Source organism: Populus nigra, chromosome 9 (assembly GCF_951802175.1).
Source record: "Populus nigra chromosome 9, ddPopNigr1.1, whole genome shotgun sequence".
In the NCBI taxonomy this organism is placed as follows: domain Eukaryota; kingdom Viridiplantae; phylum Streptophyta; class Magnoliopsida; order Malpighiales; family Salicaceae; genus Populus; species Populus nigra.
Window position 1 is genome coordinate 2,066,190 of NC_084860.1, and position 72,089 is coordinate 2,138,278.

Consider the following 72,089-nt stretch of genomic DNA (forward strand, 5'->3'; position numbering starts at 1 on the left):
CAAGAATCTTTGATTTCACATTAATTATTTCAACGTGGTAGTATGATAAATCATGGTATTCAAAATATGAGAGGGACAAATCCGATTTCATATTACTAGCTTCAGCATTTCCAGCCTTAGAATGTTGCGTCCCCATATATATTTGAACACCAAGGATTGACTTTTTGACAAGAGTTTCCTTCTAAACATTTTAACAAATGATTAGTTCTTAATGTCCTGAAATGATTAGTTCTTAATGTCCTGAACATTTATTTTTCCCTTCTATGAACAGTGGATACATGGCACCAGAATATGCAATGGAGGGATTATATTCAACCAAATCTGATGTTTTTAGTTTTGGAGTTCTCTTGCTTGAGATCATAAGCGGGAGAAAGAAAGCTGGATACCACCAATCAAAATGTGCTCCTAGCCTCCTTGCATATGTAAGTTTAATCTATTACCTTAAATACAACAAAAACTAACTTAAAGTAGCCCTGCTGTTATTGATTGACGGGACAACAATGTTTTTTTACTTTCTTAATGTCAAAGCAGGCCTGGCAATTATGGAACGAAGGAAATAAAGCAGAGTTGATTGATCCAATGCTGTCTGATTCATGCAATGCAGACGAATTCTCACGTTACATGCACATTGGTTTATTATGTGTTCAAGAAGATGCTAGCGACAGACCTACCATGTCATCTGTTGTCTTAATGCTGAAAAGCCAAAATTCATTTCTTCCCCAACCTGAGCGGCCGGCTTTTGTGGGAAGATTCATGGACAACCTGGAGGCAACTGTTAGCAATTTCTCTGTCAATGAAATGACACTTTCTGATGTTGGTCCACGCGGATGAAAAAGTGTAGTAGCTCACTTTCTGATGTTGGTCCACGCCATATCAATCCCGACCGACCTCACTTCATTCCAAATCAAAACATGCTCAATAAAGAAAAGTTTGAGGCAGAAGAAGAGATGTGTTTTTTAAGAGAGCAGAATAGGACAAGATGTTTAGTAGAATTCTGACTTTATTCTTAATTGTAACATGAACACACACAGCTTACATACTACTGTGTGTTTAAAGTATGGAAACAAGGTCTTGGATAAGTATAGTAATAAATCATGTATAAAGGAAAGCTTTTAAATATGATTACTCAGTAGATCCACCGTGCCAAAGACGAGGATCTAATTGATTATATTGAAGAGTGGTTATTGGAAGCGTAATTGTGTATAGGCAATTTATTACTATATCCTAAAAATATGTAATTTACATGAATGCTTTTAAAAAGAAAGAGAATAACATTAAATTCGCTTTTAAAATTGAAAAAAAAAAAAGAAGATTTTTTATCCGGCTAACATATTGGATTTTAGTCTGCTTTGGTTACAAAGACCAGCCCCTGTTAGATCTGTTGGGGAATCCGACCGGTGATGTACTGATATTTGCTCATAGGAGGCTTAAGCACACTGAGACACAATATTTAATGTGGTTCGGCAAAACCGCCTACATCCACGGGAAAGAGTCCATATTATTTAGAGATAGAGAAAGGATTACAACACAATACATGGAGGAGGAGGATCACTTCACTCAAACTCTACTCTCAGCTCTCTCACACTGCTGCACATGGCAGCCCCTCACTTTCTCTCTTGGTCTCTCACATTCTGCACTCTCTCTTGCATTTTGCTCTCTCACGTATGCCTATTTATAGGCAAGTATGGTGGCTCCTCTTGTTCTTTTGTCAACAATGGTGGCTGCCAACTCCTACTCTTCTTCAACAAAGGTGGCTGCCAACTCCAGCTCTCCTTCCACAATGGTGGCTGCCAATAGTCAATGGTTGGTGCTGTCCATTTTCTGCAAATGCAATGGCAACAACCCAGCAATCACCCCCTTTGCCATTCATGTGGGGCAACTGTCCTCTTGCTTCTTCAGCACAGGCTTGTATCTTGCAGCTCTTCCAAGCTTACCATTCTAAGAGCATCTGTGGCTGAGTTTATAGGTACTCGCCAAACCTTTCAATCACCAGAATTACCAAAGCACACCTTTTCTCACATAAAAGGATCACTACAACCAGATGGTCTCCCACATCACATCTAAAGAGTGTTAACGCTTGTCTCTGGGAAAACATTCCCCTTCGAGCGTATCAACCATGCTCGGTTCGGAATGATTCATCAAGCCTCACATCAAGGCTTACAACACCCCCTCAAACAAAAATTTCTATTTCCAAGTGTGACAGTCATTATCTGAGTATCTCAATATGATCACGAGCTCACCACTCTTCTAAGAGTCTGCTCATCCAGGAGTTGCGCTTGCCCTCTGTTCCACCCTAGGAACCACGCCTTACTTCTCCGTGAGTCTCTCGCTATTAGTCGTAAGAGTCCAGGTAGCTCTCCACCTTTAACCATAGGGGCAACCCATTAAAGGTTGATCCATATCTGTCTTCATACTCTGAGTATTACAATGCCATTACCGAGCTCACCACCTTGACAAAAGTCAACTCGTTCCCGGAACCTGCGCATGCCCTCTACTCCTTCATAGCAGCCGCGTCTTAATGCTCCACAAGTCACACACTTATTGTCCAAGGCAAATGTCTTCTAGCTCATTGATCTTTAGCATGGGGGCAATATCCATGAAAGTCAATCCTGCATTTGTCTCCATACTCATCATAGCCACTTCATTGGCTATACATCTGTCCACTCATATCTAGCCATCACATTGGCTCTGGGGTGTTCTGAACTGGGCTCATATCACGGCCCTCACACCTTCTCTAAGGCGTCTTCGCCCGTTGTCATGGGGCGGTCTGAACTGGGGCTCCTCTCATGGCCCTCACACCTTCTCTAAGGTGTCTTCGCCTATTGTCATGAGGCGGTCTGAACTGGGGCTTCTATCACGACCCTCACACACCTTCCATCTAAGGTGTCTTCACCTTTCACAGGTGGTCGCATCCTCCTTCAGCTGAGATGCTTCAAAGTGGCTCCAGAATTCTCTACCACCATGTGCACTATGGGAGAGATTATTGCCACTGACTACATAGAAAGAGAAAGTTGCGGTATACTCCTCGCAATCCTCCACCTCGATTTCTATGTTTGGAGCTTCTGTGCCTTTCTGCTTGACAGCTCCACCTACACAACTCTCTTTGGTGTCTTCGCCTTTCATCATAGACGATCGCCTTTTATCACAGGCGTTTGCACCCCCTCAATTAGGTGCCTCTACAACAACTCTCTTTCCATCCTTGCATGCATTGGAAAGGTCTTCGCCCCTTGTCTTCATTAAGAGCATAAGAGACTTCCTGTTGTACAAACTTTAACAGTCTCTGCTCTGAGCTTCATCTGGGAACACTTCTTCTCCTTGCACCTGTTGTCTCATTACAGTACCTCCTACGGGTACTCCTACATAATCTCCGTGTGCCTTCGTGCAATTTCTGTTCTCCAGATTTCTCCCTATTTCTTGCTTATGTTTGACAGCAGTTTATCCTGTCATAACATCTGTCCAAGTCAAAATAGGGTGCCAATCTTTATCTCCTTGCTGTATTTCTCTTCCATTATCAGGGTCTTCATCAATTCTCCATCGAGAAATCACAGTCACCAAATCTAACTTCATTGGAGAAATCACCACTTCATCAGATCCTTGAACCTTCGGAACCAAACTCTTCCCTTGTGCCGTCATCCTACAAGTCTTCAACCGTTTCATTACAAACTGCTATATATACGAAAATAGTACCGTATGGATAATCCTTCTACTAAGCAAGTTCCCAGGAAAGATTGGAGGGGTCACACCGGTCCCGCTTAAAACCCAATCTCCTAGACAGAACTTCTTAGGCCATATCTATCCATCGTAATGTCTTTCCGTATATAGAACCATTTGCTAGCTTTGTTGTGCCTTTCCTTTACAAGTGATCTGGAATATACTGGTTTAATACATGATTTCTCAACATCTGGCGAGACTACCAGTGCTTAGATTCGTCAAGATTGGTCTTCGTCAATTTCCACTCTTCACCTCAAATTGTCCACATGATCGGGTGTCCAGAGTGACCCAATTTTGCCTTCCCTCAAGGCAGTTAAAATTCTCTCCACTTAGCAGTCTAGCACATGTAATTGGGTAAACATATGCACCTTCTTCTTCATCTTCATCGACCACCATGAAGACCATCGGATGCCTCCTGATCGGGCAATCTCTCTTTAATAATTCACCACCGCCATTTTTGGTCAAATTTCAATGATCAGACTGTACCATTGCATTTGAAACGATCAAATTAGCTGGAAACAAGTCTGAAATCATCCAAATCGCATTTTAGACGGCTAAGATTTGATCAAAACAATTCTGGCCTGATGAGCGGTCCAGATTCAATCTCAGATCCGGTTGCACGTAGACTCTGCTGCATAGAATCTTATCCCTCAACTCGCGGCTCGGCTCGACTCCATAACGACTCGGCTCAACTCGGCTCGGCTCAGCTCGGCTCACGGCTGGTGACGTGGCAGGTGGATCCCAGTTTGCTGACGTGTCTGCTTACTGGGCGCTTACGTGTCTGCCTACTGGGCACTGACGTGTCTGTTGACTATCGCTGAAGTGTCTGCTGATTGGCGCTGACATGGCATGCTGACTGGGCAGTCTCATCGCCGGCGCGTGTGGCCGTTTCAGACGTCCGATTTCGACGCGGTTTTCAACAGTGGCTTCGTCTCTTCCTCCTCTACACAATGGTATGGTCAAAACACCATTTTGAGAACTTTCATTTTTGAGCAAAAATCAAACACCCCTTTAAACCATGTGCTCTGATACCAATTGTAGGGAATTCCGGCACCCCCATGCGCGGACCGGTGGTGTACTGATAGTTGCTCAATAGAGGGCTTAAGCACACTGACACAATATTTAATGTGGTTCGGCAAAACCGCCTACATCCATGAGAGAGAGTCATTGTATTAGAGATAGAGAAAGGGTTACAATAAATACATGTAGAGGAGGAGGATTACATCCACTCTACTCAACTCATCAACTCTCATTACTGCTCTTGCAGCTGCTGCAATGGCAACATGGCTGCTGTCATTGCAGCTCTCTTTCTCTCCACTCTCTTGCACACACTCACATTCTCTCTCACAATTTTGCTCTCTAAAATCATGCCTCTTTTATAGGCATCCATGGTGCTGCTCCACTTGTTCTTTTGTCAACAATGGTGGCTGGCAACTCCTACTCTTCTTCAACAAAGGTGGCTGTCAACTCCAGCTCTCCTTCAACAATGGTGGCTGCCAATAATCAATGGTTGGTGCTGTCCATTTTCTGCACATGCAATGGCAACAACCCAACAAGATCGGTTGTCAGTTAAACATATTATAAGTTTTAAAAGGCGTGCAGAAAATACTGTAAGTTTTCCACGCCTTTTATTTTCATTACACTTATAGATAATAATAATAATAATAATAATAATAATAATAATAATAATAATAATTATTATTATTATTATAATAATTATTATTATTATTATTATTATTATTATTATTATTATAACATATACTGCTTTTTTCTTTCTTTCTTTTTCCTTTTTTTTATGCCTTCATGGCTTTATTTTTTCTTTGTATTTTTTTCTTTTAACGAATTTTTTTATTTAATTTAGTTTGTTAATGTTAATTTTTTTATTTAGTTATCAGACTTTCATCACACGGATCCCAAGTTTGACGGGTTAACCTGGTTTGACGAGTTAACCCGGAATATTTTTTTTTGCTTTTTTTCTTTTTAATTAATTTTCTTGTTTAGTTTAGTTTGTTAATGTTAAATTTCTTTTTATTTAATTATCAAACTTTCATAACACATATCTCAGACTTGACAGGTTAACCCAGTTAATTCGGGGTTAACCCGTCAATTTTGTTTTTTATTTAGTTATCAAACTTTCATGACGCGAATCTCAGGTTTGACGAGTTAACCTGATTTGAAGGGTTAACCCAGTTAATTCAGATTTTTTTTTTCTTTTTCTTCATTAGTTTTTTCTTCCTATTGGTTTTTTTTCTTTATTTTTTTTCTTTTTAATTATCACACTTTTATGACACGACCTTACAGCCAGACTCACATCCAAGGCTTTTGGGTCCGGTGTTGCAACCAGACTCACTTAAACTTGAGTCATGTAAGTTTAATATTATTATAAATATTACTCTTAGATTAAGCGTTGCAGCTAGACCAAAGGCTCTTGGGTATATTTTTGCTGAAAGACCTAACACTCTTAGATCTTAGCATTTTTTGATGTTTTTTATGCAAGGAAAAAAATTAACCTGTGGTGTATGCCTTTGTTTTTTCTTTTCCTTTCCTTTTTAAGCATTTTACACAATGCAGTCCACAATGAAAAAGCTTATGCCTTTAGTTTTTTTTTTGGTCTTTTTTTGTTTTTTAATTATTTTTTTAATTAATTTCTTAATATTAAATTTTTTCTATTTAATTATCAGACTTTCATGACATGAATCACTTGTTTGACGGGTTAACCCAGTTAATTCAGATTTTTTTTTCTTTTTCTTCATTAGTTTTTTTCTTCCTATAGGTTTTTTTCTCTTTGCTTTGTCTTTTTTAATTAATATTTTTCTTTACTTATATATAATAATAATAATAATAATAATAATAATAATAATAATAACAACATATACTAAAATTGTTCGGTGTTTCACTATGCACTGCATAGTGCATTCCGCAGCGAAACGCTGAGCTATCCTTTTTTTTAATATTTTTATTTTTTTCCTATTTTTATTTAAATCTTTTTCTATTTAGCTATCATACTTTCATGACACGAATCTCAGCTTTGACGGGTTAACCTGATTTGGTGGGTTAAACCAGTTGAGTCAGATTGTTTTTCTTTTTCCTTATTATTTTTGTTTGTTCGATTTTATCTTTTAATATTATATGCAGTCCACGGTGAAAAGACTGATGTCTTTATTTTAATTTTTTTGCTTTTTTTATTTTTATGCCTTTCACCATGGACTGCACAGTGTAGTCCACAGTGAAAAGGCTGATGTCTTTTTTTTAATTAATATTTTTATTTAGTTTGTTGATATTAAATTTTTTTCTATTTAGTTATCAGACTTTTATGGCACGGATCTCAAGTTTGACGGGTTAACCCAGTTAATTCAGATATTTTTTTTCTTCATTAGTTTTTTTTTCTTCATGTTGGTTTTTTTTCTTTGTTTTTTTTTTATTAATCTATTTAATTATTACACTTTTATGACACGACCTTGCAGTCAAACCCACATCCAAGACTATTAGGTCTGGTATTGCAGCTAGACCCATTTAAACTTGAGTCATGCAAGTTTAATATTATTATTGATATTATAAAAATCAATTTTAGGTCAGGCATTGTAGCTAAACTGAAAACTCTTGGGTATAGTTTTATTAAAAAAATGTAATACTTTTAGATTTTAGCATTTTTTAATATTTTTTTATATAAAAAAATTAACTCACAGCATCGCACGGGTCACGTAACTAGTAAACAAGAAAACTTGAACAATACAAACCCTTTTAGTCAAACCCAAAATCAATATTCAACAAAGATAAAAAATCATTAAGTTGACTTATCTATAAATTTGTATCTAGGGGCTGGGACCAGGGGGCAAATGGGATCCTGAATCTCTGTAAAAAAAATTAATTTTTTTAAGATTATATATATATAAATCAAAAATTCAAGTTTTGACCTCTTAAAAAAATTATTGTAGTTTTAGTATATTGTTACCTGTCTTGGTAGCACAGTGGTTACAGCCTACAAGTGTTAGTTAAGGTTAAATAACATTAAATTCGGGTAATATTCTAAGCTAACGTTAGTATATCACATAGGACCTTCCTGGAAACTACACCCTACTAATAAGTCCCTATCAAAATTCAGAATTAATTATCCAATATAGTTTTGTTGACCACTTCAAGTCCTTTCTTTTCTCTAATTTTTTTGTTTTTGTTTTTATATGCATACAAATCCTTGCAAAAAAGGAAAAATATGTTGTGAATTAGGATTCCACGCCCTTTTAGAAAATGAACTTTTTACATGAAAATATCTTAATTTTTTTAATTTGATAACTACCGTATTCCTAAACATTCACTACAACCCTAACCCCTTTCATTTTAATGTCTCACAATTATCACATTTGACATTTTTACATGCAAGGTGAATCTTTCATGAATTTTATATTTTTTTAAGCTACTTTCTGTATTTTAAGCGTAATTTTCCAAGAAATTGCTCGTTAACCGAGGTGATGAAGACCCCGTCATTTGTATGCTTCGTATATACATGATCTCAACTTCAAACAGGAGATGACCCATGATCTCTAGCATCTAAGCACTCGATAGACAGGAAATGGCTTATAGTTTTCCCAGTTTTGAAAAAACAATTCAATTTCTTTGGCTTTGTTTTTTCATTAGCAACCTTCTTGATCTTGCTCATGCCGATCCTCCTTACAGTGTTTGCTCAAACAATTCTAATTATTCAGCCAATAGTACATTCGAAAACAATCTCCATATCCTCATGTCCTCCATTCGTTCAAATGCATCAGTTTCGAAACTTTACAATACCTCTACTGGAAATGACCTTGACAGAATCTATGCTCAATATATGTGCATCAACTATATAACACATGATAGCTGCAGTACTTGCATAACGGCAGCATCACAAGATATCATGCAGGTTTGTCCAGGAGATAAGGAAGCAGTTGTATGGGAGGAGCTATGTCAATTGCGCTACTCGAATCAAAGTTTCTTAGGCCACTTGGATGTCTCAGGAAACATTGCCCTAGATAATAAAAAAGATGTTGAGAATCCAGAGCAGTTCAGATTGGTGGTCAATGACACTTTGAGTGATCTTACCAAGCAGGTAGCTTTTAATGCTTCGGCAAATATGTACGCTACTAGACAAGCAGCCTTCACCAATACAGAAACACTGTATGCCTTGGTGCAATGTTCCACAGACTTATCTCCATATGATTGTAACACGTGCCTTCGGGTTGCCATGGAAAATATTTCCAGTTGCTGTAATGCTTCTCGTGGAGGGCGGGTTCTTAGCCGCAGTTGCTACTTAAGGTATGAGTTATACGCTTTCTATGAAGGTGCAAATAACGAATCTTCAAAAAGTCCAGTTCCAGGAAAAAGTAAGTGTTTCTGTATGCTGTCGATTACAGCACCAAAAAATTGCTTGTATACTTTTGTGCTAACTGAAACATTACAGTTAATGAGATAAAAAATAATTTTCCAGAAATTAATGAAGGCAACCGAAGAAAAACATGGATTATTATCATCCTGACAGTTGCAGCAGCACTTCTCGTGGTGGTCATCTTAGGCTCCCTTATCTTCTATCACGCGATGAGATATGGAATTAAAAAATGTAAGAAGGCTTCTATAGAAATCACAAACATTTTTTTTCTTTGTTCTCTTCTTAACACTAGTTGACATCATAAATGTTGTTATACAGGGAAAAAACAAAATACAGGACTGGATAGAAATTGTCATGGGATCGGTCACCCAAACAACAATGATTTCCAGCTCCAAAATTTTCAGAGAGATGGCCTTAATGATGGGGAATCTGCATTTTTCGATTTGGCATCTATATATGCAGCTACTGGTAACTTCTCTGAGTCAAATTTGCTTGGAAAAGGTGGTTTTGGCCCTGTTTATAAGGTAAATGAAATTCATCTTCTAGATTTCCAAGCTCAAAAATGTAAATTACGTAGTATAGAGAAGATATAAACAGAGGTTTTAAAAATTTCTTCATTTGTATTCTTGAAGGGAAAATTGAGTGATGGAAAAGAAGTTGCAGTGAAGAGACTTTCAGCTTGCTCTGAGCAAGGCACAGATGAGTTTACCAATGAAGTTATGCTAATCATGAAACTCCAACACAAAAATCTTGTCAAGCTTCTCGGCCTTTGTGTTGATGGAGATGAAAAGCTTCTGGTCTATGAATTCATGCCTAACAGAAGCCTAGATGTTTTCCTCTTTGGTTAGTTTCTTTAATGACTTTCACTCTTTTTGATAGAAATTCCTCTCATGGATCTATAGATAAAAGTTTTCAATTCTTTTCAACTACTGAATATTATGTTAGAAATTCATTTACATGGATGTTGATTTGCTTGTAGATAAGAAGGAACGTGCACGGCTCAATTGGCGAACACGAATTGGTATCGTACATGGAATTGCAAAGGGCACTCTTTATCTCCATGAGGATTCTAGGCATAGAATTATTCATCGAGACCTGAAAGCTAGCAATGTGTTGTTGGACAAGGATATGAACCCAAAAATCTCAGACTTTGGAATGGCAAGGATGTTTGCAGGCAGTGAAGGCGAAGCCAATACTACTAGGATAGTTGGAACATAGTAAGTGAGGTCTAACTTGCGAAAGTCTTTGCTCAAATGTATTTTAAATTCCAAAATTATTACAACCAGTTCAATTATTAATATTTCCTTACAAGGACTTCAATTAATTTGTACCTCTGCCATACTTTTCGTAGACAATAATGTCAAGAAGTATAGTGACAGGGTCCAGAATAGCTGCTGGGAACATATGGGGTTTGCTTGATATTTATGCTTATTGTTTTCAAGTATCACTCATCCTTCCTGAACATTTTTTTCTCTCTTGTGGAATAGTGGATACATGGCACCAGAGTATGCAATGGAAGGATTATACTCCACCAAGTCTGATGTTTTTAGTTTTGGAGTTCTTCTGCTTGAGATCATAACTGGAAAAAGGAATTCTGAATTCAACAAATCGAAACGTGCTCCGAGCCTCCTAGCTTATGTGAGTCTATCAGTCATAAAAGACACCTAAATCACATATTCTGACACTCTGTTTAATTTATTACACCTCTAAATGATGGATCAGGCATGGCAATTATGGAACGAAGGAAAAGAATTAGAGTTGATAGATCCACTGATGGCTGATTCATGCTGTTCGGATGAATTTTCGCGATCCATGCATATCGGTTTATTGTGCGTCCAAGAAGATCCTTGTGAGAGGCCTACCATGTCCTCGGTTGTTTTAATGCTGAAAAGAGAGAGTTCAATTCTTACCCAACCTGATCGGCCAGCATTTTCTGTGGGAAGATTCGCAGACTACGAGGCTAATGCTGGCAATTGTTCTGTCAATGCTTTAACAATTTCAAGTATTTCGCCCCGTTGATGAAGCTGATCACTGTGGTCCTTCATTGTACATTGTGGGGCTCGGTTATTTCCATGTTTTTTTCTTGGTTATAAAGAGCCGGTTTAAGTTGAATGGAGAATTGTATAAAATTATAAATAACATCTTTTAAAATATTAAACAAGTATCTTTTTATTATTCCTTATGTATATTTAACAAGTGAACTCTTAAGCAATCTTAAACGAGTATAATTTTCATTTTATAAAATATAACTTATTTATTTTTAAAATTATATTTGTTAAATGAAGGCCTTGGCTATTGCTCAAGTGGCTTTTTGGCTTTGGCCTACTCGGATAGGTGCCATGGATTGGTATTTGGTATTTTTAAGTTAAAGTTCAATGTTTTTATTTTTATTTTTATTTTTATTATTTTATAAATGTGGATATCCGGGTCAGTTTACGTGTACTTTGATTAATTTTATAAGCTTTAATTTTAACAACCATGTAAATTTTCAATCATCAACTTGAACCTGAAAATACAAAAAACAAACCCTTACCACTGAACATCTATTATTATTACGTGATTATGCATCTATTGCTCAAGCAATTCTTGTACTGGACTATCACTCACCATAAATTATTATTAATCTCATTTGTGGATAAGATTGAAAGGAAAAGGAGTTAAACTAATCACAGCTTAATAAATAAAGCTCTACACGAACTACCAGGTAAAGCATAAATCTAACATATATAGATTCATTAAGATATAATAGCTCGTAAGTTTTTATTCTATATTTAATCATAACAATCAACGAATTGCGCACATTCTAGCTAACCAGTCAAAACCATCTCTAGAAAACTTGAAATCTTATGCCAGTTTTTGTTTTAGAATCTAGCTTCTCATCATCTAGTTTTTCATCCATATATAATTCATATACTAGTTCATGCTATATAATAAAATCAACCCCAAAATTGTCCCTTCAGGCTGCTGAAAGGCAGCCTGCACGCTCTTCAATGTTTTAATTATAACTCCCTCTACAAATATTGAATTAATATGCCGTTTTTGGAGTTAGAAACCAGCGACAATGAGCTTTCTTTAAATATAAAATTTAAACCAAAAACAATACATTATTGGTGCAGAATTGGGGTCCAAAAGAGATCCTCCGCCGAGAATCCAATTAATCCAGCCCCTAAAATCAATCATTAAACACTCTTAAAATAATATTATACTTTGTTATAGCGTATTAATCACGACAAGGCTACCCCTGACGACTTCATGATCACCCCCAACCTATGGGCCTCTAAATCTAGTTTTTGGATTGTTAATTTTCGTTAATTGAACAGCCTTCGAACTTCTATTGCACTACAAACTGGGAATGATTATTTTTTGTTCGGTTTAGTTTTTATTTAAAAAAATAATTAAATTAAAATTAAAAAAAATCAAAACCGGGTCAAACCGGTTTGGCTCGGTTTTTCTAGTTTTGGCTCGGTTTTTTGGTTTGGCTCGGTTTTTCCAGTTTGGCTCGGTTTTGGCTCTGTTTGGCTCGGTTTTTTTCCGGTTTTTTCAGTTCAGTTTGGTTTTTTGCTTATAAAACCAAAATCGAAACCGAACCGATCGGTTTTTTCAAGATTTTAATCGTTTTTTTTCGGTTCAGTTTTTTCGGTTATTTTTTTTCCAGTTTTCTCGGTTTAATTGGTTTTTCAGTTTTTTTGCTCACCTCTATTGCAAACTTATGTCATTTGAGCCATGCGCATTCGAAGCCTGCCTCGCACTGGCTTAGCTTGAAATTGATAATTGAACCGTGCTATACGGTTTAGGTTATTTTTTTTTAATAAAAATAATATTTAGATATTATTAATATTTTTTTACCAAAAAAAATATATCAAAGTTGACTTGATATAACCTGGTTGACTTTGTAGATACAAAAACAATCTATACAACTCGTAAAAACATAGTTTTACTAAAAAATATTTCAAGATAACATCTTTTTTATTATTAAGATAGTAACATATTTGATTGATTTGGGTCAACCTAGGTTAATATATCAAATTTGCAATATAATGTTAAATGATAAAATTAAAAAAAATCAAGCAAAAAAGAATCTAAAAAAGCGACTCGAGTTAACATGTTAAACTAGCGATCCGGTTCATAAGAACAAAATAATCACATGAAAAACAAATTGAAACAAATTACAACTCAACATTGAAAGATAATATTTTAAAAAAATCAATTAAAAAAATAAAAAATTAACTCGAGTCAATCCATCAAACTCATGATCTAGGTCATTATACCAAAATAATCTTATAAAAAAAATAAAAAAAATAATTAGATTTAACTTGTGTTAACCTGCTAGATCCATGACTTTGATCACGAGACTAAAATAATAGCTCCCAAAGAAATAGTTGGATAATAAAGGAAAGTAGTGTAATGACGGCAAACTGATAAGGTGAAACGTTGAGGACTATCATTTCATAAATCTTGGAATGATAATATGGATTTTATTATCTTGAATAAGGATGCCCCTCCCCCTAAAAAAAAAAGGGGGACTACAAAACCATATGGACCGGGGCTTGGGCATGTGCCCCAAGCCCAATACTCACAAGAGAATTATGAAATGATAGTGCCCAACCCAAGCCCAATACTCAGGATCCATGCAGGTCCTTTAATATTTTATACTGATTCAATACATATTATTATGAGTAGAATATTACTCAAATATCACAAATTTAAAAATACATTTTAGCCTCTTTTATCTACAAAAGAACAAGATTCATGAGATATAAATACACTCTGAATCCTTCAAGTCAAAGGTTCACAATATCTTCATTCTTAACATTTTCAACATACATATTTTCAGAATTTACTTCTCTAAAATAACATTGCACTTTCTCTTCATTCTTAACAAAGTTATTGATTTTACCTCGGAGAGTCCCTACTTTCATCAAAGAGAATCTTTTACAAGTATCAGCTACCAATCACATGATATAAAAGGCACCACTTGTTACTACCATAACTATCAGTCACCTTGGCTTACCCAGCACAACTTGCTACTACCATAGCTACCGGTCAGTAGGCTTATCGAACACCACCTAATACTATCACAGTTACCGGTTGCCTTATTAATCAAGTATCATCTATTACCAGTTACCAACTCCCTAGGCTTTCCATACTAAGTCACTAGATACCTTAACTATGAATAAAGAATTAAATTGGTTCAACTAAGATATCAACTAATTATCTAATATATCAATCTTATTTCTCAGCATCTTGAATTTTGAAACTCATTAAATGAGGTAAATACTCATTAGCAGATAGGTTAAATTTGGAAAATGAAAAAAAATATCAAAAGCATTTTGTTTTTGTTTCATTCAACAAAAATACCTTATGAAAAATATTGTCAACTTTTATCAAATCACTTCTTTTCTTTCCTTTTGTTTCGACTACTTTTTTGCCAAGTTCACTCTATGGGTGGGGATCTAACAAGAAACAAAGAAAAAGAAAGCTACCAATAATGCAAAAAAAATTTATAGGATATGATTTGGATTTTATTACTTTGTCATATCTTGGTGGACGTTGTGGGCGGGGATCAAAAATCTATATCATAAAAAATTAAAGTTGCCATCTAGTAATTAGAAAAACCTAGAGATCTTAAAGATACGCACTGGTTCCACATATTGATATTGTAAAGGGTTAATTATATTTAAAAGAAGAATGACACCATCCTTATAGAATTCTTTTTACAAAAGATTAACTTTACTATATGGTTTCTCTTAAATATGTCTTTTTTATTGCATCCTAATTAATTTTTGTTTTTTTTTCTATTTTTCTATCATTTTGCAAAAAAAATTGACACTGGTCCCTGAAAATAGAACTAGTTGAAGATGATGATGTTAAGTCCTAAAAAGGAATTTATGTTAAAATATCTTAGAGTGGGCGTAACCTGTATTTTATTTTAATATTTAGACATCGGCCTCTTTAAAATGAGACATGTAAAAAAAATGATGCTTATCTCTAAAAAGAGATATTACATTGAAATTGTTGAGAACAAACGTTGGACTGATATGAATGATAAAAATTAGGCTTTGAACTTGTGTTGATTGTTATAATCTAATTTTAACTAATTTTCTTAATTTAATTTTAAGGGGATTAAAATTTAAAATTAAAAGATTAAGAATTGATTTCGATAAAAAGATTGATTTGATAACTTGTAAAAAAAAAATTAGGAACTACAATGTGTTTATATCATTCTTTCATAATTTTCAATCTAAAAAAAATCATTAAAATAATAATAGTTATTCATTTTTGAATTTGATTTTTAATTAAATTTTTTAAAAATAAATTTATTTGAAAGTTTGTTTTTTATATGCTATAAAACTCCTGTATTTATACAGATTCCAGTACATGCAGATAAAGGCGAGGCCATTACATAGTTATTAAACTCAGACCGGCACGGCGGGTCAACCCGGAACCCGGTTGACCCGGGAGCTGGACAGGTCCGGGTTTGTAAAAAAACCGGTCAATACAACGACTCAGTCTACCCGGCAAGTCAACTCGTGACCCGGACGAGACCCAGCTAAGACTCGGTGTTTTTTTTCTTTTCAAATGTGGGATATGAAACCAATTGGTATATATACTCTTTTTCCAAGAAAAAAATTATGTTTTTTCAATGTGGGATAAAAAACTTTTTAGTTTAAATACTTCAACTTAAAAGGATAACATAATATCTTTTTAATATGGGATTTGAAACCCATTAGTATATATATACTCTATGTTTCCAAAAAAAAAGTTATTTTTTTTAATATGGGATTGAAAACTCATTAATATATATATTTTATGTTCTAAAAATTTTTTTTTTTTAATATGGGATTATCTGAATATATAGCTATTCCTTTGTCCAAAAATGAGGTTTCAATTAATATAAAACCAGTTTTGTGGTTTCAGTCAATCATTTGAATGTTTGGATTGGGATAAATATTTGATATCGTATCAATGTTTTATTTTTTTGATGTTTCAATTACTTTTATTTTTTCTAATTAGATTAATAAAATTAAACATAAAATTTAATTAATGACCTTAATTTGAATGTTTTAATTGAGAATGATATTTTGTTTTTGTACATTTTCCGATTCATATCAGTTTTGGTCATCATTAATATTGCTCAATGACAAGTAGATCCCAGCGTACAATTGTGACTTTCGTACATCAATTTTTGGCAGCATTTATATTATTCATACATAACTATGTGACGAGATAATTTTCTTTTTTAATAGTCTGTATTATTGTTATAAAAAAGATAGCATTTTGTTGCTATTTCTAAATACAAAAAATAAAGTTAGTAGAGACAAAGAGAACATATTTTCATGATTATGCCCCTAAATAATTAAAAATTAAGCCCCTCGAATTGTTTATCAAATCAAAGATATGGATTTACCTATTTTCTTATTTTGTGCTGGATTCCCACACAAAAAAAAAGGATAGACACAATTTTGAGCACCTAAAATATTTAAACAAACACACGTGTACAAATATATAATTTTATTAAATATATGACCAAGTACAATCTTAATCTAAAGTATTCTTTCAAAAGAATAAGACAATTATCTGATTTTTCCCTTGAATTTAATATATGGCGACTTGATTTATTTGACAAATCAAGCCTGGATTTGTGCTTTGCAGGAACGCGAATTGTGACGTGTATTGTGAAGTGAGATTTAGTGATATGATGCTTTGAAGAGTAACTTTGATTTATCTTCAAAGTGTTGTTGAAGAACTCTTATAGGACGTTTAGGCTTGATCCAACAGAGCTTAGTGAGATTTGGTGATTTGATACTTTGAAGAGTATTTTTAATTTGTCTTCAAGTGTTATTGAAGAACTCTTATGGGGCGTTTAGGCTTGATCCAACAAAACTTAGCGAGATTTGGTGATTTAATGCTTTGAAGAGTACTTTTGATTTGTCTTTAAAATGTTATTGAAGAACTCTTATGGGGTGTTTAGGCTTGATCCAACAAAGTTTAACGAGTTTTGATGATTTGATGCTTTGAAGAATAGCTTTGATTCATCTTCAAAGTGTTGTTGAAGAACTCTAATGAGGCGTTTAGACTTGATTCAACAAAGTTTCGTTCTTTGTAGATTTCAAGCGTAGATAAAGAAAGCTTGAGAACTTTTAATAGAGCTTCCTTACTTGAAGAAAGAGCTTCCTTGCTTGAAGAGCTTATCTTGATAGAAATTTGTATCTCCCAAAATCCTCTTTTTTTTTCTCTCTCTCTGTCTAGTTTGATGCCCTCTATTTATAGAGATCTGTAGGAGCTCTCAGGTCCTTTTGCAATACCACGTGACATAATTTTATTGATTGATATTTATTAACTGGATCTTGCTTTTATGATAAGATATCTTGACGGGATCTTGTATTTATGACTAGATATCTTGAATATCTCATTCCAAGTGTCAACTTTTCATTAGCCAAGAAAAATACGAAGGCTCATTTATTTTCCATGTCATATATTTTAATTTTATTTTATTCTTTCTTTTAAAAAATAAAATAACACATGGAAAAATTTGATTGGTAGAAAATTTATGTATATATATATATATATTTTTTTTTTTCAAAAGAAAATAAAAAATATATAGTAGTGAAAAGAAAACATAAAGGCACTTAAAAAATGGTCAAAGATTGGTTAGAAAAATTAAAAAATAAAAAGATTGAAATTTGACAGTATATTTTTTTACAGATGAAGGTCATATTGACAAAGAAAATTTAATTCGAGGAAGAAAAATTTAAAATCAGATGTTTAAGAATGCAATTAGATTTTGTTGAAAGATTAATTGAGTTTATAAAGGGTTTGATTGCAAAACAAATTGATTTTTAAGGCTTTAATTGGAAGAAATTAAATATGAAAGTCAATTTGGTTAAAAATTGAAAGAATTAATAAGGATGGGGACTTAATTGAACTAGAAATTAGTTTAATTAATGAAATCAGGGGCTTAATTAAAAAAATAAATACCAAAAAGTATGGTTAATTTGGGTCATAATTGCAAGAAATTAAAATTCAAGGACCAAAGTGAAAAGACAAGGGTACTATAAGGAGTTTAACTGGTTTTTTCATGGGTAATTTTGAAAGAATTAAAAGTTGAAGAGCCAATTAAAGGCAAGGGTACTATAAGAAACAGATTGGAAACCAATGACTGTTTTGTAAATGTCTCTAAAATGCAGGGTCCAATTACATTTTACGCAGGGGACTTGATTACACAATTTCAGAACTTCATTCACCAAATTGAAAATAGCTATTCCCATCTCAAAACGGCGCCGTTTCAATGACCAGTGTTCATCTTTCATCAGCAGACCAAACCGGAAGAGGAAAAGCTGCCCCGCGCCCCACGATGCGTCTCCATTATCACTGTAACGGTCTTGTGAGTCCGTTTCATTTGCCTTACCAACGCATGGCATTCTCTGGCTTTATAAGCCAGAGAATAGCCACACTGAAGTGAGGACGGAAAAAAGACGGGGGGAAAAAATAACAGAAAACCATGGGGAAAACCAGAGAGAGCAAACACAGGGACGAGAAGAAAATACCAGATGACCAAAAAAACGAACAGAGGCATAGACCTAAAAACAACACAAAAACCCAAAACAGAGAGAGAAAAACGAATGACAAAAAAAAGGAGTGAACAGAGCAGACACAAAACGAAAGACGGAAAAAAAAAAGAGGACGAACAGAAAACAACAAAGAAGAGAGACCTTCTGGGCTTCCTTTCAGAACTTCAACAAAAAAACGTCTGTTGTCTTTTAAGCAAGAGATTGCTTGAACCAAACCAGCAACGAAGGAGAATCCCAGGAGAACAAAAACAGAGAAAAGGACAGATAAAGGAAACGCAGAGAGGATATAACACCGAGGCACAGAACGATACAGAGAGACGAACAACACAAGAGAGGAACCCAGGAAAAACTGAAACAGAGAAAGACGAACAAGTAACAGAGAGGCAGAGAGAAGACTGAAAAAACACAGGACGCGAACAGTAGGAGAGAACACAAAAAAGAAAAAAAAGAACGGACACGAGAGGAAGATAGAACCAGAGAGAACGAGCACGAAGGAAAGAACATAAACAGACGAAAACATAGAGACCAGAACCAGCGTTACCATCGTCTTCGTCCCTTCATCTCTAGAACCAGGCACGTTCATTCTCTCCTTATACTTTGCAAATGGTATTTGACACTGTTCCAAGGTTATTTTAATTACCTTCACCCTGTTTATTCACGCGTGCTTCCTGCTGTACAGCCAGGTCGCTTTGTGCCAGTGACCAGGCTGGGGCAGCTAAATCCAGTCCAATCCGTATAAGTTGAGTTGGACCAGCTAAAAAAAAAAAAGAAGCTAAGGCCGGTCTAGCCGAAGGATGTTAGCAACGGTTGTTCCCCAAATTTGATTTTGGTCAAGGGTATATTTAGCAAAATATATCCTTATACCGGTTTCCTTTATTCTATTTCCTTTTAAAAATAATTTTTGATTTTCTCACATATTTTTTTATTAATAGTAATTTGTATTTTTATATTATAAAAATATAAATTTAATATTAAAATACTTGATTTTCTCTAAAATGTTGCAAAATATATATGTGTGTGTGTCTTATTTTCATGCATATGATCAAATCTCTTAAAAATATAAAAAATTCATATTATATTTTCATACAAAACAAAATTAAAAGAAAATGTATTTAACATGCATTTTAAGTTTTAATAATCAGTTTATTAAAGTTATGAGAACTTTGTGCATATTTCAAAAATATCAAAAAAATATTTTGTTTTCTTTTAGTATATAAGATTATAAATTTATATATAAGATATATTTCTAATATTAAAAATATAGTTATTTTTTTATTGATGTCAGAACAATTGGATTTTCTTTACTTGATAAGATAAAGATTTCTTTACCGAAGAAATTTTTTTTTAAACCTTAGATCACTAACAAGACAACCGTCAAAACCCCTAAACCACATCAAATCACAAAACAGTTTACCTCAAGTATGGTGCTTTAGGAGTGTTAATATCTTTCTTAATCACAACTAGTCTTTTATCTTTGAATCTCTAACAAAGACCAATTTATCCGGATTTCCTTGTAACCTTGAACCAAATATCAGGTGGCAACTCCCAAATCAAAATGATAACCACCTCGACGTTGCGCGACCATGTGCGAATAATATTGGAATCTTTTATATAAGCAAAAAAAATATTATGAAACCTTTTTATTTTTCATGAGGTAATATCCTGTAATATGTTCTAAGTTGAAATCATTTTATAAATGTTCACTTGAATATAATTCAAATAAAAAATTAATTTAATAGTAATTAGAAAACTATAATATGAAATAATACTTAATGGGTTAGTATTTTGAAATGTTTTCCATTTTTTTAAAATAATAAACTAGATAACTATTCTTTTTATTTTTTAAAAGATATTTACATTATTGTTTAGAAGATTATTCCAAGTTTTTTATTTCTTAGAATATTATTCCATTATTTTTAGCAAATACATTTAAATAAAATAATTTTTTTTGAAGAATATTCTGTTAAATAACATTTAGCTTCTGAATCTTTTTTTCAAATGACATTATGATATTTTTATGATATTAGTAATAGCTATTTTTAAATAGGCTTTCATGATTTTTTTCAAAGGTCCATAAATTGCAAGATTAGTTTTGATTTTCTACAATTTCTCCATAAATAGAAAAGTTTTAATTTGCATGTTTTCCACCCCAAATCAGGCCTGCAATATATATCTAAATAGAAAAGAATCCAAAACAGAGAAGGAGACTAACTTTCTTTCCTCAGCAGCTAGGGGGATGGACAAAGACCCTAAATGCACAAAAATAAAAATAAAAAAACAAGAAGAGAGGAAGCGACTCTATTACCAATTTTTATTTTTAAATGGTGTTTACCATATCAAGTTTCTTTCTTTTTAATTTTGTTGTGGAGTAAATTTTTATTCTAGAATTTTTGATATAACTTCATTGTAAAAATATAAACAATTTCTTTTATTGAACTAATCTACTAATTGTAACTGAATTTTGGCATTGCAAAGCTATTTCAAATGGATCAAACGCAAGATGCCACAAATAGAATTGTGGGGACCTTGTAAGTTTAAGGTCCCGTTTGGAAACACGGTTGTGGCTGCGTTTTTAAAAAATTTGAATTTTTTTTTTTTGCTAAAATTTAATATGATTTGTACATTTTGAATCGTTTTAATGTGCTGATGTCAAAAATAATTTTTAAAAAATGAAAAAACATCATTGGCATGTATTTTAGCACAAAAAGTTATTTGAAAAACACCCGCAACCACACTACCAAACACGCTCTAAGAATCTAGATACAAATTATCGCTAAAATTTCGTGTAACTATTTCTAAAGCAACACATCGCAACTGAAATTATTTAAATTATGGTACTTACCTTCAGGGGCTACATGGCTCCAGAATATGCGATGCATGGATGCTTCTCAGCGAAGTCAGATGATTTTACTTTCGGATCAATTGAACTTTTTTTTTTATTGCTGCTAAAAATGGTTCAATTACCCCAACACATACGCACAATTGATAAAATCAAAATGTTTGCAGGCCGCATGGGAGAGTTGGAATGAAGGAAGAGCATTAAATCTGATAGATCCTATTCTCAAAACGGTTGTTTCAAGGAGAGATGTATTCATAAGATGTTTCCACATAGGATTACTATGCGTCCAAGAAAAGGTAGCAGATAGACCAACCATGGCTTCAGTTATTCTGATGCTTAGCAGTGACTCTTTCGTTCTTCCATTACCATCAAGACCTCCATATTGTATGCACTCCGCTATGGAGGAACAAGAAACATCAAGGCCGGCACAAGATATTCCCTCCTCTAGAGAGCAACCAATATCAACATCAAGGTCATTGACTAATCATGAATCATATCCATCAGGTCAATCTGGAATTGGCCATCTCGAATCCTCCATTAATGAGATTTCAAATCCTTAGTTCTCCTTACTCATCGTTTTCTGTCTTCTTCCAGCAGTCACACATAAAGGTATTTTATGCAATGTTGTCCAAAATCCATTTGAACCAGAGTTTATTCCGTTTACCAGGGAATTGAATGATAATAAACATATTTGACTAAATAAATTGTAATCAACGTACCATTATCCCACCATAGCTAATGGAAGGAGCAATATATCTTGGCATAAATGTTCATTTTATTGAAAAAGACTTAATTTTGATAATATCCACACCTATTTTTATTAAGTCCAAAATTTCTTTTCATTCATTTTTTATTGGGATTTTTTTTCACAAATACTGAATTTGTGCAAGTAATCGAATAAAAGTAATTGTTATTATTTTATGACTGGAGTATAATTAGCTATTTCTTAAATGAATAAATAAATAAAACAGATTATTTTCAAGATAAGCAAGTAAAACATTTTTATAATACTTAAGTGATATTTAATTATACATAATTTGAGACCTTGAGTTAAAAATCTAAGTATTCATTAGTACACGATTTTCCTCTGTATAGAAAACTTGTTGGGTTACCTGCTCCATATGCCTGCATTTAAAAAGTGAACAAATTTTTTAATGAATGATGCATTTAAAAAGTGAACAAATTTCAGGGTATGACTCGACAAGACAATAATATATCAAAGGCGGCTTGCCTAGAAACAGTTGCATCTCAATCAATTGTTTTCTACTCATGTAATTTAAAAGTACTCTCGTGAAATCAAAATTGTTTGGAGCAGTAATATTATATAGACCCGTGAAGAGAAAGTGGGATAGACCTGTAGCCTAGTTTAATATTGGGTTTTTTATATATATAATTGATCATGTTAGGTTTCTGAAACACTTATACCCAGGAAAAATTAAAAATATTAAAACTTTTCAGGAGTTCTAAGAATATATTCAAGATTTAGAGTTATTTAGAATTTATATGAAAATTACTTGAATATTATATGTTTTTTTTTTGTTTTAAACACTATTAAAAAAATATATAAATACAAACGAAATTACCGATGAAAATATTTCATTTATATTTTAGCATGGTATTTATTGATAGAATTGTTCTCATATCAAGGGAATCATTGTCGGAACCAAAGGAATTAAAAAAACATAAAAAAACATGATGATGTGTAACTTTTTGTGAACATTTTTACCGAACAAATTATAATTGGATTCAAATAAAGATAGTCGTATAGTGATGTGTCACTAACAGTGATAAAATTGTCAACAGACCGCTAAAAATCTGGAGGGTTTTTTGAAACTTTTAGTGTGAAATAAAAATTTTAAGGTTGCTTTACCGAGAAAATCATCGTTGGATTAATTAAAAATAATAAAATATCAAAGTTCTTTGGACAAATCAACGGCCATCGTTTCAATTGAAAATAGTAAACTGAAGGCTGTCATTTCCGTTATGGGGTGGCCATTTTAGAAGGACTTAAATATGTGAACCTTTCAAGACAAAGGAGAATTTTGAATAGTTTCCATATAGTTTCTTCTCTATTTTCTCCTTATTTTTTTAGCACCTTTTGTGAAGAAGATGCAATCACAACCATATCCTATAAAACATTTTTTTCATTTTGGGTAGCTTTTCAAATTATCTTCGCAAAACTTCTCTCGAACATCCATTTTTCCTTTCTATGCCAACATCCCTAATAATATATCATTTTGGGGTCTCTTTATCATCCACAAATGTCTCCAACGAAATGTGGCCACATATTCTTCAAATTCAGAATTCCATTACTTTCTTATGAAACCCATAATTCTTTAAGTAATGGATATTAACTATATATTAAAAGATCGAGTTTTTTTCTCAATTTTTAACTCTTTTCTCAATTGCAATTGTATCTTTTTATAGCATAATTAGATAGTTAAATTTGAAATTATAGAAAAAAATCAAATAAAAAGATAAATGACTAAGAAGTAAAGCGTAGAGAAAACACATTACTCACTTTAAATTTACGATAATTTTTTTTTTCATAATTTATTTTATTTTTATTTTTTAGTTCTTGAATTGGAGAGAGAAGAGAGAAAATAATTGAAAATGATGAAAAAGAAAAAGATTAGTCATAAGTTATTTTTACTATAATTGAAAATTTTATTTCATAACAATAATATTTAATATAACTCTAGAATAACCTTTGAGATATCACATAACATAATTTAGGATGATAAAATTAAAATTAAAATTAAATAAATTATAATGATGAAAATTAAAAAAAATGTAGAAGAAAAAGATTAGTCATAAATAATGGAATTAATAGGCAAATGTCTCTTTTGTTTTAATATATAGTGTTAATAATTTCTTTTTAATGATTTTATTCTATTGATGTTTTTTTCTTAATTAGGGTTAGGATTGAAAATACTATTCTATTAAGGATATAGTAATTAATAAAAATAAAAATAAAAATAAAAATATAATTTTATATATAGTTATGGATTTTTAAATATCGGGGTTGAGCATAGGCATTGAACACTATTATCTGCAAGGAAAAGCCCAGCCCCGTCAAGGGTTCACTATTCTATGAGGGTTTTATTTTTTTATCTTTAAAAGTTGCTGACTTTGGATGGCTGCTGAGTGTAAAGGTTATCCCCGAAGGTTTTAGTTGTTAAGAGATCTCTAAAAGACCCTTTTTGCACGTTGCCAATCCTCGTCAAGGTGCCGAGTGCCATATATTTTATGGTCAATTCAAAGTTGGTGTCCTTAATAAATAAATAAGAAAACAGTTTCATTAATAAAAAAATAAAAATAAAAACCATGGGCTTATACCAAAAATCAAATATCATAAGGCCATACCACTTCACCATGTACGCAAGCACGGTGCCAATGGATTCTTGAAAATTAATGCTTCTACTTTCGTTCTTTTACATCCTTCCCTTACCCAACCTCGGCAACTACACAACTAATAGCTCCAATTGATTTCCAATAATTTCTCTTTTGAAGACATCTACACTAGTTAAAGCATACCGAGCATAAGTTCCATGCATCACTCACCATTCATTTATATATAAAATTAATAAGTATAATTAAGCCAAGAAAATAGTGATGTTAATTGAATATCTAACCTTAAAAATTGAGAATCCTTGTTCTCTTTTTTTGTAAGAGAGTTCTAATGAGCTAGACACTCATTAGTAGACATCTACACTAGTTAAAGCATTTTGTTTCTGTATCATTCAGCAAAAATACCATATGATATGGCTCCTATTACTTAAAAATATAATACATAAAAAAAAAACTTTCTTTTTAAACGGATCTCTAAGTGAAATATTTGGTCATGCTTAAAAAATCGAAGGTACGGTACAAATTTTTGAAAAATGATGTTAATATATTACAGTGTATCAGAACTTAGTTAAGTTTTATTAAGGTGACATCTCCTTGTCCCTTATCTACTTCAATCACCATCATTGATTCTTTTTAGTTAATAGTAGAGATTTTATTTACTTTTAGCTAATATGAAGATAGCAAAAGAAGTAGAAAAAAAAAGGCAACAACAGAAAGAAGAAGAAAAAAAGCATAAAAGCACGGCTGCTGCATTTCTACTTTTCATATTTCAATAGTCCACAGTTCGAGTTTCACTTGACGAAACAGACTATGAAAGTTCTCACTTGACTTTTGCCATTGACTTGCGGCCAGGGGCTCCCCCATGTAAAAGGAAGGATTACTCTGTTGCCCAAAATAATTAAGAGCAAGAAAACCTTACCAGTTATCAAAAAAATGTTCGCTCTGAAATTCTCCATATTCCTGCTTTCCTTTGCAGCCCTCACGGAAGCACAGGAGATCATTTTCCTTCATCATTCATGCCCAAACACAACCACTTTCGTAAGAAACAGCCCGTATCAAGCCAATTTAAATATCCTTCTCTCTTCACTCGCCGGCAATGCAACCCGCAATGACATTAACGGATTCTATAACGCCTCTACAGGACATGATGTTTATGAGGTCTATGGCCTCTTTCTTTGCCGTGGCGATGTTAGTGTCGAAGTTTGCCAAGAATGTGTGAACCTTGCAACAATCGATGTAGTCCAACGTTGTCCAATCGAGAAGGAGGCTATCATATGGTATGATCAGTGCTTCCTGCGCTACTCAAACAGCAACATCTTCTCCAGCTTGAGCCAAACGCCTCGGTTTCTCAAGTGGAATAAGCAAAATATAACTGTTGATGTAAAATTTAACAAGCGAGTGGTGGATGCTATATCTGATGCTGCTAAAGAAGCTGCAAGTGCGCCATCAGGTGAAAAAAAGTTCGCAGCCAAAAACGTTTCTTATACGTGGGAAGAATCTCTATACGTTCTTGTGCAGTGCACACCGGTTCTATCTACATCTGATTGTAATCGGTGTCTTAACCTAACTCTCTCCTACATACCAATTTGTTGTAATAATAAGCGAGGAGGAAGAGTCCTAACTCCAGGCTGTAATCTTCGATATGAAACTTATTCATTTTACAACGAAACTGCCGTCATGGCAATGTCACCACCACCACTGTCCACGCCAGTTGTTCCCCTCCCTCCATCTCCAGGCTCCATAGCAGATGGAAAAGGTTCTATTTTCTTCTTTATCATTCCAAAATCCTTCTTTATCATTTCTTTAATATGAGATTCTATTATCTTGAATAATGATGTGCAACAAAAACATTGTCACTATGAAGGAGATGGAAGCAAATCGATGTGGATTAAAGTCGGTGCAGGCCTATCCGCAGTTATTGCTGTGCTATTTTTCAGTGCTTGCACTTACACCATGAGGAGAAGGACGAATCTGAGAACAGGTATGCATGTGATATGTACCGAAAGTCTTGGTACTAAAAATTTTATATTATATATATGAACTACCTAGTTAGTTTCTATATACGTGCAAGGTGATTTCCAAATATTTTTGAGATATAATCTTGACAAGAAATTAAAATTCCGAACACCTTTGAATTTGCAAATATGTTGTGGTTAAGCTTGAAAAGAAGACGAAATTAGGCAGAGATTGAGTAATTGGCTTTAATTCCGTAAATTTTTCTCTAGTAGGTAGAAGGTTAAAAACAGAACAAAATTTTGAAGTGTCGAAACAAGATGTACATTTACATGATGTTCGAAACCTATATAATCAATTAATAGCACTTCACAATATCTCCTGCAAAGGAAAAAGGAAATATCCAAGAGGATCAATTACTCGACTTGGCACGACGAGCAACTGTTGGGGACGACTATTCAGACAAAGATATTCAAGGAGAGGTGACATCCCAGGACCTCCCTTTGATCCGGCTAGATGTTATAAATGAAGCTACAAAGCAATTTTCTGATGAAAACAAACTTGGTCAAGGAGGGTTTGGCCCAGTATACAGGGTAATCAAGGCTATCAAGTCAATTACTTTATTCATTAAGAAAACAAAAAAAGAAAAAATCGAATTCTGTTATTTGTCAATCTCTCAACACACAAATTCGAAAATGCATCACACTTTGGCCCACAAATATTAATGCTTATTAGAATAGTTTGTGCTCAGGGTACGTTAGAGGATGGCAAAGAAGTTGCAGTTAAGAGGCTCTCAAGAACTTCTGGTCAAGGACAAAGAGAATTCCTGAACGAAGTCGTTTTAATCGCCAAATTACAACACAGAAATCTTGTCAGACTCTTGGGATGCTGCCTGGAAAAAAATGAAAAGTTACTTATCTATGAGTATATGCCCAACAAAAGCCTTGATGTCATTCTTTTTGGTTTGACCCCTAAACCTGAAACACCTGATTTTTTTTACTGTATAACAAAGACCAGAAATTATAACTGATTTGATTTTTATGTTGATGCTACTCAGGCTCCAGCAATGGAGTCCTGCTTGACTGGCAAAGACGCGTGAGCATTATCAATGGAATTGCACGGGGGCTCTTGTATCTTCATGAAGATTCTCGTCTTAGAATTATTCACAGGGATCTCAAAGCAAGCAACATTTTGCTTGATTATGAGATGAATCCGAAGATATCAGACTTTGGAATGGCTAGGATTTTCGGTGGAAATCAAAGCGAGGCTAACACGAATAGAATTGTCGGAACATAGTACGTATTACTACATTTCCATTCCCACAGTGTTATTGTTTTCAATTGTATATTTGTTTGGAAAAAATGGACTTTCTTATTCTTTCTTTATTCTTTCTTTTCAAAATATAATTTCAATTTAAAAATTTAAATTATTAAATAAATTTTTTTAAAAAATAATTACTCACCCAGATCTATAACTACTTTGTATAATGAGATTAGAACTCATGAATTTTCCGTCATCACGGTTTTAATACGGATTTAAAGAATAATTTTATATTAAATATGACAAACATTATTTTTACAGCGAGGTGGCAAAGGTTCACAATGGTGCATTCTTGACCGATTTATATGATGCAAAAGAATTTTGCTAACCTCTTCATGCATATAAAGCAATTTGTTTCCTCTTGTGTCAATTCAAAACAGTGGATACATGGCCCCAGAGTATGCTATGGCGGGACTTTTTTCTGTAAAATCAGATATTTTCAGTTTTGGAGTGTTGCTGTTAGAGATACTCAGTGGAAAAAAAAACGTTGGCTTTCATCTCTTAGAAGAAGGCGAAAGCCTTCTCACTTTTGTAGGTTACAATTCCTATCTTTCTACCCAAAAAAGGATTACTAGCAATGATTTTTGTTATCTCAATTCAGGAAGTCTCTCAACTTTTCAGGCATGGAAACTGTGGTCTGATGGTCAAGGACTGGAATTGATGGACCCTATGCTAGAGAAATCAAGCGTGGCAACTGAGGTGCTGAGATGCATCCACATTGGGCTGCTCTGCGTGCAAGATGATCCAGCAGATAGACCCACAATGTCATCTGTGCTTCATATGTTGGCAAGTGATACCATAGCACTCCCTATCCCTAAACAACCTGCATTTTCTATCGGCCGATTTGTTGCCATGGAAGGTCAGTCCTCAAATCAGAAAGTATGTTCTAGCAATGAATTAACCATTTCTGTTTTATCACCACGGTGACTGTAAATTAAGTTTTAAATTTAAGAGAATGAAGTTGTAGCTCCTTCGACTGTTTTTCTTTACAAACACAGACATTTCCAGACAGATACAAACATATCTTCTTGATTTGTTTTTCTTCGCAGTCTGAGAACTATTATCTTACATACAAATCATATTTCATGCTACAATGGAACCTGAAATCTTCAAAAAATCATTTATGTATATAGTAATGATTGAACCAAAAGTTTCTATTTATGGCTGCTCCAAATTATGGGCCTCTTAGGCCTCCTTGCCCTTCGCTTGTGACTAAGTTTAGGCCCAAAGAAACATAATACAGCATCAGTGACTTCTTTGTCCAGGCATCAATAACCATCATTAATATTGCTCCTTGAAGGCAAGAACCCAAACAAAGAGGAAGCATCATTTTTGCTATCTTATCTCTCGAAGGGATCCAGCCCGTTGATCATATTTCAATGAGCTTAAGGCCTGATAAAGCCATAAATATCTGAAAAATAATAAATGTAAAATCAGTTAAAATTAGAAATAATGTATGTTTTTCAAAATAAGTAAAATGTTATCAAAGAAATATTAGAATAAAAGTTATGGAAACTTAGTAATTTATCTTTATATATTTTTATTTTCTCAATCATTCCTCTGTAAGACAACTAAGCTACTATAACCTTAGTTAAATGCATTTTTTAAAATTACCCTTCTCTTAAAAATTATATTAAATCTTATGACCATAAAGATTGTTAAGCTAAAATATATATGCTGCTTTTGATTAATTATTCCAGATAACAAAAATAATGTATGTTTTTTGTGTTTTTATTCTTAGAATATATCGATGCAATAACTCATAAGCGTATTGAGTATAAGTGCGGATCTTTGCATCCATTTAAATCAATATAATTTTAAATAAGTTTATGCATATCAATTGCTGATCATCCTTACCGGTCAAATGTCTGCATTTCAAAAATCAGAATATATATTACGCCTTTTTTCCATCTCAGATTCCAAATTAGTGCCTTGGATCTTGGTACTATTATACTAGTATAAAAGCAAACTCTTACCATATAAATATAATAAGTGTTTTATTCATTAGGATTAGGAATTTCTAGTTGTTATAAGACTACATATCGACTTTACTATTATTACCATATATCGAACCTCTATAAAATTATGATGATATCATATATTAATTAACTAAATTAGATAAATAAACTTGCAAAAATATTAATTTACCTCGAGATTATCCAACAAACCAATCACAACTTCTCATAAATATTAAATATTTATTATCATTTATCCACGTCCATAAAAATTAATATATAGAAATTTATAGAAATTACCACTTCACAATGCAATTGATAAAACTTAAAACGGGCCCATTAAGTAAGCTATTAATTATTTCAAAACAGCACATGTAATTCGGTAATTCCATAAAGTTTTAACAATTTACAAACAAATACAATCTTACAAAATATAAAACAAACCATAACATGTATAAAATTATACATTCATATACTACAAGTTTGTTTGAGAAATAACAATAAAACATGTACATCTACTAACAAAATACATATGCTTAAAAAACAATAAAATTAACATTTAAATGTTAAAATTTAAAAAGATAGAATTACTTACAAAAATTGATAAAATCCGTTGGTAAATCAGAACACGGATGCTGTGACCACAAAACTTCAAGAAATATAACTTGTTGTGCTGAGATGAGAGAAATTTTTGTTTGGGGGGGGGCTGGTTGTTTGCAGATGGGGGAAAGTTGGGATTAGGAAGAAGAAAGAGAAATAGGGGAGGAGAGGGTCATCAGAGAGGGCATATATTAACTTTTTTCGATGGTTTCACCGACAAAATAATCCATAGGTGAGTCCGTCAGCTATTCTGATGGAAAAATCGACACGTCACCGTATGGATCTGCCATTTCGAATCCCTCAGTAATTCCATCGGCATTTTAAACGGTGAACGGTCACATCACCGTACAGAGCTGCTGTTTTGAATCTGTCGGTGATTCCGTTGGTAAAAATCACCCGCAAAAACCTCCACATCAGGGAACCGTTTTTTTTTTAATTATGAACTTTCCGTCTGTAATTCAGTCGGTAACTACCGATGGACACTTTTCATCGGTAGTTACCAATGGAATTACGGACGGAAAAAGTTTTGTTGGTAAGTTCGACCTCAAATTACTGACAGAAATATTCTGTCGATAAATCCGTTGCTATTAAGTAAATTTCTGGTAGTGCATCCATTTAAATCAATATAATTTTAAATAAGTTTATGCATATCAATTGTTGATCATCTCTGGATTTTGCTAAGAGCTTCAATGATTTTTTTGGTGAATTCTATAAACATGGACTCTGGTTGAGGTACATCAGAATGCTCTGTATTAGCTTCTGAAGTCATGGTAAGCGAGGAAAAAAAAAGGACAAGTACTAGGGATTTTTGAAGCAGAAAAAGCTAAAATGCTCTGATACCATATCAGAATAATTACTCTTTTATTTTCTGGTTGATCTTTACACACTTGTTTGTTACATATTTATAATAACAGAGTAAATCTTCTATTTTAGGCTATACAAATTAAGTTCCTATAATTATGCTATCGTGAGATTCCATCTCTGTTTCTATAATATCTCCCATTACCCATGTGTTACAGCTCACGCCAACATGATACTGATCAAATTTGACAAAGTGTTAAGCATATGGAATGTATCCCTGTCAATTACCTTTCCATGGAAACAAGAATCACATGAGATGGATGTCTGTAGAATGAGTTATGTCCAAAATACCGAGACATGTCCATGTTCGCTGATCTTTCCAGCAAATGCTGCACCAACTTGCACCAAACGTATGTCTAGTATAATGATAGATTTTGAGAACGTGTTCAACATAAGAAATGTGAATCTATCAATTATCTGTTCATGGCCACAAGAATCACATTAGTCGGACTTGTAGAACGTGATTTACACCCCATTTACCGAAACTTGGTCTCGGAATTTCTTGCAGGAAACTTCCTACTCTTTTAATCTTCTTTAAAGTGAACTCATTTATGTCTACTTGAGAAGAACAAGACTTAGGCATCTATTTTTGATCTTTTACATCTCCAAATTTTCAATTCTTATCATTTTATTATCTCCTACATTTAATAATAAAAAAAATTACTGAAATAAATCAAAACTGACAAAATCAGGAAAATCACACTTGAAATGATGCATAAAATACACATATAAAACATATCAAAATAAGACTTAAAATTAAAAGCAAACATGCTAAGAAACAAGCAAAACATTGTAATTTAAAACAATGATGATTATAAAATGTATGAAATAAATTCACACATCAATATTTTACCGAATCTATGGTTTTAACTCAAAATTCTGCAAACATGCCTTATACATAATGTTTATGGTCATGCTTGTCTTTAATACAACATGAATAATTAAGAGCGTGCATCTAAGGTTGTAGTAATTAAGTGAAACCGAGTATATTTTTTATCTAGTTTTAAAATGGTCTTAGAATATCTACATAGTAATCTTTACTGAAAGACAATGTAAGGGTATTGCAAGAAATGATTAAGATATTATGACCATCACTACTAAGCAAAGCAAGTACTCATATTTGAGTTGGATGATTTACAAACTTGAACTCGGATCAATAGACATAAGGCAGATCACTAGTCCTGCATCCAACATAGAAGCTTTTGTGTGCTCTTAAATATTAAAGCAAGTTATGCATAAAGATAGTATTCCATTTTTGATATACAATGTATGAATAATATGTATAAAATGCATGTTGAAAATAAATGCACAGACTAACTAAAATAAAACACAATAATCAGACCATATGTAATTTAAAACATATAATTTTTTTTAAAGAAGGATTTTTATTGTTTTCTATTTTTTAAAACTAATTTATTGAATACTGAAAAAGCATTTTATGTATAAGTTTATAATCCCAAAAATTATATATATATATATATATATATATATATATATATATATATATATATATATATAAAAGGCCCAAAATTGATTGTAAAATGCTCCTTCAAAAATCTTAAAAATTGTAGAAGTTCACACCGACATTTTCTTCAGTGACAGCTATTTTAACTCTTAAAAGTCGTTTAATCCACGCTAGAATGATCAAACACCCCCCTCCCCCAATCAAGTTTTGATATCTATCTGGGTGTAAAAACACCGGGCACTTGAGGATCTATGTTGACCATCTGTAGTTGGTGCATTCATGCAGGTTTCCTCTTGTTCAAAATTATGGGCCTATGAGGCCTCATTGCCATTTGCTTGTGACTAAGATTACGCCCAAGGAACCCAAATTCAGCATCAAAGACTTCTTTGTCCAGGCATCAAGAACGCAGTTGCAAAACTTGAATTGGCCAGCATGTTGATGGACTTATAGTATAAAGCGTTGTTATTAAACTTGATTTGGTAGTTGACTTAATGAAATAACCGGGTGATGAATTAAGTGGATTAATCTAGGTTAAGAACCAGAATATATATTAATATATTTGTTTTGACATAAAATTTAGCTAAAATGCAAGAAAATATCACATTAACATATATACTAGGATAATTAATTAACATCAACAGATTAAAAGGTACATTTATTTTTAAAATAAACAAACCTTTAACATACTTAACTTAAAATAAAGATAATATTAAAGATAAAAAAAATAAAATAATAAGTTGTTTTAGAGATAAATAATTTAATATAGAAAATATAAAGTGACAACATCCAAACTCCATTTTACATTATAATATATAAATTAACATCCTCATATGTATAATGAAAGCAAAAGATTTTAAAAATATTAAATACTTAACACTAGTAGAATAAAAAAAAATGGTAAAGTAAAAGATCTCATTGGAATGACCATATTTTTTCTAACACAACAACATCTTTACTTTGGTTGAATATAGATATTGTGTTCTTTAGTATTTATAAGAGCAAAATTTAAATCAAATATCAATGAGATTGAGCTAACCTCATTAATATCTATCGAAATATCATCATACTCCTATATATCTTCATAATCACATGCATCTTCAATTTCATTTATATTTATTAAATCTATAATTAAAACATAATTAACCAATAAACATTGCATGTCAAATAATATTTTATTTTCAAATAAACTAATAATTAAAAGATCAAATCGTCTGTTCTCTTGATTTAAAGTATCTTGAATAGTCATGATTGATAAATCACGGTGAAAGATTTCTACTTCTTCAGTTGTCAAAGAAGATGTATTGTTTTTTACTATTCATTTTTTCGTGTTAGAAAATGCCTTAAAATTAATTGGATTATAATTTTATCATTTCTAATAATTCCTACAAAATCAAAGAGAAGGTACATTATATAAGTATTAATAATGCTACTTAATATAAAATAATTTTTGAAGAATTAAAGAAAAGAAAATACTTTATTTTTAATCTCAAATTATAGTGGATGTAAACTAGGTTATTAAGTTTGCGATGCTCCAATTGATTTCTCTTTTTAGTGTGGATATGCTTAAAAATACTCCAATTCCTCTCATATCTCGAAGAACTATAAATTTAACTTAAAACTTGTATAGTTAATTTTTGAAGACTTGGAGCACAAGTTTCATGCGTTACTTATTATTTATTTATATACAAAATTAATAAATATAATTATGCTACGAAAATAGTGATGTTAATTGAATATCTAACCTTCAAAATTGAGAATCCTTGTTCTCTCTCTTTGCAAGAGAGTTCTAATGAGCTAGACACTCATTAGTAGATATCTACACTAGTTAAAGCATTTTGTTTTTCTTATCATTCAGCAAAAATACCATATGATCATATGGCTCCTATTACTTAAAAATATCATACATTAAAAAAAAACTTTCTTTTTAAACGGATTTCTAAGTGAAATATTTGGTCATGCTTAAAAAATTGAAACAAATTTTTGAAAAATGAGGTTAATATATTACAGTATATCAGAACTTAGTTAAGTTTTATTAAGGTGACATCTCCTTGTCCCTTATCTACTTCAATCACCATCATTGATTCTTTTTAGTTAATAGTCGAGATTTTATTTACTTTTAGCTAATATGAAGATAGCAAAAGAAGTAGAAAAAAAAAGGCAACAACAGAAAGAAGAAGAAAAGTAATTCATAAAAGGATGGAGTTTCACATTAGGAACATGCAACTCTTTCTTAACGAAACAGACCATGAAATTTCTCACTTGACTTTTGCCATTGACTTGCGGCAAGGAGCTCCTCCATGTAAAAGGAAGGACGACTCTGTTGCCCAAAATAATTAAGAGCAAGAAAACCTTATCAGTTATCAAAAAAATGTTCGCTCTGAAATTCTCAATATTCCTGCTTTCCTTTGCAACCCTCACGGAAGCACAGGAGATCTTTTTGCTTTATCATGTATGCTCAAACACAACTTTCGTAGGGAACAGCCCGTATCGAGCCAATTTAAATATCATTCTCTCTTCACTCGCCGCCAATGCAGCCCGCAATGACATTAACGGATTCTATAACGCCTCTACAGGACATGATGTTTCTGAGGTCTATGGCCTCTTTCTTTGCCGTGGCGATGTTAGTGTCGAAGTTTGCCAAGAATGTGTGAACCTTGCAAGAAACGAGGTAGTCCGACGGTGTCCAATCGAGAAGGAGGCTATCATGTGGTATGATCAGTGCTTCCTGCGCTACTCTAACAGTAACATCTTCTCCAGCTTGAGCCAAACGCCTTGGTTTCACAAGTGGAATGTAGAAAATATGACTGTTGATGTAGAATTTAACCAGCGACTGGTGAATACTATATCTGATGCTGCTAATGTAGCTGCAAGTGCGCCATCAGGTGAAAAAAAGTTTGCAGCCAAAGAAGTTTCTTATACGGCGTTTCAGTCTCTATACGTTCTTGTGCAGTGCACACCGGATCTATCTAAACATGATTGTAATCAGTGTCTTCTACAAGCTATCCTCAGCATATCAATTTGTTGTAATAATAAGCAAGGAGGAAGAGTCTTATATCCAAGCTGTCATCTTCGATTTGAAACTTATTCATTTTACAACGAAGCTGCCGTTGTGGCAATGTCTCCACCACCACTATCCACGCCAGTTGTTCCCCTCCCACCATCTTCAGGCTCAATAGCAGATGGAAAAGGTTCTATTATCTTCTTTATCATTCCAAAATCCTTCCTTATCATTTCTTTAATATGAGATTTTGTTATCTTGAATAATGATGTGCAACAAAAACATTGTCACTGTGAAGGAGATGGAAGCAAATCGATGTGGATCAAAGTCGGTGCAGGCCTATCCGCAGTTATTGTTGTGCTATTTTTCAGTGCTTGCACTTACACCAGGAGGAGAAGGACGAATCTGAGAACAGGTATGCATGTGATATGAAAGTCTTGGTACTAAAAATTTTATATTATATATATGAACTACCTAGTTAGTTTCTATATACTTGCAGGCGATTTCCAAATATTTTTGAGATATAATCTTGACAAGAAATTAAAATTTTGAACCAGAATTCCTAACACCTTTGAATTTGCAAATATGTTTTTCTAGTCAGGTCATCATATGAAAAAATGCTAGTAGGTAGAAGGTGAAAAACAGAACAAAAGTTTTGATGCACATTTACATGATGTTCGAAACCTATATAATCAATTATTAGCACTTCACAATATCTCCTGCAGAGGAAATAGGAAATATCCAAGAGGATCAATTACTCGACTGGGCAGGACGAGCAACTGTTGGGGACGACTATTCAGACAAAGATATTCAAGGAGAGGTGACATCCCAGGACCTCCCTTTGATCCGGCTAGATGTTATAAATGAAGCTACAAAGCAATTTTCTGATGAAAACAAACTTGGTCAAGGAGGGTTTGGCCCAGTATACAGGGTACGTAATCAAGGCTATCAAGTCAATTACTTTATTCATTAAAAAAACAAAAAGAAAAAATCGAATTCTGTTATTTGTCAATCTCTCATTACACAAATTCGAAAATGCATCACACTTTGGCCCACAAATATTAATGCTTATTAGAATAGTTTGTGCTCAGGGTACGTTAGAGTATGGCAAAGAAGTTGCAGTTAAGAGGCTCTCAAGAACTTCTGGTCAAGGACAAAGAGAATTCCTGAACGAAGTCGTTTTAATCGCCAGATTACAACACAGAAATCTTGTCAGACTCCTGGGATGCTGTCTGGAAAAAAATGAAAAGTTACTTATCTACGAGTATATGCCCAACAAAAGCCTTGATGTCATTCTTTTTGGTTAGACCCCTAAACTTGAAACACCTGAATTTTTTTTTTTAACAAAGACCAGAAACTGTAACTGATTTGATTTTTATGTTGATGCTACTCAGGTTCCAGAAATGGAGTCCTGCTTGACTGGCAAAGACGCTTGAGCATTATCAATGGAATTGCACGGGGGCTCTTGTATCTTCATGAAGATTCTCGTCTTAGAATTATTCACAGGGATCTCAAAACAAGCAACATCTTGCTTGATTATGAGATGAATCCAAAGATATCAGACTTTGGAATGGCTAGGATTTTCGGTGGAAATCAAAGCGAGGCTAACACGAATAGAATTGTCGGAACTTAGTAAGAATTACTACATCTCCATTCCCAGTGTTATTGTTTTCAATTGTATATTTGTTGGGAACAAATGGATTTTCTTATTCTTTTCTTTATTCATGTGAAAAAATAATTTTAATTTAAAAACAAACCATTAAATAACTTTTTTTTAAAAAAAATAATTTACTCATACAAATCTATAACCATTCCATAACTATACTCTATAATATAGTAAGATTGGAACTCATGAACTTTCTGTCATCATGGTTTTAATATCATTTTAAAAAGTATTTAATTAAACTAAAAAATTTAAATTATTAAATAAAATTTAAAAAATAATTTTATATCAAATATTATTTTTCCAGCGAGGTGGCGAAGGTTCACAATGGTGCATTCTTCACTGATTTATATGATGCAAAAGAATTTTGCTAACCTCTTCATGCATATAAAGCAATTTGTTTCCTCTTGTGTCGATTCAAAACAGCGGATACATGGCTCCAGAGTATGCTATGGCGGGACTTTTTTCTGTAAAATCAGATGTTTTTAGTTTTGGAGTGTTGCTGTTAGAGATAATCAGTGGAAAAGGGAACGTTGGCTTTCATCTCTCAGAAGAAGGCGAAAGCCTTCTCACTTTTGTAGGTTACAATTCCTATCTTTCTATCCATAAAAGGATTACTAGCAATGATTTTTGTTATCTCAATTCAGGAAGTCTCTCAACTTTTCAGGCATGGAAACTGTGGTCTGATGGTCAAGGACTGGAATTGATGGACCCTATGCTAGAGAAATCAAGCGTGGCAACTGAGGTGCTGAGATGCATCCACATTGGGCTGCTCTGCGTGCAAGATGATCCAGCAGATAGACCCACAATGTCATCTGTGCTTCATATGTTGGCAAGTGATACCATAACACTCCCTATCCCTAAACAGCCAGCATTTTCTATCGGCCGATTTGTTGCCATGGAAGGTCAGTCCTCAAATCAGAAAGTTTGTTCTGGCAATGAATTAACCATTTCCGTTTTATCACCACGGTGACCGTAAATTAAGTTGTAATTTAAGAGAATGAAGTTGTAGGTCCTTCGACTGTTTTTCCTTACAAACACAGACATTTCCAGACAGATAGAAACATATCTTGTTGATTTGTTTTTCTTCGCAGTATGAGAAATATTATGTTACATACAAATCATATTTCATGCTGCAATGGAATCTAAAATCTTCAAAAAATCATTTATGTATATAGTAATGATTGAACAGAGAGTTTCTATTTATGGCTGCTCCAAATTATGGGCCTCTGATGCCTCCTTGCCCTTTGCTTGAGACTAAGTTTACGCCCAAAGAAACCAAATACAGTGTCGCACGTGTGCGGCGTTGCGACGAAAACATCCACCTCAAAATCATGTAAAATATATCTATCTGGAAAAATATGAGGAGACAAGGAATTCTTGTCTTTTATTAGTGGAAAAATAGAATGGGAGTCGCCACCTAGTATTTTGGTCACTAGGAACCCTTACTGGTTTTAGAGATCGGGTACGGGGACTGGTTGCGTAAAGAAAATGTATTAGCATCCCAAATATGCCCTACCTAAGGTAGGCTACATTGTATTATTGTCTGATAAAATCTAAGGTCTTGTCGTGTTGTCTAGTTGTTGGCCCGTCTATGGTTTAAGAAAAGTTCTCCTCGGTAAGGAGGTCCTTGTCTTATCGGGTAAAACCTAACCGTTTTAACGCCAACAAAAGAATTTAATATCCAAAATACATCTTACGTATAAAGTCGTAAGCCCAGATATCAAAATAAAAACAAAATAATTTTTTTGAAATTTTTGAAATATTGGCCTAGTTCTCGTGACTTTAATAAACTGGTTATTAAAGCCAAAATGCATGCTAAAACTTTTTTTTTTATGAAGATGCAATATGATTTTTTTTTTAATTTTTTTAGAGAAACTTGGCCGTATGCATGAAAACAAAACATTTTATTTTTTTATTTTTGTTTTGATGAAAATCGGGTATTTTAATGCCGGATTTGTATCTTTACAGTATAAAAATACAAATCAATATCGATCAAATTACTGTAAAAAAAATTCAGAAAATCACAAATTTTTTTGAATAATTTTTTCTAAAAGAAATTTTTTTTAGGCTGGACCCAGCAAGCCTCACCGGGTCACTGGCCCAAGCCAGTGACTCGACTGGCTTTTAAACGCAAGCGTGCGTGAACAATTCACGCACGCCTGCTACAGCCAGGATGTATTTAAATTTCACATGCACAGTGTTTGTGCAATTATAAACGGAAGGAGAAGGAATGGAAAGCTTACCTGGTATCTAAAACAGATGAAGACGATGGCGATGAAACTGCTGCTGCGGTTGTGATTGAGAATGGCAGCGGTTCCACCCCTGTTTTAAAACAAGCTCCTCCCTGTTTTCATATCTTTCCCGTCTTCTTCTTTCTCTGTTCCTTTCTGTTTTTTTTTTTAATCTTTTCCGCTCCCCCTGTTTCCTCCTGTTCTTTTTCTTTCCCTCTCTATCTCGTCTTTTCTGTTTTCTCCCCCCTCTATTCTGCTCTCCTCTCTGTTCTGCTCTCTGTCTCGGTGCTTTTCTCCTCTTTACGTTTCACCTTCTCTGTTTTCTTTCTCCTCTGTCTCGTTCCCTCCCCTCTGGTTTTCTTACTCTCCTCTGTCGTTCCCGTCTTTCTCCTTTCCGTCCCCCCCTCAGTACTGTCTCCTCCCCCTTCTGCTTGGTCCCTCCTCTGGCTTTTATAGCCAGAGGATGCATGCGTTATGGCAGGCATATGGTAACGGCTGGCGTGCATTATGGTGGTGAGGAAATCAGCCGCGAGACATGCCCTTGATTGCAGCTCCACCGCTCCTGTTTTTTTACCGCAGAAACCGTTGCTTGAAGACAGTGAGCAGTGTGCAGTAATTCTTAATGCAACGGCGCCGTTTCAATTTCAAAATAGTATTTCTGATTTGGTCCTTGGATGTTTTTACCATTTTGTAATCAAGCCCCCCAGAACAGTTGTAATTGGATCCTTTGATTTTAGCGCCTTTTCCGGTTTGGTACTTGGTTTCGGATTGTTTCAATTACGTCCGTAATCAGCCATCAAACTTCAATAACTATGCAATTAAGCCCCTGATTTGGCCAAATCAACTCTTTAAAATTATAATTGGACCTCAAAACTTTAATTTCATCCAATAAAAACCTAAATTGACTTAAAAATCTATTTTTCTTGCAATCACACCCTTCATGAATTCAATTAAACCTTAGATAAATTTTAATTGAGTTCATAAACATCTGATTTTAGACTCTTTTTTTTTCAACTTGAATTTTCTTTGTCAACATGGCTCTTATAATGTCAAATTTCAATTCTTGTATTTCTGAACCTCTTCAACCAATTCCTAGCTATTTTATGGGAGTTCCAGCATCTTTTTCTCACTTTTATTTTTTTCTTTTCGAATATATTTTTTTATATATATTTTTTTGTATTTTTTTTTAGAACCCAAAAATAAGTAACAACATACAGCATCATCAGTGTCCAGGCATCAACAACCATCATTAATATTGCTCCTTGGCTAAGTGTCCGCAGTCCGACTTGCTAGGCTCTCCTTACAAGTCAGAACGTATACCGGAACAGGTATTAGGAAAAACCCACAAGTCAAGAACCCAAACAAAGAGGAAGCATCATTTTTGCTATCTTATCTCTGGAAGGGATCCAGCCCGTTGATCATATTTCCATGAGTTTAAGGCCTGATAAAGCCATAAATATCTGAAAAATAATAAATGTAAAAAGATTGAAAATCAGTTAAAATTAAAAATAATGCATGTTTTTCAAAATAAGTAAAATGTGATCAAAGAAATATTAGAGTAAAAATTATGGAAACTTAGTAATTTATCTTTATATATTTTATTTTCTCAATCATTCCTCTGTAAAACAACTAATCTATTATAACCTTAGTTAAATGCATTTTTAAAAATTACCCTTCAATTAAAAATTATATTAAATCTTATGACCACAAAGATTGTTAAGCTAAAATATATATGCTGCTTTTGATTAATTATTCCAGATAACAAAAATAATGTATGTTTTTTTGTGTTTTTATTCTTAGAATATATCGATGCAATAACTCATAAGCCTATTGAGTATAAGTGCGGATCTTTGCATCCATTTAAATCAATATAATTTTAAATAAGTTTATGCATATCAATTGCTGATCATCCTTACAGGTCAAATGTCTGCATTTCAAAAATCAGAATATATATTACGCCTTTTTTCCATCTCAGATTCCAAATTAGTGCCTTGGATCTTGGTACTATTATACTAGTATAAAAGCAAACTCTTACCATATAAATATAATAAGTGTTTTATTCATTAGGTTTAGGATTTTCTAGCTGTTATAAGACTACATATCGACTTTACTATTATCACCATCTATTAAATGAGATGCCCTTGTCCCTCATTTACTTCTGTCACCATCATCGATTGATTAAATGCTTCAATTTTTTTTTTCTTCTTTTCACATTTCAATATTCCACACGTTTGAAAGTTCTCATTTGACTTCGGTCATTGACTTGCCGCAAGGAGCTTCATGTACAAGGAAAGATTACTCTATTGCCCAAAATAGGAGCAAGAAAACCTTATCAGTTATCACAAAATGTTGGTTCTGAAATTCTCCATATATATTCCTGCTTTGCTTTGCAGCCCTGATGACCATTAACATCACGGAAGCACATGAGATGAACTATCTGGGTCATAAATGCTCAAACACACCACTTTTGTAAGAAACAGCACGTATCAAGCCAATTTAAACATCCTTCCCTCTTCACTTGCCTCCAATGCAACCCGCAATGACATTAACGGATTCTATAACGCCTCTACAGGACATGATCTTTATGGCCTCTTCCACTGCCGCAGCGATGTTAGTGTTGAAGTTTGCCAAAACTGTGTGAACTTGGCCACAATTGATATATCCTATAAGCTTGTATCACTTAAAGAAGAAGTGTTTAAAGACTGTCTTGTATATTTGTTCATTGCATTTGTGTGCATGTACAGAGGGTTTAAATACGTGATAATACTAACTGATTTCCTACATATGTGCATGTATATCTGATAGTTTAAATTTTAAACAGCAGATACAATCTTGTTTGATTTCAAACTTTGAATATTGAATAGCTACATTCCTGCAGATTTGGTGGTTGTTGCAGCATGCTCTTTCTCTTTGAATTGTTCTTCTACACGCCCCTGCAATGAAAGGGTAGGGACCGAACCCTGAGATTATCTCGTCAAGTATGAAATCTGACAGATGGAAGCGGTTTTGTGAGAGCATCGGCATATTGATCTTTAGAGGAAATGAAGCGAACAATAAGTTGCCCACGCATAACTTGGTCACAAACATAATGAAAATCAATTTCAATATGCTTTGTGCGAGCATGAAATATGGGCTTACTTGTTAAGTAAGTAGCCCCTATGTTGTCGCACCATAGAATAGGAGAGTGCACAGATGGAACACCAAGATCATTGAGCACTAACTTAATCCATTGAAACTCTGTTGCTGCATTGGCAAGGGCTTTGTATTCGGATTCTGTACTGCTGCGAGCAACGGTTTTTTGTTGCTTGCAGCTCCATGAAACTAGATTATTGCCCAAGTATACACAATAGGCACCAATGGAACGTCTGTCATCAGGATTGGACGCCCAATCTGCATCATTAAATGTTTGTAAAGTAACATTTGCAGTAGGCTGAATGAGTAAAGAATGAGAAATGGTTTGCTTCAAATAACGCAATATGCGTTTGACGGCCGCCCAATGCATTTCCATAGGATTATGCATAAACTTGCTAACTTTATGAATGGAAAACGCAATGTATAGCCGAGTAAATGAAAGATATTGAAGCCCTCCAACAATACTTCGGTATAAAGAAGGATCATGAAAAGTAATACCAGCAAATTTTGATAATGACAGCGAGGTTGACATTGGAGTAAGACAAGGTTTGGCTTTGTCCATTTTACTGCGCATTAAGAGGTCTAGAATATAACGTTGTTATGATAGATACAGACCATCATCAGTGTGAATAGCTTCAATGTTTAGAAAGAAGCTTAGTTCACCCATATCCTTGACTGCAAAGTCACCTTGCAACAATGTGATCACTTGGTTGATGGAACCAATATCATTGTCAGTTATGATTATGTCATCGACATAAATCAAAAAATAAATAAGAATGGAATTGTGATGATAAACAAAGAGGGAGTGATCAGCTTGACTTCCAAGAAAACCAATAGATTTGAGCTTATCTATCAACCGTGAAAACCATGCTCGTGGTGCTTAACGAAGACCATAAAGAGATTTTTCCAGCTTGCAAACATGATTTGGAAACTAAGAGTGAGCAAAATAAGGAGGTTGAGCCATGTAAACATCTTCATGCAGGTGACCATGTAAAAATGCATTCTGAATATCAATTTGGCTAAGAGGCCAGCCACGTGAAACAACTAATGAGAGAACCAACCTCACTGTGGTTGGCTTTACCACAAGACTAAATATCTCGCTGAAATCAACACCTTCTTGTTGATGGAACCCTTTGGCTACAAGTCTTGCTTTAAATCTGTCAATATCACCATTAGCTTTCCTTTTGATTCTGTATACCCATTTATATCCAACTAGATTAGCAATAAGTGGTTTGGGAACTAAATTCCAAGTCCCATTCTGCAGTAAGGCATCAAACTCTATGTTCATAGTAGTTCGCCAGTGTGGATATTTAATAGCCTCTATGTAACAAGTTGGTTCTGTCTCTGGTGTTTGGATTGTAGATAGAAGAGCTTTAGGAATGGGATATTTGACGTGGAAATCAGGTGGGAACTTCGGTTTATGGATGTTGTTTTTGCTTCTTGTAGTCATTGGGTGCAAACTTTGCATGGGTGGAGCAGAGGCAGAGGGTAAAGGAAAACGGGGTGGAGGATCAGTATGTTGAGGCTCATTGAAAGTGATTGCTGGAGAGATCAAATGAACACTATGATCAGTTTAAGGACCAGATGGAGAAGCCACATGTAGAGTGCTTGATGCAGTAGATTGAGGAGTGGCACCTGTAGAAAAAGAGGAACCTGCGGAACATAAATTGAGATTGGATGGTAGAGTAACAGAAGTAGTTGGTGATGAAGGACTGGGAGAGTTTGGTGCAGTGTATGGGAAGAGATTTTCATCAAAGACAACATAACAGGAAACAAAAATTTTGCATGTGGACACATCTAGACATTTGTAACCTCGATGATCAATACTATACCCAATAAATATGCAATTTTTGGATTGAAAATCAAGTTTGTGATGATTATATGGACGTAAATAGGGTCAGCATGCACAACCAAAGGTGCGTAAAAAATTATAATCAGGCTTTTGATGATGAACCATTTCATATGGAGATTTATGATTTAAGATGGGTGATGGAAGTCTATTTATAATAAAGGTTGCGGTTAAGAACGCATCTTCCTAGAACTTTTGAGGCAAATTGGAGTGAGCAAGCAAGGCTAGTTCAATTTCAACAATTTGCCTATGACACCTTTCAATGGCACCAGCCTGTTGATGGGTATAGGGACAGGTTATACGATGGTTGATGCCTTAATTGTGTAGATATCTATTTAAGCTACAGTATTCTCCCCTCCCAGTCACTTTGAAAAGCTTTAATTTTGCTACCAAACTGGCATTCAACAGCAGTTTGGAAGCTGAGAAAGGTTTGATATGCGTTAGATTTGAGTTTTAAGGGAAAGGCCATAAAAATTTAGTAGCATTATCCAAAAAACTGATATAATAGCGTGCACCAGAGGTCGATAATGTAGAAGTTAGCCCCCAAACATCCGAATATATTAATTCTAAAGGTTGTGAAACAGCAACGTGCATTTTGATAAAGGGCATAGCATGGCTCTTGGCCAGCTGACAATCAGAACAGATGGGGCAATTTTTATTTGGAATTGGTAAAGAAATAGCTTTATGAATAACAGGAAAGGAAGCATGTCCAAGACGACGATGCCAGATTTGGGAAGACACACAAACACTGGAAAAAACCTGCGGCTGAAGATGAGCTAAGGAAGCTGAGAAGTGGTATAGTCCATTACTGAGAGGGCCACGATGTAGGGTATTCCTCGAGTAGTCCTTCACAATGAAGAAAGAGGCATGAAATTCAAAGAAAACATTATTGTCTAGACAAAAACGGTGAACAAATAATAATTTTTTTTAAATATCAGGAATAAGCAGAATTTGATTAAGAGTAAATGATTTAGATGGAGAAGATAATGTAGAAGTGCCACTACGCACAATTTTCAGACCTGCACCATTAGCCACTGAACATGATCTTGTGTATCATGGTTGGCATGAGAAATCTGAATATTGTTTACGTCATTGGTGAGATGATTAGTGGTCCCTGTGTCGGGATACCATTCTTTATCTGGTTGCAGATAGTGTGCAGCAAGTAGAGCCTGTGGCTGGTTCTTGGAATGAGGTGGAGTCTGATAAGATAAATCAAAGCGATGATAGCATTTGCAAGCACTGTTACCTGGTTTGAGGCATACCTGACATATAAGGGATGATGAGTGGGTGGAATCATGAAAGTGAGAACGTCCTCCGTAGCCCCGACCACGATAGTTACCCCGATAACAATTTGAGTGTTGAACGGTGCCAGGTTGGCGATGGAATTGCTGAGGTGAGGTGGTGACCAGGTTGGCAGAAGCAAGAAGTGGTTGATTATTATGATTGATACGTGATTCACATATGAGAAGCAGAAAGAAGAGTTCCTCCAAACTGACAGGATCACGCGCGTGAAGAAATGGTGGAGGCCAGGGAATCATACTCCTGGCCAAGTCCAGCAAGAACATAAGTGATGATATCATCATTTGGGAGAGGTTGTCCAGCAAGGGCAAGTTCATCAGCCATCCGTTTGACAAAGAGGAAAAATTCATTAGTTGTCATGGCGTCTTTCTTAGCATTTGCTAATTGAGTTCGAATCTAGATTACTTTAGCACGAGAAAGGGAGGAGAAATTGTTTTCAAGTGCAAGTCATACCTCACGTGAGGTGGTGTAGGACATAACTTGAGTGAGTACATCTTCAGTTAGGGAGGAGTTAATGGTGGCTAGGATTAAGGAGTCCTGACGAAGCCACTGGTGATAGAGAGGATTAGGAATTGTTTGACTTGTACCTGTGGTAGAGTCAGAGATGTCCATTTCTTTTGGTGGAATAAAGATTGTGCCATCAAGATAGTCATAAAGATCATGACCACGAAAATATGGCACAGCTTGAGCGTTAGAGGAGTGTAGTTTAATAGTAATAGTGAATGGGAGATTGGAAAGAGTTGGGATAGTTTGCAGGAGTAGTGGAGTTTGAGGATGATGAAGATGTCATTTAGAATTTAGAGAATAGAAGACGTTTGTCTTTGTAGGAGCTCTGATACCATATAAGCTTGTATCACTTAAAGAAGAAGTGTTTGAAGACTGTCTTGTATATTTTTCATTGTATTTGTGTGCATGTACAGAGGGTTTAAATATGTGATAATACTAACTGATTTCCTACATATGTGCATGTATATCTGATAGTTTGAATTTTAAATAGCAGATATAATCTTGTTTGATTTTAAACTTTGAATATTGGATAACTACGTTCATGCAGATTTGATGGTTGTTGCAGCATGCTCTTTTTCTCTGACTTGTTCTTCTACGTATCCAATCCCGAAGGAGGGTATCATATGATATGATGAGTGCTTCCGGCACTACTCAAATCATGGAATGATAATATGGATCCACAAAATAACATCTTCTCCAGCATGAGCCAAATGCCTGCCCTTTACATGATGGATCCACAAATTATAACTGTTGATGTGGGATTTAACAAGCTACTGGTGAATACTATATCTGGAGGAGCTAATGAAGCTGCAAGAGCACCGTCAGGTATTAAAAAGTTTGCAGCCGAAAAAGTGATTTATACGTTCTTGTACAGTGCACACCGGATCTATCTACATCTGATTTGTAATCAGTGTCTTCTACTAGCTAACCTCAGCTTATCAATTTGTTATAATAATAAGCGAGAAGTAACAATCTTATTTCCAAGCTGTAAATATTTTCGATTTGAGAATTACTCGTTTTTCAACGAAGTTGTTTTCGATGCAATGTTACCACGACCACTATCCACGCCAGTTGTTCTCCCCCCTCCTCCAGGCCCAAGAGCAGTAGGAGAAGATTCTATTTTCTTCTTTATCATTTCATAAATCACGGAACGATAATATGGATTGTATTATCTTGAATAAGGATGTGCCACAAAAACATTGTTTCTATGAAGGAGAGATGTGTGATGGATCCAAATAAAATCAACTAAAAAAAACATGGACCTAAAAAACCCTATGGACTGACTAGCAATTTTTAATAGTAACAGGAGAAGAAGACGAAATTAGGCAGAGATCGAGTAATTGCCTTTAATTCTAACACATTTTAATTTGCATGTATTTTTTATGAAATATGATGTAGTGTGATGTAATGTAATAAAATGATTCATGTGGTAATTTTTGCAAAATTCACTTTAGCCCTTATATTTTATTTTCGTTTACAATTTGGTCTTTATTTAAAAATTCCTTGCTACTATGGGATCGTGTCTCTTCCTAATTCCGATGCTTGTAGGGTTATGTTTAGTCCATATTGTAGTACTGGTATTTTTTGAAATAGCCTAACCATCAATGATGATCAGAGCATTAATGAACCGAAACCTTTAAACAGGAATCCACTCCATAAGCTATACTGTCTTACCACTGATGTCTTGAGCGTAAAAGTCAGTTTCCGACGAATTCCCTGGTTCTAGAAGTACTTTCATTGCCTAAAATCTGAGAGTTGCTCAATAATTTTTTTGATTTTTTTTTTATTGATAAGGAGATGTTCTAAAGTTAGATTTCTTGAAAGAAGGAATGACACCAAATTGTTGATCTGCAACTTATTCGGAGCAGCTCAAAAATATTGTTGAGCCCAAGAGCTCCTCCCACAACCATAGAGCCCAGTAGCAATTTTTAATAGTAACAGGCGAAGAAGACCCTTTCGCTTTTGACATGAAACTGTCAAAACATGTACGAAATGGAGCTGTATATTCAGTTCTGATCAAAGAATTTTAATGATATGCCTGTATATTTTATGATCAGTTCTTGTGTTTACACCATATGGAGAAGGAAGAATCGGAAAAAAGGTACAAAAAAAATTCTTGCTGCTCCAAAATTAGATCGCATCTTCTTTTTTTTTATCAATCATTGTCCTGATAATCATCATTATTATTGCCACTTTTATTTCAAACGTGCACAGTAGAGAAATTGAAAAACAGCCAAGTGATTAAATTACTTTACTTGGAAGGAAGAACAAATCGATGATTACTCCAATGAAATTATTCAGGGATAGGTGAAATCCCAGGATTCTCCTCTGATAAGGCTAGATACTGTGCTTGAAGCTACAAAGCATTTTTCTAAGATAAAAAACTTGGTCAAGAAGAGTTTGGCCCAGTGTACAAGGTAATCATGGCTATGAAGTCAATTTTATATGATTATTAGCTGTGCTGATTTGCAAGAAAAGTCTAATTTTCAAAGCTTAATTCAACCTCAATATACATTTGGATTATTAATAGTGATATCGCTTCTTCATGCATCTAATTTCGTCTTTTGAGAAATGACATATATTAGTCTAATATCAATGTATAATTTGAGTAATAATTCGGGAGACGTAGTTGTGGACTGAAGGTCACGTACTGGAATTGACGGACCGAATGCTACAGAGATCAAGTACAGCAACTGAGGTACTGAAATGCATCCAACTATACCATCTGTTGTTGTTGGGAAAAACTTCACATGGAAAGTGGGCTTCCATGGTTTGCAAAATGGGTCTAGACTTGCGAGTTTAGCATTGGGTTTGGACTTGAATATTAAAAAATAAAAATTCTTCTAAACGAAAAATTATTGTAAGAGAAAATTAAGTCTTGCAACATTGGATAAAAGCATGTGATGTTGGACAAAATCTAGCGACATAGGATTAATAGCTTGTTTGTGTTTACATTTCAAAAATACTTTATAAATATTTATTTTTTATTTTTTTCCTTATTTTAAATTAATTTTTTTTTATATTTTTCGATTGTTTTAATGTGCTGATGTTAAAAATAAATTTTAAAAAATAAAAAAATTATTTTAAATACATTAAAAAATAACCGATATCACAAATAAAGAGATGCTAAGTGCTGAACATAAAACAAAGTCTCATAATGCAATAGAAAAGTGAGAATAATGGTATTGTAATTATTGTATTTAACATTATTGTTATTAATGAAAAGGTTGGTGAATGTAAAATAAATGGTTAGCAAGAACTAGCCATTATTAGAGAAATTAGAGGCGTATGATATTTATATGAGATGTATAGAAAATGATTAGTATTTGCGCTGTAAACTTTGACTAAAAAATGAGAATGCTGGTGTAGCTATTTAGACCACCAGGATGATTAATTAGGCATAACCCAGACAGCAACATCAAATGTTGCAGTTTGAGCTACGTGCCCAAACAGCAACAATTTAACCTTCCTTTTTTTTTTAAATCCATTTTTTGTGCATCATCAATAAGGCCACTCTTTCTATTGCATCACCACGGTGATTGTGGTGCCACTCTTCTTTTATCCTGTAACAAAATTTTATGGTGGATAGTTGACGCGGATGCATATTGCATGCTTTTAGGTATAATTATTTTTATTATATTTCTCATAGGTCATTACACTATAATAAGGCATTAGCTTTTCATTATCTCAATCCATAGTAAAAACTGATTTTATCCTTGATGAGCAAGCATGGGTTTAGAGGTTAGTAGGTAATGTTGCATTTTTTAGCTACAGTATAATTACTAAACAGACCTTGAAAAAAAAATCCCCTTAGGTTCAAGTGCTTTTCGTGTTATATTTATTTGTGTTTACTGTTTAATTACTTAAATACCTCTAAAAATTAATCTCTCTTGAAAATAAAGGCAAGGGCCTTTGATTTTTCCACATATTTTTTTTTTTTGTAATTCTTATATGGAGGCTGAGGTGATTAGATAATTTCATAAATGTAAATTAATATTTTATTTATAAGATGGTTGGTGTGTGCAGCGTCCTGACACTGCCAAACGACTTCTTCCAGGGTGGCATTAGATTCGTCGTGCCACCCCTATCATGATGGTTCAGTGCGCATACAGTGAAGGGGCATAGTGGAGTTCTGGCAACATGTTTTTTCCTATCCCTTCTTTCCTTTCTCTCCTCCTAGAAAATCATGCACACCATTACAAAAATACAAGAAAATATGACTATTTGTTTGTTAAGTTAAATCAAGTTCTCATTCTTTTTATTGCAATGTATTTGGTCTTGAATTATTTATTAAGTTGATTTGTTTTTTCAATTTGTTCCTTGACATTTGATTTTTATATCAAATTCGGTACTTATTCTTTTAATTGCAATGTGTTTGGTTTTTAATCATTTATTAGGTTAATTTGTTTTTCAATTTTATCCCTTTACACTTGATTTTTATATTAGATTTGGTCATCGTTCTTTTAATTATGATGTATTTGATCTTGAATCCTTTATTGAATTAATTTATCTTTGAATTTCATCCCTTAATATTTTATTTTTATATCAAATATGCTTCTTATTCTTTTGATTGTTATTTTTAGTTGTTCTTATCTTTTTCTTAATTAAAATTGTTTTTCAGTTGAAACCCTCATGATTTTATTTTATTTTATTTTATTATGTCAAATTTGATACTCTTTCTTTTCAAATCTACATTTTTAAATCATTTTTGTCCTTTAATTTAATTTTTTCAAGTTTATCCCTAATTATTCTAGTTAGTTGGGAATTTTACATTGTTGTTTTTTCAGGTTTGCCTTTTATATTATGGTCTAGTTTCATGACTCATGTCATAGGTTCTAACGGTTGGATCAGGGTAGCTCCAATCATTTTTTAAAAAAAATTTTATTTATTTTCGCACCCGACATCGCGGCGTCCCTAAAAATAACTGGTTGAAAAGAATAGATTTCTAACATCTTGTCCTTTGATGGGGAAATATCTCGTTTAAAGAGGCGTCACCTAGTATTATAGTCACTAGGAAGCCTGACTGGTCAACAGAGATTTTATTGTGCGGGACTGGTTATGGCTAGGAAAGGTATTAATACCCTAACGCACTTTACATGAGGTAAGCTGCATTGCTAATCTTGTCTTAAATTGTTAAATTTTTTGTTTATTTGTGTTATGGCAATTCATTGGTAATATTCCTAACTCTAACATCAATGAATATTTAATTACAAATACTTACAATGCTATGTTGGTAAATATTCAATTCTAGGTAATTCCAACTCTAGCGTTGGTAATTACTCAACTACGAATAATTTTAACTTTGATATTGATAAAAATTTCACTGTGAATAATTCCAACTCTAGCGTTGGTAAAAATTTATAGCTACAAAAATTAGTAAATATTTTTTTTTTTTGTAATTCTAGCATCAGTAAATAAATTGGTGGCTGGGCAAACCAACAAGAGGCACTCCACGCGTGCATGCACAGTGCAAAGGTAATTAATTTACCTTCGCACAGTGCAATGCTCCTCTTAAAATAAGGCAAAGAAAAACGAAAGGAAAAACTCGCTTACCTGATTTGCCGGAGATGATGAAGACGACAGTGATGCTCCTCCTGAGTGATTGGGCGACACTAAGCAAAGGACCTGTTTCAAATTTCCCTTCTGTTCTTCTGGGTTTGCTTCTTTGGCTGCTACTGACTTGGTGTGGTGAAGCTGGAGATGAACGGCCGAACTCATCAACCCTGGTAACTCCTCTGTTATTTTATTTGCTTGCACTCTAGGGACGGAGATAAAGCAGAGCACCCTAGTTCTTGCTCTCCTCGACCTTCTCTCCTTCCTTTTTTTAGTTTTGTTTTTTTCTTTTTCTTTCTCTCATTTTCTTGCTCTGTTTTTTTTCGTCGCCTCTTGCTCAGTTGTTTTTTGGCTTTTATAGCCAGAGAAAACAATGTTGTTTCTTCCAACCATAAAGTGTGATAATTGCAGAAGTACTGGCTGTGCGGCGGTGGGCGTCCATTTCGATTGGGTGAGGAAGATAAACAGTAACTGGAAATGGTGCCGTTTTGGTATTCACGGCTATATGCATTTCGGCCCTTGAAGTTTTGAAAGGTTTGTAATTAAGCCCCTAGTTAAATTGTAATTGGACCCCTGAATTTCGGTGCCTTTTACAAGCTAGTCCTTAGACTTTAATCTGTTGCACTTTTACCCCTAATTAGCCTCAAACTTTGGTATTTCTTCAATTAAGTCCCTGATTTCATTAATTAAATTAATTCCAAGTTCAATTAAGTCTAAACACTTATCAATTCTCCAATTAAGCCATTGATTTGATTAATTAAACTAGTCAACAGTTGAATTAAATCTTTAAACTTCCAATCATATTATTTTAACCCAAATTTTAATTTATTCCTCATTCATTTCATTTTTTATCACTTTTTTATGTATTTTTTTATCATTTTTTCCATCATCTTTTCTCAAACTTTTTTTTTTAAATAAAAATAAGATAAAATAAGAGTAAAAAATTGAGTTATGACATCTCTCATCAGTGAGTTCGTTATAAATTGACTTTTTTTTATTTTTTGTTTTGGATTCTTTTATGAATTTGATTTTTTTTTTCAGTTTTTCCCTTCAATTCAATATTTGTTGATATTTAAGATTTGACCTTCAATGTTTTGATTTCTGATTTTGATTTTTAGCTTTTTTTTATCAAATTTTAATTTTTTTATTTTATTCTTATATACATAATTTTGATTTTTTTAAAAAAAAAGTGTCATCATTCTCTTGATTTTTATTTTTTCATTTTGGATTCATTTGTTAATTTGAATTTTTTCTAGTTTTTCTCTTTAATTTAAAATTTTAGTTTATTCTCAATTGTTTTTTTTATCAAATGAGGTCTTCATTCTCTTAATTACTATTTTTTATCATTCAATTATTTTTTTATTTCATCATTTGACATTTTATTTATTAGGATTTAGTGTCCTTGGTTTTCCCATTATTTCTAGGTCTTACTCAAAAGTCAATTCATGACAATTATTGAATCACTTGTCAAGTGAGTTGATTCAAGTTAACGCAAGTCAACCAAATCTTTTTTGTTTTATAAAAAAATCAAAATGATACCATTTTGAAAAAAAAAATAGCCAATAAATTTTAGCTAGATTTTTCCTAGATTAACCAAAACAGATCTCAACTAGGTTTTTGACCATCTTACATTGGATCAATTCTACCCTGATCTCTTTTGAAGTTTGAATCTTTTTAAAATTAAAATTCCTTTTTTTGTTTTGCCTTCTATTAGATTTTCATGTCCACATGATGCTACTCGCAGGTTTTAAGAACCTCACTTGGTTTTGCTAGTGTTTTGTTTTTCAATACTTTCTTTTCATCGATTGTTTTTCTCAATTTCATCCTTCTACATTTTAATTCATGGGGATAGATGATTATTATTTTTTTAAGTTTACTTTCTATGATGTTGAATCATGGATTTTTTTCCTTTAAAATACAATGATAGCACTTGAACATTGTTTTTTTAAGCTGTAAAAAAAATTATCCGACCTGCAGCAAAGCACATGCATCTATCTAATACTCTATATTTAGACACACCATCCATTTAGGTGACCCCCCCTCCCAAAAAAAAAAATATCACTTTAACAACTAGAAAACTAAAATTTACCCTAATGCTCTCCTAACTTGGGTTCTCCATATAAGTCATCTTTTTCCATCACATGCTTTATGCTCTTCTAACTCTAGTCCTCCACAAAACTCATCTTTTTTCAATAAATTCTCTTACTTACCTAGCTTGTTGTTACACATTATATGCTCATTCGTAAATCATTTTGGTAATAAAAATTTAAGAATCTTTAAAATGTAAGAAATTTCAAAGATTCAAGAGGGAAAATGATGGGATAAAACTAAAAGGCTCAATTTATCCCAAAGAAAGAAGAGGAAGAGAAGAAGGAGAAGGAGAATGAGAAGAGGGATAACAAAAGGAAGGACCAAATACTAATTAGTTGGCAAGCCCAACTAAACAATTTTTTCCCAACTTGATGGGAAAAACAAGGGAAAGGAGATGAAAGAGAGGAAAATAAAAGAAGAAAAGAAAAGAAAGAGCTCAACCACATAGTCTGTTAAATAGCTTAATCGACCATGAAAAAAAAAAGGCCCAACACTTAAGCCCAACCAGGAATGAGAAGAAAAGAAAACAAAGAAAGAAGGAATAGAGAAATATAAAAATAAAGGATAAGAAAGTGGAAAAAATGAGAAGAAAAATAGGTTGCTAGAGCGCCATTAGAGCATTGCCATCAACACATGCTGGACTATGAGATATGTCGTCACGTGCATGGCGTCGAATGGCTAACCTACCTCCTAAATATGTTGAAAAGAAATTTTGGATTTAATCATAAAAATATGATTTTAAGGTTCATGAATTGACATCTAGTGTTATAATCACTAGTAACCTAATGATTTACGAGAGTCTGGATAAGGAACTGATTGTGTAAGGGAAAAAAGCATTACCTCCAGTACACCCTACCTAAGATAAATTACATTGTTGTTTGATTGTTATTTTAAGTTGCATTTCACATTGTCTCTTCAGTCTTAAGTACAATGAGATACAATTAAACTCATAATTTCATTCAAAACTCTAGCTTTATTTTTATATATATTTGAAATCCACTTCAACCTATTTTTGTCAAATTGTCAGTCTTCTTGTTGTTAGTATTTATTTTTTATTTTTTATTTTTTAAAAAAGAGAGTAAAATTTAGGGAAATAACCTAAAATAGGTTATGACAAGGTGGGTCTTGTCGAGACAAATCAAATGACATCAAAAAAGACTACCATTGAAGGTAGGCTCTACCTGCCATAGCGTCTTTCATTTGTTGGCGCGTGTAATACATTCACCAAATAGTTTTTTTTTTTTACATTTTAGTCCCTAATTAATCAAAAACTCTTCAATTCAATCTTCAATCCATCACAATTGAGCTCAATAAAGGCCTAACTAAAGAGAGAAGAAGATAAGGAAAAAGAAAGTGAAAAGCAGAAAAAAAATATTAGCACACTAAATAATATTTGAGCACTTGTGCAACCATAAAGCTACCAATATTCTTTGTTATGCATATCACCCACATGTTTCTTTGTTTTACAAGTTATTAGTGCAAGCACATACTTGAATTATAGTTTTCTAAATTTTCAATACAACACCTACCTAAAAACCTTCTCTCGTGAATTGATAATGCAACTCCGCCATAAACACCTTATTTGCATAGTAAAGGTAATTAATATCCATGATGACTTCGACAAGGTATGTTGCTGACTTCACATTTCATGAGATAATTTTATATGGCTTGAGATGTATAAATATATATGATCATGAAGTATAATAAATAACAACACATAAACACACACTCAACAATCACAACATATATTCTCCAACATTCATGTTATTCTTTTGGTAGTTTATACATCAGAGCAGGAATTCATAAAGTGACTAGCACAGCTCAACTTAAAACAGAATCCCCGAAACCCATTACACTAAGTAATAGAAAGATAACTTTTTTCTTACTTTATGTCAAGTACCTAGAATTAGGACCGATCACAATCTATATTATGTAAAAAAGTTTGCACCCTTTACATGGAATTTCTGGACTAGTCTCCTCGCAAGAAATCATAATAAGAATTGTTCATTAATCCAGCCACTATCTTTTGACCCTAGGTAAATTACTCTGAAAATAACAAATCTCTAAGTCATAACTTGTAAAATATAACAAATATGTATTTTATTAATCATTTTTTACCATGCATTTAATTGATAAAGACAGGAAAATATCATTACATTTTAGCATGTTAGAGAAATTTTACTAGCGAAAATGAAATACTACATTATATAAGTATTTGTGAAATCAAATAATCCTACTGAGAATGGAAAATTCAAAGCTAATGAAGGTTAGGTCAAATTTCAAGAAAGAATTGTTCATGAAATATAAAAAATTTAGTCCTAGGAGATGAGTAAGAACTTTGAATAGTAGACTATATTATTTTGTTGAAAAATTCCCTTTTCAATAGTTTACTATTACAAATTAACAATAGGTTTCATCCAATAGTTTTATTCAGGTCATTTTTTTTATCACAATTTGAGATTATTAAATCAATTAAGTAGTTAACCCTATGATGAGTTTTAAAATCCAAGTTGCTTAGAAATAAATTTAATGTGTTGGATAATCAATTAATCTTTTAATTCAAGTAATTTGATACATTCTCTCTAAGTTATTTGGTGGCTTCATAAGAAAAACTCAGGTGATTGGTAGCTAGTGATGCTTGGTAAGTCAAAGTGACTAGTAACTGGTACCCACAAAAGGTTCTATTTGATAGATATGTGGACTCTTAGATGTTTAGATCAGTAACTTTGTAAAAAGAGAAAGTGTAATGATATTTAAGAAAGATAGACTTTGAAAATATGCATGCTAAAAATGTTAAGAATGAAGAGATCATAAACCTTGAATTTGAAAAATTCATGGTATATTTATAGTCCATGAGTCTTATTTTTTTCTAAAGGAAAAGAGCTAGAATGTAATTTCACCCTTGTGATATTTTGAGTTGTATTCTACTAAAAATAATATATATTGGATCAATAAAAAATATTAGAGGACCAACATGGAGTCTTGAAAATATTCTCAAAGGAGTGCTAGATTAGGGCAAGGTGCTCGAACGCATTATAGATGAAAAATGAATCTAAACATATAGCTTGGATCTAAGCACATTGGGTTCAAGTATGGTAACCTAAACCCACAAGGATGTCAAGGTGCACACTCACCACCAAGGATGCTAGGCAGCATGCCTAGTAAAGCTATGTGTGTCACGCCTAGCCTCCTAGGCATGTCGTGCCCATGTTGGAGATATACTTAACCTCTTAGGCATGTCGCGCTTAGATGGTGGGCTCAGGCTTTCATGCCTAAGCCCAGGTGTATGTCTAGTGTAAACTCAATTACTATGCCTAAATCCCATACACCTTGATAGAAGTTGGGCTCGAGTGTTATAGCCCGAGTCCAAATGAATTTTTTGGACTTTTTAAAAGGTTTTTTAGGAATTTTTTAACAAATTTACATTAAATTTGTATCCATTACCCTCAATGTAATTACCTACCACGAGATCACAGGTCCCAATCTATGTGCTGTAAAATAATCTGCACTCTTAACGTGGAATTTCATGATTAATTTCTTTAAAAGAGAATGGTCATGGGAAAAACTTTAATAACCATATCCTCTAAAGAAAAACTTCACTACATTAATCCAACCACTGACTTGTGACCCTGAATAAATTATTCTGAAAAATAACAAATAAATGATCCATTTCGTGTTATATATACAGATTTTGTATTTTATTAATCAAATTTAATTATTGATCATGCATCTAATTGATAATTAAGAACAATTTAAATAATACATGGGTTATTATCAAACCCAATAAAAATTCACAAATAGATACAAATTTTACATAGATCAGTTAAATATATAGCTGGAATACAAAGAGATAAAAAAAAATCTCTATCAATTTATAGAAAATTTCAACCTTATTCTCAGTGCATCCAATTCTGAAATTTTACATGACCTCGCATGCTGAAATGTTACAGTGCATGCACGCAATGGGACAAAATGGAATACTACATTATATATAGAAGCAATAGTACCACACTCAACAGTATCCGGAGAAGGCCCCGTGTATTTATATTAGAATTTAGCAGTATAAGCCATACCCCATGTATTTGAACTTAGCAAATAGTATTTAAATCCATACTCAACAGGATTAAAGCAAAAACATATTTAATAGTTTTCGTTTGTCTACTAATTTATTCATGGTCAATGCTCAGGCATGCATTTTTTAATACAAGATCTTCCAGGAAACTACAACACCCTTTCGCAGCATAGCAACAATTTCTATATCAAATTACAGTGTCACAGTTTTGTTGACCGAGTTCTTACTAGAAAATGCCCTTCAACTGCACTAATGTGATTCCATAATTGATTGTTTTTCTCTATAGATGAGTTTTAAGATAGGTGTACGAAGTCAGAACAGTTCCAGGACATGGTGCATTTCCAGTAAGAAATCAAAAGGCAAAGTATGGGTCATAATTTTCTCAGTGATGCGAACACCATTCAATTGCTTTTGTTGTTGTACTTTTCCATTGCCAACCTTCTTAATCTTGCTCATGCTGATCCACCCTACAGGTTTTGCTCAAATACATCTCCTTACGTAGCTAATAGTCCATTTCAAAACAATCTCAAGTCCCTCATGTCTTATCTTGCCTCAAATGCTTCTGTGTCGAATCAATATCATGCCTATGCTGGAAATGACCCTGATAGAGTCTATGCTCAATATATGTGCTACAACTACATAACAAACGAAAAGTGCAGTGCCTGCATTGATGCAGCATCACAAGATATCATGCAACTCTGTCCAAACAATAGAGATGCAGCTGTATGGGAGGAGCTGTGCCAGTTGCGCTTCTCGAATCAAAATTTTTTAGGCCTGCTTGATTTCTCAGGAAACATTCCTTTATCTAATAGAAAGACGATTGAAAATCCGGAACAGTACTTTGTATCAGCAGTGAACGAAAATTTCAGTAACCTTACCAAGAAGGCTGCTTTTGATCCTGCGCAGAATATGTATGCTACGCGAAAATTAGCCTTATCGGATAGAGAAACCCTTTATGCTCTGGGGCAGTGCACTACAGATTTGTCATCCCACGATTGTAACACTTGCCTTCAGGTTGCCATACAAAATATTTCAACTTGCTGCTATATCAGTCGAGGGGCACGGCTTCTTAGCCGGAGTTGCTATTTTAGGTATGAGCTATACGCATTCCATGACGGCGTAGCCGAACCGGGAACACGAAAGTGTAAGTATATATATTTTCAATATATTACAAACAAATCATACAAAATTTGCTTAACCAATCAAAGATAGTCCAAGTGTTATTTTATTTATTTATTTATTTCTATAGGGAGGACATGGACGATTTTGTTGGTTGTGCTTGGTACTTGTATAACAACAGTTGTTCTTGCGTTTCTCACTGCATCGTGTATCATCTACTTTCGGCGAATAAGAAGAAAAGAAACAGGTTAATCCATTTAACTGATTGGCTCGCCACAAAAATTGGCAAATTCTGACTTGCAGATTACAAAGAACTGTTCTGTCATTTGCAGATGAGGAAAAAGGCCACCTTGCTTTCTTACAGGAACTGATAAAATCTAGAGGATCGACATTCGTAGAAGATAATAAGGTGAGTTCTAAGGAATTACCATGGATGATGGACCTGACTGTTATAAGAGCTGCGACAGATAACTTCTCTGTTTCAAACAAGCTTGGACAGGGAGGATTTGGCCCTGTTTACAAGGTTAGCAATACTTCAGCATTATTCTTTATGTGTCTTCAAAGGATTTTAGACTGTTAAATTAAAAATTGCTTACTTAAATACAACATTGAAAAAATGACCTCGTGTGTTCTATGATTTTTAAGGGGATACTAAGCGATGGAAGCGAAGTTGCAGTGAAGAGACTTTCAAGAAGTTCGGAGCAGGGCGTAAAAGAATTCAAAACTGAAGTTCTATTAATAATGAAACTTCAGCACAAAAATCTTGTCAGGCTGCTTGGTTTTTGTGTTGAAGGAGAGGAGAAGCTCCTCGTCTATGAATTCATGCCTAACAGCAGCCTTGATGTTATTCTTTTTGGTTAGTTGTATATTTCCTTTAAGGTTTTATTAATGTTTTAAATTTGAATCTTTGTTGGCAAATATTTAAAAGTTATTGCTTAGCTAATTTTTATTTAAATATTGAAGATTAGGGTTCTGTTTGATTGCTAATGTTCAAGTATTAATATTAGCTTTTACAAATTAATTTAAATTATTTTTAAAATTTTTATTTATAGAAAAGTCATAAATATATTTTTTTTTGGAATAATTTTTCTCTGAAAAATTTATTAGAAAATTAAGTCAAAATTTTGATTTAAACAGAAGTCATTTTAACTCATTTCTATTATAACTTAATTATATAAAAAATAATTTTTGATTCATGATTTGAAATGATAAGTTAATTTTTATAAATAAGGACAAATGTATTCTAAATATCATTTTATTTTGCTTTTGATTTGATGATAGATCCTACGAAACGAGCAGAACTTGATTGGAGCAGTAGAACTGATATTATAAATGGAATTGCAAAGGGAATGCTTTATCTTCACGAGGATTCTAGGCTTAGAATCATTCATCGAGACCTAAAAGCTTCTAATGTATTGTTAGACAATGAGATGAATCCGAAGATTTCTGACTTTGGAATGGCAAGGATTTTTTCAAGCAATGAAGACGAAGCCAATACTGCTCGAATAGTAGGAACATAGTAAGTGCTCTTTCACTTTGGAATCTTTTTCTCATAATTGCCTAAAAATATGAGAAACTTCAAACTAGTCTCGTAACTATACAATGAAAAACTTTAAACTAGTCTTAAAAATATTCTTAAGTGGTCCCTTAAGGATTGAGTTTCAAAAAATTTAAACCATCTCCTTCACTATATATAAAATTAATCATCACTATAACGGAGAATAATGAATCCTATGGTGATTCATTTGAGAATTTTAATTGAGATATAAGTTGTTAGTTGCAAACTGATAATGGTTAAATAAAAAAAACTCTTCGATTGAGTTTAAGTTTTCTTTGGTTGTTTTAATGGGCTTGTTTTTATTTTTATTTTTTTAGCTTGGGTTTGATTCATGATTTCCATCAAGGAAAATCCCTTCTCAGAGCAAAGACCATTTGAAATTTAAGTTAGAAAACACATAGATAAATATAATGTATATAGGGAGAAAATAGAAGTGAGCTGGTGCATTTACTTTGGGGTTGGAGTAGCCGGTGTATTTTGACCCAATCACAAACAAAATTAGATAAGTGATTAACCCACAAATCTTTGATTTCACATTAATCATTTCAATGCGGTAGTGTGATAAATCATGGTATTCAAAATATGAGAGGGACAAATTCGATTTCATATTACTAGCTTCAGCATTTCCAGCCTTAGAATGTCGCGTCCCCATATATATTTGAACACCAAGAATTGACTTTTTGACAAGAGTTTTCTTCTAAACATTTTAACAAATGATTAGTTCTTAATGTCCTGAACATTTATTTTTCCCTTCTATGAACAGTGGATACATGGCACCAGAATATGCAATGGAGGGATTATATTCAACCAAATCTGATGTTTTTAGTTTTGGTGTTCTCTTGTTTGAGATCATAAGCGGGAGAAAGAAAGCTGTATCCCACCAATCAAAATGTGCTCCTAGCCTCCTTGCATATGTAAGTTCATTACCTTAAATACAACAAAAACTAACTTAAACTGGCCCCGCTGTTATTGAGTGACGGGACAACAATGTTTTTTTTTACTTTCTTAATGTCAAAGCAGGCTTGGCAATTATGGAACGAAGGAAATAAAGCAGAGTTGATTGATCCAAGGCTGTCTGATTCATGCAATGCAGACGAATTCTCACGTTACATGCACATTGGTTTATTATGTGTTCAAGAAGATGCTAGCGACAGACCTACCATGTCATCTGTTGTCTTAATGCTCAAAAGCCAAAATTCATTTCTTCCCCAACCTGAGCGGCCGGCTTTTGTGGGAAGATTCATGGACAACCTGGAGGCAACTGCTAGCAATTTCTCTGTCAATGAAATGACACTTTCTGATGTTGGTCCACGCGGATGAAAAAGTGTAGTAGCTCACTTTCTGATGTTCGTCCACGCCATTTCAATCCCGACCGACCTCACTTCATTCCAAATCAAAACATGCTCAATAAAGAAAAGTTTGAGGCAGAAGAAGAGATGTGTTTTTTAAGAGAGCAGAATAGGACAAGATGTTTCAGTAGAATTCTGACTTTATTCTTATTTGTAACGTGAACACACACAGCTTACATACTACTGTGTGTGTAAAGTATGGAAACAAGGTCTTGGATAAGTATAGTAATAAATCATGTATAAAGGAAAGCTTTTAATTATTATTACTCAGTAGATCCACCGTGCCAAAGACGAGGATCTAAATGATTATATTGAAGAGTATTTATTGTAAGTGTAATTGTGTATACGCAATTTATTACTATATCCTAAAAATATATAATTTACATGAATGCTTTTAAATAAGAAAGAGAATAACATTAAATTCGCTTTTAAAATTGAAAAAATACAAGAAGATTTATTTTCCGGCTAACATATTGGATTTTAGTCTGCTCTGGTTACAAAGACCAGCCCCTCTTGAACCGGTTGTCAGTTGGACATATTAAGTAATATTTTAAAAAACGTGGAGAAGTATTGTAGTTTTTTCCACGCCTTTTATTTTCATTACACTTATATATTATAATTATTATTATTATTATTATTATTATTATTATTATTATATTATATTATATTCTAATTATAACATATACTGCTCTTTTTTCCGTTCTTTTTCCTTTTTTTATGCCTTCATGGATATTTTTTTTTTTTCCTTATATTTTTTCTTTCAATGAATTTTTTTATTTAATTTAGTTTGTTAATGTTAATTTTTTTTATTTAGTTATTAGACTTTCATCACAAGGATCCCAAGTTTAACGGGTTAACTTAGTTTGACGAGTTAACCCGTAATATTTTTTTTTTGCTTTTTTTCTTTTTAATTAATTTTTTTGTTTAGTTTAGTTTGTTAATGTTAAATTTCTTTTTATTTAATTATCAGACTTTTATAACACATATCCCGGACTTAACAGGTTAACCCCGTTAATTATGGGTTAACCCGTCAATTTTGTTTGCTATTTAGTTATCGAACTTTCATGACAGGAATCTCAGATTTGATGAGTTAACCTGATTTGAAGAGTTAACCCAGTTAATTCAGATTTTTTTTCTTTTTCTTCTTTAGTTTTTTTCTTCATGTTGGTTTTTTTTCTTTGTTTTTTTTTTAATTAATCTATTTAATTATCATACTTTTATGACACGACCTTGCAGCCAGACCCACATCCAAGGCTCTTGGGTCCAGTGTTACAATCAGACCCACTTAAACTTGAGTCATCTAAGTTTAATATTAATATAAATATTACTCTTGGGTCAAGCGTTGCAGCTAGACCAAAGGCTCTTGGGTATATTTTTGCTGAAAGACCTAACACTCTTAGATCTTAGCATTTTTTTATGTTTTTTATGCAAGGAAAAAAAAATAACCCATGACGTATGTCTTTGTTTTTTCTTTTCTTTTTCTTTTTAAGCATTTTACCGTGGACTGCACAGTGCAGTCCGCAATGAAAAAGCTTATACCTTTAGTTTTTTTTGTTTTTTTTTGTTTTTTAATTTAGTTTCTTAATATTAAATTTTTTTTATTTAATTCTCAGACTTTCACGACATGGATCTCAGGTTTGATAGGTTAACTTAGTGAATTCAGATTTTTTTTTTCTTCATTAGTTTTTTTCTTCCTATAAGTTTTTTTTCTCTTTGCTTTGTCCTTTTTAATTAATATTTTTATTTACTTATATATGTTATAATAATAATAATTATTATTATTATTATTATTATTATTATTATTATTATAACATATACTAAAACTGCTCGGTGTTTTCACTATGCACTGCACAATGCATTCCACAGTGAAACGCTGAGCTGTTCTTTTTTCTAATTTTTTTTGTTTTTTTCCTGTTTTTATTTAAATCTTTTTCTATTTAGCTATCACACTTTCATGTCATGAATCCCAGCTTTGACGAGTTAACCTGATTTGATGGGTTAACCCAGTTGAGTCAGATTGTTTTTCTTTTTCCTCATTATTTTTGTTCTTTTGATTTCATCTTTTAATATTGTATGCAGTCCACGGTGAAAAGGCTGATGCCTTTATTTTTATTTTTTTGCTTTTTTTTTTATTTTTATGCCTTTCACTGTGGACTGCACAATGCAGTCCAAGGTGAAAAGACTAATGCTTTCTTTTGTTTCTTTTTAATTAATATTTTTATTTAGTTTGTTGATATTAATTTTTTTCTATTTAGTTATCAGATTTTTATGGCACGGATCTCAAGTTTGACGAGTTAACCCAGTTAATTCAAATTTTTTTTCTTCATTAGTTTTTTCCTTCATGTTAGTTTTTTTTTATTTTTTTTATTAATCTATTTAATTATCACACTTTTATGACACGACCTTGAAGTCAGATCCATATCCAAGACTATTAGGTCTGGTATTGCAGTTAGACCCATTTAAACTTGGATCGTGCAAGTTTAATACTATTATAAATATTATAAATATCACTTTTATGTCAGACATTATAGTCAAACCGAAGATTCTTGGGTATAGCTTTAAAAAAGCCTAACACTTTTAAATTTTAGTGTTTTTTAATATTTTATATATATAAAAAAATTAATCCACACGCGGGTCACATAATAAACAAGAAAACTTGAACAAAACAGACCCTTTTAGTCAAATCCACAATCAATATTCAACCACCAAAAAAATCATTAAGTTGACTTATCTATAAATTTGTATCTAGGGGCTGGGACCAGGGGGCAAATGGGGTCCTGAATCTCTGTAAAAAAAATTAATTTTTTTAGGATTATATATATATAAATCAAAAATTCAAGTTTTGACCTCTTAAAAAAATTATTGTAGTTTTAGTATATTGTTACCTGTCTTGGTAGCACAGTGGTTACAGCCTACAAGTGATAGTTAAGGTTAAATAACATTAAATTCGGGTAATATTCTAAGCTAACATTAGTATATCACATAGGACCTTCCTGGAAACTACACCCTACTAATAAGTCCCTATCAAAATTCAGAATTAATTATCCAATATAGTTTTGTTGACCACTTCAAGTCCTTTCTTTTGCATACAAATCCTTGCAAAAAAGGAAAAATATGTTGTGAATTAGGATTCCACGCCCTTTTAGAAAATGAACTTTTTCTCTTTTAGAGAATAGTATTTGGATGACAAGGAGGGTCGGGTGTGTGTTTGAAACTGTGTATAATTACTTTTTACATGAAAATATATTAATTTTTTTTAATTTTTAATATTAGCATATTAAAAATATTTAAAAAATTTTAAAAATTAATTTGATAACTACCGTATTCCTAAACAGTCACTACAACCCTAACCCCTTTCATTTTAATGTCTCACAATTATCACATTTGACATTTTTACATGCAAGGTGAATCTTTCATGAATTTTATATTATTTTTTTTAGCTACTTTCTGTATTTTAAGCGTAATTTTCCAAGAAATTGCTCGTTAACCGAGGTGATGAAGACCCCGTCATTTGTATGCTTCGTATATACATGATCTCAACTTCAAACAGGAGATGACCCATGATCTCTAGCATCTAAGCACTCAATAGACAGGAAATGGCTTATAGTTTTCCCAGTTTTGAAAAAACAATTCAATTTCTTTGGCTTTGTTTTTTCATTAGCAACCTTCTTGATCTTGCTCATGCCGATCCTCCTTACAGTGTTTGCTCAAACAATTCTAATTATTCAGCCAATAGTACATTCGAAAACAATCTCCAGATCCTCATGTCCTCCGTTCGTTCAAATGCATCAGTTTCAAAACTTTACAATACCTCTACTGGAAATGACCTTGACAGAATCTATGCTCAATATATGTGCATCAACTATATAACACTCGATAGCTGCAGTACTTGCATAACGGCAGCATCACAAGATATCATGCAGGTTTGTCCAGGAGATAAGGAAGCAGTTGTATGGGAAGAGCTATGTCAATTGCGCTACTCGAATCAAAGTTGACATCATAAATGTTGTTATACAGGGAAAAAACAAAATACAAGACTAGATAGAAATTGTCATGGGATCGGTCACCCAAACAACAATGATTTCCATCTCCAAAATTTTCAGAGAGATGACCTTAATGATGGGGAATCTGCATTTATGGATTTGGCATCTATATATGCAGCTACTGGTAACTTCTCTGACTCAAATTTGCTTGGACGAGGTGGTTTTGGCCCAGTTTATAAGGTAGATGAAATTCATCTTCTAGATTTCCAAGCTCAAAAGTGTAAATTACGTAGTATAGAGAAGATATAAAAATAGGTTTTAAAAATTTCTTCATTTGCATTCTTGAAGGGAAAACTGAGTGATGGAAAAGAAGTTGCAGTGAAGAGACTTTCAGCTTGCTCTGAGCAAGGCACAGATGAGTTTACCAATGAAGTTATGCTAATCATGAAACTTCAGCACAAAAATCTTGTCAAGCTTCTCGGCCTTTGTGTTGATGGAGATGAAAAGCTTCTGGTCTATGAATTCATGCCTAACAGAAGCCTAGATGTTTTCCTCTTTGGTTAGTTTCTTTAATGACTTTCACTCTTTTTTATACAAATTCCTCTCATGGATCTATAGATAAAAGTTTTCAATTCTTTTCAACTACTGAATATTATGTTAGAAATTCATTTACACGGATGTTGATTTGCTTGTAGATAGAAAGGAACGTGCACGGCTCAATTGGCGAACACGAATTGGTATCGTAAATGGAATTGCAAAGGGCACTCTTTATCTCCATGAGGATTCTAGGCATAGAATTATTCATCGAGACCTGAAAGCTAGCAATGTGTTGTTGGACAAGGATATGAACCCAAAAATCTCAGACTTTGGAATGGCAAGGATGTTTGCAGGCAGCGAAGGCGAAGCCAATACTGCTAGGATAGTTGGAACATAGTAAGTGCAGTCTAACTTGCGAAAGTCTTTACTCAAATGTATTTTAAATTCCAAAATTATTACAACCAGTTCAATTATTAATATTTCCTTACAAGGACTTCAATTAATTTGTACCTCTGCCATACTTTTCGTAGACAATAATGTCAAGAAGTATAGTGACAGGGTCCAGAATAGCTGCTGGGAACATATGGGGTTTGCTTGATATTTATGCTTAATTTTTTCAAGTATCACTCATCCTTTCTGAACATTTTTTTCTCTCTTGTGGAATAGTGGATACATGGCACCAGAGTATGCAATGGAAGGATTATACTCCACCAAGTCTGATGTTTTTAGTTTTGGAGTTCTTCTGCTTGAGATCATAACTGGAAAAAGGAATTCTGAATTCAACAAATCGAAACGTGCTCCGAGCCTCCTAGCTTATGTGAGTCTATCAGTCATAAAAGACACCTAAATCACATATTCTGACACTCTGTTTAATTTATTACACCTCTAAATGATAGATCAGGCATGGCAATTATGGAACGAAGGAAAAGAATTAGAGTTGATAGATCCACTGATGGCTGATTCATGCTGTTCGGATGAATTTTCGCGATACATGCATGTCGGTTTGTTGTGCGTTCAAGAAGATCCTTGTGAGAGGCCTACCATGTCCTCGGTAGTTTTAATGCTGAAAAGAGAAAGTTCAATTCTTATCCAACCTGATCGGCCAGCATTTTCTGTGGGAAGATTCGCAGACTACGAGGCTAATGCTGGCAATTGTTCTGTCAATGCCTTAACAATTTCAAGTATTTCGCCCCGTTGATGAAGTTGATCACTGTGGTCGTTCAGTGTACATTATGGGGCTGGGTTATTTCCATATTTTTTTTCTTGGTGATAAATAGGGGCAGAGCCGGTTTAAGTTGAATGGAGAATTGTATACAATTATAAATAAATCTTTTAAAATATTTAAGAAGTATTTGTTTTATTGTTTCTTATGTATATTTAACAAGTGAACTCTTAAGCAATCTTAAATGAGTATAATTTTCATTTACTTTTAGAATTTTTTTGTTAAATGAAGGCCTTGGCTTTTAGGCTTTGGCCGACTCCGATAAACGCCAAAGCCTAAAAATATTGATATGTAATATTTTTAAGTTAAAGTTCAATGTTATTATCATGTGATTATGCACCTATTGCTCAAACAATTCTTGTACTAATCACTTACCATAAAATCTCTACGATTACTAATCTCATTTGTGGAGAAGTTAAACTAATCACAGCTTAATAAATAAAGCTCTACACGAACTACCAGGTAAAGCATAAATTTAACATAAATAGATTCATTAAGATATAATAGCTCATAAGGTATTATTCTATATTTAATCATAACAATCAACGAATTGCGCACATTCTAGCTAATTAGTCAAAACCATCTCTAGAAAACTTGAAATCTTATGCCAGTTTTTGTTTTAGAATCTAGCTTCTCATCATCTAGTTTTTCATCCATATATAATTCATATACTAGTTCATGCTATATAATAAAATCAACCCCAAAATTGTCCCTTCAGGCTGCTGCAAGGCAGCCTGCACGCTCTTCAATGTTTTAATTATAACTCCCTCTACAAATATTGAATTAATATGCCGTTTATGGAGTTAGAAACCAGCGACAATGAGCTTTCTTTAAATATAAAATTTAAACCAAAAACAATACATTATTGGTGCAGAATTGGGGTCCAAAAGAGATCCTCCGGCGAGAATCCAATTAATCCAGCCCCTAAAATCAATCATTAAACACTCTTAAAATAATATTATTCTCTGTGATAGCGTATTAATCACGACAAGGCTACCTCTGACGACTTCATGATCACCCCCAACCTATGCGTATTAATCACGACAAGGCTACCCCTGACGACTTCAAGATCACCCCCAACCTATGGGCCTCTAAATCTAGTTTTTGGATTGTTAAGATTTTCGTTAATTGAACAGCCTTTGACCTTCTATTGCACTACAAACTTATGTCATCTGAGCGTTGCACGTTCCTCCCACTGGTTTAGCTTGAACTTGATAATGTACCTGGGCTATGGTACGGTGCTTGTCAAATTTTTCTTCAAAATTAAAATAATATTAAGACATTATTAATGTATTTTTAATAAAAAAAAATTAAATCATATTATAGTTACCTTGATATAATTAATTTGATTGTGTAGATATAAAAACAACTCATATAAGCCATAAAAACATAGTTTATCTAAAAACAATTCAAAAACGATATCTTTTTTACTATTAAAATAGCAACATAATTGATTGACTTATATCAACTCGAGTTATGATGTCAAATCTACAACTCAGATTATGAGACTATAATAACCATGTTGAAAAAAAATCAAAATAAACTATAAAAATATAATTCTCAATCAACTCAATCTTGAATAATAAAATTAAAAAAAATAAGTAAAAAGAGATCTAAAAAAGTGACATAAGTTAACATATCAAACTCGCGACCTGATTCATAAAAACAAAATAACTATATGGAAAGCAAATTGAAACAAATTATGATTTTTAATCCCCAATCAGCTCAATATTGAATAATAAAATTAAAAAATAAAAATAACCAAAATCAATTCGCCAAACTCATGATCTGAGTCATCATACCAAAATAAACTTATAAAAAAATGACTTGATTTAACACATTAACCTGTCAAATCCACGACTTTGATCTTAAAACTAAGATAACCACATAGAGAGAAAATCAAAAGAAATTATGAAACTCAATTATTAATTACCCCAATCAGACTTAATGTTGAACAATAAAATTTGTAAGAATTTTAATTAAGAAAATGACACAAAAAAAGCTAAGTCAGCTCAGGTTAACCCGTTAAGCACTATTCTCGAGTTATGAGGTTAGGATAACCTGATAAAAAAAACAAACTAAAACAAATTATGAAATCTAATTCTCAATCCAACACAATATTCAATGATGAAATTGAAAAAAAAAATCAAATAAAAAAAACTAAGTCAATTTGGTTAACTCATCAAGCACATAACCTGATAATGAGATGGAGATAATCTAATTAAAAAAATCCAATATTGAAGAACCTTTAATTTGGATCATAAGACCGAGATAATCTCTTATAAAAAAAATAGAAAAATAATTCAATTTAACCTCGGTTTAAATGCCAAAACCCGTGATCTTGATTATGAAACCAAGATATCCTTATAGAAAGCAAATCAAAAGAAATTATAAAAGATCAATACCCAATCGACTTAGTGTTGAATGATGAAATTGAAACAAAAAACAACTCGAATCAAATTAGGTTAATTCGTTAAACATTATTTCTAGGTCATTAGACCAAAATTATATAATAGAAAGTAAACAAAATAAATTATGAATTGTAATTTTCAATCAATCTTATATTAAAGGATGAAATTAAAAAAAAAACTCAAGTTTACCGGGTTAACTCACCAAGTCTATAATTTATACCATGAAAGTATACAAACTCAATAAAAAAAATTAATATTAAAACATAAAATTAAAATAAAATAATTACTGTTTTTTTAAAAAAGTAAAGTATTATTTAAATTAAGGACAGTGTCAACATTAAAGAAATTTTTTAAAAATATATTTTTTTTCTGAACTAGTTCTTATTTATGACATTTGGAGTTGTTTGTTATTTAAATCAAGGTTCTATGCTTTTTTTTTTCTTGAAAATAATTTATTTTATTATTTTTAGATTGTTTTAATATGTTAATATTAAAAATAATTTTTTAAAAGATAAAAAATATATATTATTTTTATCTGTTTTTTTTTAAAATATTTTTTAAAAACCACCACATCACATTTCAAATACTACCGTACAAGAACTTTTAAGCTAGATAACAATATTTTTGGATGTAATAAAAAATTACTTTCTAACAAATTTTACTTACTAGATTCTACTATTAATAATAAATAATAGTTTCTATATTCAAAGTCATTTTTAAAACCCTATTCCAGAATACCATGTCATGTACCTACCGTGAGGACTGGTCAAAATCTTTATTTTGTAAAAAAGTCTGCATCCTTTTCTTGGAATTTTATGACCAGTCACTTCGCAAGTGTTTTGTCAATCAAATTTATTAATCCAACAACTAACTTATGACCAGGAATAAATTACTCTGAAAAATATCAATGAGCCATTTCGTGTTAGTTTCAAACTCGTGATCTTTGATATCATGATAAAAAAAAAACCATTATATTCCTAAAAGAATATACATACGTGTGTGTGTGTGTGTGTGTGTGTAGTATTCCTGGGCAAATGGCCGATCCAGAAGCAATAGCACCACACTCCACATGATCCAGGGGGAAAGGCCCCAGGTACTTAACTTAGAATATAGCAGCACAAGCCACCACACCCCATGTATTTGAACCTAGCAAATAGCATTTTAAGCCATCCTCAGCATGTTTTGGTTTGTGTGCTGATTTATTCTTGGTCACTGCTCAGGCATGCAATTCTTAATTGACAAGAGGATAGCGATACAGTCCAACTTGATAAAAAGAAAACAAGTACAAAAAATAGAGAATTTTTCCGAAAATGATCTTAACAACCACGACCGATAGGAAAATTGAAATTCTAAATCAAAAAATAAAAAAAAATAACATAAAATCCAAAACTAAATTATAAATCTAAAAATAAAAAAAATGACAAAAATAGCTCAAACAAAATCCATCTTCGGCAGGATACATAGAGCCAATTAGCTATAAAAATGGATCTATAAAACCCCTTGACCAAATTTAAACGAGATTTAATATT

At 33.1% G+C, this 72,089-nt stretch overlaps 6 protein-coding genes across 6 annotated transcripts in view; all 6 read left to right on the forward strand.

Annotated features, from left to right (window-relative positions):
- LOC133703622 (cysteine-rich receptor-like protein kinase 10) overlaps window positions 1-831 on the forward strand; it is a 4,331-nt gene extending 3,500 nt beyond the window's left edge. Inside the window, exons 6-7 of the mRNA XM_062128242.1 lie at window positions 272-422; window positions 532-831. Coding sequence (XP_061984226.1) covers window positions 272-422; window positions 532-831 — 451 coding nt within the window. The remainder of the gene's footprint in view (window positions 1-271; window positions 423-531) is intronic.
- Window positions 832-8,252: 7,421 nt separating this feature from the next.
- LOC133703341 (cysteine-rich receptor-like protein kinase 25) lies at window positions 8,253-11,086 on the forward strand. Its single transcript, XM_062127812.1, has 7 exons — window positions 8,253-9,071; window positions 9,182-9,288; window positions 9,442-9,591; window positions 9,700-9,910; window positions 10,047-10,284; window positions 10,555-10,705; window positions 10,790-11,086. Exons 1-7 carry the CDS (start codon window positions 8,279-8,281, stop codon window positions 11,084-11,086), a joined length of 1,947 nt encoding a protein of 648 aa, XP_061983796.1. The 5' UTR covers window positions 8,253-8,278.
- Window positions 11,087-25,692: 14,606 nt separating this feature from the next.
- On the forward strand, window positions 25,693-38,673 carry LOC133703286 (cysteine-rich receptor-like protein kinase 15). The gene is made up of 7 exons (XM_062127748.1): window positions 25,693-26,585; window positions 26,694-26,810; window positions 36,707-36,912; window positions 37,073-37,283; window positions 37,376-37,613; window positions 38,071-38,221; window positions 38,312-38,673. The coding sequence occupies exons 1-7, from the start codon at window positions 25,763-25,765 to the stop codon at window positions 38,615-38,617; spliced, it is 2,052 nt and encodes a 683-aa protein (XP_061983732.1). The 5' UTR covers window positions 25,693-25,762; the 3' UTR covers window positions 38,618-38,673.
- On the forward strand, window positions 28,087-29,081 carry LOC133703288 (cysteine-rich receptor-like protein kinase 10). The gene is made up of 2 exons (XM_062127749.1): window positions 28,087-28,633; window positions 28,724-29,081. The coding sequence occupies exons 1-2, from the start codon at window positions 28,490-28,492 to the stop codon at window positions 29,027-29,029; spliced, it is 450 nt and encodes a 149-aa protein (XP_061983733.1). The 5' UTR covers window positions 28,087-28,489; the 3' UTR covers window positions 29,030-29,081.
- Window positions 38,674-58,747: 20,074 nt separating the features above from the next.
- Window positions 58,748-62,696, forward strand: LOC133703623 (cysteine-rich receptor-like protein kinase 10). Its single transcript, XM_062128243.1, has 7 exons — window positions 58,748-59,592; window positions 59,682-59,747; window positions 59,804-60,023; window positions 60,146-60,356; window positions 60,782-61,019; window positions 61,822-61,972; window positions 62,079-62,696. The coding sequence occupies exons 1-7, from the start codon at window positions 58,748-58,750 to the stop codon at window positions 62,376-62,378; spliced, it is 2,031 nt and encodes a 676-aa protein (XP_061984227.1). The 3' UTR covers window positions 62,379-62,696.
- A 3,475-nt stretch (window positions 62,697-66,171) lies between these two features.
- On the forward strand, window positions 66,172-68,125 carry LOC133703624 (cysteine-rich receptor-like protein kinase 10). The gene is made up of 6 exons (XM_062128244.1): window positions 66,172-66,330; window positions 66,511-66,630; window positions 66,739-66,949; window positions 67,086-67,323; window positions 67,594-67,744; window positions 67,829-68,125. Exons 1-6 carry the CDS (start codon window positions 66,172-66,174, stop codon window positions 68,123-68,125), a joined length of 1,176 nt encoding a protein of 391 aa, XP_061984228.1.
- The last annotated feature ends 3,964 nt before the right edge of the window (window positions 68,126-72,089 follow it).

What these genes read in the sequence shown, in the direction of transcription:
- LOC133703341 (XM_062127812.1), top strand. Translation starts at nt 8,279, where the DNA reads ATGGCTTATAGTTTTCCCAGTTTTGAAAAAACAATTCAATTTCTTTGG. An exon ending in CCTAGATGTTTTCCTCTTTG is followed by an intron (nt 9,911 to 10,046) that starts GTTAGTTTCTTT and finishes ATTTGCTTGTAG; the next exon opens with ATAAGAAGGAACGTGCACGG. An exon ending in ACTAGGATAGTTGGAACATA is followed by an intron (nt 10,285 to 10,554) that starts GTAAGTGAGGTC and finishes CTTGTGGAATAG; the next exon opens with TGGATACATGGCACCAGAGT.
- LOC133703286 (XM_062127748.1), top strand. Translation starts at nt 25,763, where the DNA reads ATGTTCGCTCTGAAATTCTCCATATTCCTGCTTTCCTTTGCAGCCCTC. An exon ending in CCTTGATGTCATTCTTTTTG is followed by an intron (nt 37,284 to 37,375) that starts GTTAGACCCCTA and finishes GATGCTACTCAG; the next exon opens with GTTCCAGAAATGGAGTCCTG. An exon ending in AATAGAATTGTCGGAACTTA is followed by an intron (nt 37,614 to 38,070) that starts GTAAGAATTACT and finishes GATTCAAAACAG; the next exon opens with CGGATACATGGCTCCAGAGT.
- LOC133703288 (XM_062127749.1), top strand. Translation starts at nt 28,490, where the DNA reads ATGGCCCCAGAGTATGCTATGGCGGGACTTTTTTCTGTAAAATCAGAT. An exon ending in GCGAAAGCCTTCTCACTTTT is followed by an intron (nt 28,634 to 28,723) that starts GTAGGTTACAAT and finishes TCAACTTTTCAG; the next exon opens with GCATGGAAACTGTGGTCTGA.
- LOC133703623 (XM_062128243.1), top strand. Translation starts at nt 58,748, where the DNA reads ATGGGTCATAATTTTCTCAGTGATGCGAACACCATTCAATTGCTTTTG. An exon ending in TGCTTAACCAATCAAAGATA is followed by an intron (nt 59,593 to 59,681) that starts GTCCAAGTGTTA and finishes GTATAACAACAG; the next exon opens with TTGTTCTTGCGTTTCTCACT. An exon ending in CTCCTAGCCTCCTTGCATAT is followed by an intron (nt 61,973 to 62,078) that starts GTAAGTTCATTA and finishes ATGTCAAAGCAG; the next exon opens with GCTTGGCAATTATGGAACGA.
- LOC133703624 (XM_062128244.1), top strand. Translation starts at nt 66,172, where the DNA reads ATGTCCTCCGTTCGTTCAAATGCATCAGTTTCAAAACTTTACAATACC. An exon ending in GTTTTGGCCCAGTTTATAAG is followed by an intron (nt 66,631 to 66,738) that starts GTAGATGAAATT and finishes GCATTCTTGAAG; the next exon opens with GGAAAACTGAGTGATGGAAA. An exon ending in CTCCGAGCCTCCTAGCTTAT is followed by an intron (nt 67,745 to 67,828) that starts GTGAGTCTATCA and finishes ATGATAGATCAG; the next exon opens with GCATGGCAATTATGGAACGA.